Consider the following 72,089-nt stretch of genomic DNA (forward strand, 5'->3'; position numbering starts at 1 on the left):
CTATCTCGACTCGCTCCATACATGATCCCAGACGAGCCAAAGAATGACCGGAGGTTTGAGAGGGGTTTGAGGTAGGGAATACATGCACAGGTGATGACGTTGTTGACTAAGAGTTTTTATGAGTTGGTGGACAAGGCCATAGCAGTTGAAGCCAGTATTCAAAAGGGTGAGAGAGTAGTAAACCAGAAGAAGAGGCCCTTGCCTCAGGGATTTTAGACTAGTAGTAGCAAGGGTTCATGGAGAAGGCTTGGTAATTTCACGGCTCAGCGACAAGAGATGGGATATTGAGCCCATCAGGGAAATTTATTGCATCCTACCTGTCCCAGATGCCATCAGGGGCATTGAGGCAAGTGCAGGGGTGGACCGGTTGGCTGCTATCGGTGTGGTAGGGCAGGGCATTTGATGCGGGACTGCCATGCGACGTTGAATTACGTGCCTCCACAACATCAATATTAGGGAGGTAACCAGGCACCCCAAGGTGGTCACCAGAGGGGCACCGCCCAAGCACGAGTGTACTCTCTTACGCCGGGAGATGTGGAGAATGCCAGCGATGTGGTGACATGTACTATTTCTATTTTTTTGAATAGTGTTGTTGTGTTGTTTGAATCAGGTGTGACACACTCTCTCATGTCTTGGTGATTGGTTAAACTGTATAAGGTAGAGACACAGTTGTTAGATGCCAAGTTAGATGTGGTCATGCCGACAGGATCAATTGTCGTGTGTAGTAAGGTAATCAGAGATTACTTAGTGGAGATTCAGGGAAGAAAGCTGCCTGCTAGCTTAATTGTTTTTGAAATGCATGGGTTCGACATCATTTTGGGAATGGATTGCCTAGCATCTAGCTATGCGAGCATTGACTGCCACATAAAGGAAGTAGTGTTTAGACCTCCAAGGGAGCAGAAGTGTAAATTCGTCGGGTTGTGTGTGCGCTCTACACCACAGATTCTTTCAACAATTCAGAAAAAGAGGTTACTTTTGGAGGGAAGCCAAGGGTACCTAGCATTTGTGAAAGAAGCATCGAAGGAGGAACTTAAGCTAGAGGATATCCCATTGAAAAGGGAGTTCTCGGATGTTTTTCCAGAGGACTTACCAGGATTGCCTCCTGATTGTGAAGTGGAGTTTGCCATTGGTTAAATCCAGGGACAACCCCAATTTTTAAGGCTCCATAAAGAATGACTCCTGTTGAGTTAAAGGAGCTAAAGCAGTAGTTATAGGAACTTCTTGACAAGGGGCTTATCAGACCAAGTGTATCACCATAGGGACCGCCGGTGTTGTTTGTAAAGAAGAAGGATGGGTCGATGAGGATGTGCATTGACTATTGAGAAATTAATAAGGTAATAGTGAAGAACAAGCATTTGTTACCTCATATTGACGATCTTTTCAACTAGTTACAGGGCACAAAGGTTTTCTCTAAGATCGATCTGTGATCTGCGTATCAATAGGTGCAGGTGAAATTAGAGGATGTACCAAAGACGACTTTCCATATTAGGTATGGCCATTACGAATTTTTGGTTATGCCTTTCGGTTTGACCAATGCTCATGCAGCATTCATGGACTTGATGAACAGGGTGTTCCACAAGTACTTAGATCAGTTCATAGTGGTGTTCATCGATGACATCTTGGTTTATTCAAGGAGCCCTGTAGAGCATGAAGTTTATTTGAGACTGATACTTTAGGTACTTAGAGAAAAGAATTTATTTTCTAAATTTAAGAAATGCGAGTTCTGGTTGGAACAAGTTGCATTTCTGGGACATGTAGTGTCCAGGAAGGGTATTTCAGTGGACCTAGGCAAAGTAGAGGTGGTAGTTGATTGGGCAATATCGAAGAATGTGCATAAGGTTAGAAGTTTTTTGGATCTGGAAGGATACTATCGCAATTTTGTAGAAGGATTTTCCAGGCTATTAGGTCCTTTGACGCAGCTTACGAGAAAGAACAAGAAGTTTGAGTGGACTAGTGAATGCGAGCAGAGTTTTTAGGAATTGAAGTAATAACTAGTTGTAAGAACCCGAATTGTGTTGTACGGGTTAATTATGTAAAAAAGGGGTAAAAATGGAATTCTGTAGACTTCGTCGACGAGGCCATAATTCATCGACGAAGGTAGAAGGCTTATTGTCGACAAAATTTAGAGGTTCGTTGATGAAGAAAAGCTGAGAGGTTTGGAAAATTTTAAATATTAGGGTTCATCGAAGAAATTGCTGTCTCGTTGACGAAATCCTCCGAGTCAAAGGTCTTTATAAGGATATTTTCAGTTGCTTCTTGGCTAAGTTTTGATTTTCCTCTCTCTCTCTTTCTCTCTCCTCGATTGCTTCGCTGTTTCTCGCCAGAATCGTAAATCCAAAGTTACTGCGAGGATCAGTGAAGGATTCTCTATGTTTCTAGCGGATGGGAAGTCCATTTCGAGCGTTTTCGGGTTTCAGGCTAAAATCAAGGTAAGGCTCGGTTTTCATTTCTGATTCAGTATATGTGTAGTAGTATGGATTGTAAGCATGTACTGTACTGTGGTTTGTAGGTTTTGAAGTCTCGATTCATAGTTTTGAGGGCCGTAGAGTTCGTAGTTGGGATTCAGGTTAAGGTAAGGAGATTCTGTTTATATTAGTCCATTTTTGAAATCAGGATCGGTAAGCCTGTAGGCTACGATCATATGTATGTTTTGACTACTTATTTGGGGAAATCTATCGGGTAAAAATGTAAAATTTGTGGGTTATAGTTTTCGGAAAGATTGGGGATTTCGGGTATCATCTCTACTTTGTTTGGAAAACGGTTGGTTTTGTTGAAACTGTATTATTGAGGTGACCGTAATCCATATTTTCATAAACTGTATACTTGAAATTGTAATTGATATGATTTTCCGTAAACCAAATAAGTGTGGTATGTATGGATGTATGTAGTTGTTTCAGATATTTGTAAAATAGCTATGTGGCGGCTTATTACCGTGCACTTAAATGTATAGGGACATGAGTTCCAAAATGATTCCAGGTTTTGTGAAATCGGTTAAGGGTAGATAATTACAGTATGCCGAAACAGTTATGTGGCGGCTAATTACCGTATACTGTGCCATGGATCGGTTAACTACCGTAGGCAAGAGTGTTCGGCTCTATATCTGAGGGTGTGAAATATCATCAGTTTAATTATGGTTGGTCACCGAAGTGGTGTGAGTTATATGCTACATCGTATGAAGCAATGGATTCACTGTGGGCCTGAGTCGTCACAGCGTAGTTGTGCATGTGGCAATGTAATCGTGGTGAGACTAGGTGACCTTGTGTAGTTGCGTATGTAGCAATGTAATCACTATTGGGCTTGAGTCGTAGATCTTTGTAGTTGCATGTGTAGTAATGTAATCGCTGTGAGATTAGGTGACTTTGTGTAGTTGCGTATGAGGCAATGGATTCACCATTGGGCCTTGATCGTCGCAACGTAGTTGCGTATGTAGCAATGTAATCGCTGTGAGACGAGGTGACCTGGTGTATTTGTGAACTAGTATGACGACACTGACCGTATGTATGTATGTATGTATGTTTTGGGTATCGTATGAACTGGAATGGTTTTATGAAAATACTGGAACTATATGGAATTGTATGAAACTGTATGAATTGTTTCAAACTGTATCGTATGTATAGTGTTATGAAGTATGTAAAATGACACTGGTATGCCACACACTAATATAAACTGTTTTCTTTCTTACTGAGAGGTGTCTCACCCTGAAATGTACGTACAATATTTTTAGGTCCTTCAAGTAGCGGTAAGTAGCATCCTAGCGTCTGGAAGCAAGGGGTTTCGCAGCTAATGCTAGTACCTTTTGAGTACGAGTTTTGATACCCAGGTTGTCAGGATAGTTGGTAGACACCTGGGGTACGTGTTGTAATTATGGGAATGTATGTCTTAGTTTGTATAGACTATGGTATGATCTTGTTTATGTATAAAAGACTGTATTCCGCTGCGTATCTGATGAGTATGGATTGGTATGAGTATGTATATAGGGTAACCGTGTACCCCACGGGATTGGACCCTCTTATTTGTATTGTATCATGTATGTTTAAATTGATACAGAGACAGGTTAGGTTACTTAAACTCACACCTGGGACCCACCTGCGGGTTCGAGGCGTGACACTAGTCACTGCCCCAATGTTGACCATTCCATCAGAGGATGGTGGTTTCGTGATCTATAGTAACGCATCTCAGAAAGGACCTGAGTGTGTCTTGATGCAGCAAGGAAAGGTTATCGCGTATGCTTCTCGCCAACTTAAGGAGTACAAGAAGAACTATCCCATGCACGACATGGAATTGACAGCAGTAGTTTATGCGTTAAAGATCTAGAGGCACTACCTATACGGTGGAAGGTGCGAGATCTTTATCGATTATAAGAGCCTTAAATACTTTTTCACCTAGAAGGAGTTGAACATGAGGCATAGAAGATGACTTGAATTGATAAAGGACTACGACTGTACCATTAGTTACCACCCAAGAAAGGCTAATGTGGTAGCTGATGCGTTGAGTCGAAAGTCAGTGGGTGCGTTAGTTTCAGTAGTTGTACAACATCATATTAGGATGGACTAGAGAGGTTGGGTGTGGAGTTAGTGGAAAGGGAATCACTAGGTGATCTTGACTAGTCTGATTATTCTGCTAACCTTACAGGAGAAAATTAAAGTCGCTCAGATGAGAGACGTAGAGTTGATAAAAATTGTGGAGAAAGTACTGAGTGAGTAGAAAATGAACTTCAATGTTTTTGAGGATGGAGTTCTCAGATTTCACATCAGGATATGTGTACCTAACGACGCGGAGATTAAAAGGACGTTTTTGGAGGAGGCTCATCGCTCTCTCTATACTGTTCATCTAGGAAGCACAAAAATGTATAGAGATCTTCCAGAATCATTTTGATGGAGTAACATGAAGAAGGAGATTGCTAGATTTGTAGAATAGTGCCTGAAATGTCAGCAGGTAAAAGTAGAGCACAAGAGGCTAGTAAGACTACTTCAACCACTTGATATCCCTAAGTGGAAGTGGGAGCACATCTCTATGGACTTCGTATCGGAGTTGCCTTCAGCTTTGCATGGACAAAATGCCATCTGGGTAACAGTGGATCAGCTGACAAAGACTGCGCACTTCGTTCCAATCAGAGTCAATTATTCTATGAATAGGCTAGTAGAGCTTTATGTGTAAGAGATTATACGACTTCATGGTGTTTTAGTATCCATTGTTTCAAATCAAGATTCACAGTTCACCTCTCAATTCTAGAAGAGTTCGCAGAACGTCTTGGGATCTCAACTCACTTTCAATACCGCGTTTCACCCGTAGACGGACGGACAGTTTGAGAGGACCATTCAAATTCTGAAGGACATGCTGCAAGCGTGTGTGCTGAATTTTGGGGATGGTTGGATTCGATATTACCGCTAGTTGAGTTTGTGTATAATAAAAGTTATCAAGCCAGTATCGAGATAACACCATATGAAGCTTTGTATGGTCGCTAGTGTCGATCTCCGTTGTATTGGGATGAGGTAAGTGAGCGGCAGATTTTGGGACCGAAACTTGTTCAACAGGCCTCTGCAAAGGTCGAACTCATCAAGAAAAGGATTGAAACATCACAAAGTCAGTAGAAGAGCTATGCAGATACTTGCCGACGGGAGCTCGAGTTTGATGTAGGTGATATGATATTTTTTAGGATTGCTCTGATGAAAGGAGTGATGAGGTTTGAAAAGAAATGCAAGTTGAGTCCTAGGTATGTTATGTCATTTGAGATCCTGGAAAGGATTGGTCCAGTTGCCTATCAAGTGCCGTTACCCCCAACTTTGTCTAGGGTTCATGATGTTTTCCACGTGTCGGTGTTGAGGAAATACTTCCCAGATCCTTGGCATGTGATAAGTTATGAGCCTTTGGAGATCAGGGATACGTTGGCATATGAAAAGATACAGTTCAAATTTTGGATTGGAAAATACAGGAACTGCGTACTAAGGAAATACCGTTAGTGAAGGTGTTGTTGTGTAATCATGCAATGGAGGAAGTTTTATAGGAATTAGAGACAAAAATACGTCAGAAGTACCCACAACTTTTCAAAGAGGTTCAGCACTAGACAGGTAGGCGTCTGGTTTTGTGTGAAGGTTGGGTAAGGTAGGTTTGTTTAGTATTATTAGTTTGTTTATGGTTTTTGTATATGGATGGTCTTTGGGAGAGTTTTGTATGGTATTGTAATCTCCCGAGACATTGTGTGTAGTCATGGTATTCTTCCGCCATAGGTGAGAGTATTTAATAAACTTGGAATGGGGCCGCTATGTGGGTAGCTACCAACTCTTCTGTAGAGATGGATCGTGATCAGTAATAGTTAGCAAATTTCAAGGATGAAATTCTTATAAGGGTGGGGGGGGAGATTGTAGGAACCCAAACTCGAAAAATAAAAGAATAGATAAATTAAGGAGAAGAAGGGAAAAATAAAAATAGTCAATGGTTTCACTGAGCTAGAGGAAAATTGTCGACGATTTCAATCAACATGGATGGTCAACTGCCAAACCGTGGACGATTTTGTTAGGGTAGGGAAAACCATCAACGGTTTTCCTGTGGTTTTGCTTACTTAAGGGCTAAGCAAGGCATATTTTTCATAACTCAAACATCCCTCTCTCTCTTTAAAAAGACTTTTGGGACTCTCTTTCTTTACTCTCACTCTTTTGTGACCCCTCTCTCTCCCGTAGGCTCACCCGGAGCCCGTGCTTGGTCTCCAATTAGCTTTCCCTTCTCTCTCGGCTTGTCGGTTCACTTTCATGCAGGATTGGAAATCTAGGGTTTTCGTTTTTGGAACGTTAGCGGTTTATTTTTCAGAAACGGGTAAGGGGATTAAGTTAAGTTAGATTTTTATTAAATTTGAATCGATTAAACTGCATCATATATATATATACTTATGATTTCAAAGGTTATTTCGAAAACCAATTGTTCAAAATGGACTTTACAAATCTAGGATATATGATACAGTATTTTGAATAATTGAATAGTGAAAAGCTTGGTTTTACTTTACAAACTAGCATACTACGAGGTACTCCTCGATTGTTTATTGGACTATACTCAAATACTGAAATTGTGTGGCAGGTGAATAATCTATGTGGTTATTGTATAACCTAATTTGGGTATGGTTGTGAAAATACGTTCTAGAATGATGATTTACATGGGTTGTGAAAATACTGGAACTTTTTGTGAAAAATACTAGAACTATTGGTGTAAAATACTAGATTTTGATATGACAACTACAGGCCGAGTTTTATCTGACGGCTGAGAGCCGAGTTTTTATGTGACGGTTGTATGCCAAGATTTGTAAAATGACAGGTTTTATATGAAATGAGATGTATACTACAATTTTTGTTACTTAAATTGCATGACATGGTTTAAGAACCCTGAGGACCAGTTATATTGTGAGTGCGGTACCGTTGCTAGGGAATTATTTGGCCATGTGTGCCCACACTGTAGTGGAAGTGTAGGGTGGTTTTAGCCGATTGACCTGTGAAGGGTTGATGTACCTTTCCTAGGTTTCGAATCAAGAAGTGGTAAGGCAATCAGACCTACAACGGGGTTGCGGATGCTTGCAGACGTACTTGCAGATGGTTACTTTGAGTTAGTTTGCATTAATCACTCAGGCTAAGCCTTCAGGCCGCATAACCCGTCATGGGGGTTTAGCATGTCGTTTAGTCCCAGGGAGTGTCTTTTATGCATGTCTATTGATTTATGTAAATGGTGTTATTATTTATTGAACTTGTTTATACTGAGGAAGCGAATGCATATTTTTCAACTGTAAAGGTGTGAGTACATGTTTGTAAATTAAAATGCATGAATGTTTATGGCGAAGTAAAACTCTTCGTCCGAGGGCTTATTGAGTAAGGTGAGTGCCATGATAAGTATCAACTATAGCTTTACCCAATTAAAAGGGCAAGGTTACAAACAGTATCAGAGCAAAGGGGTATTACATGTATGAGTGTGTAATCTCCCCTATCCTCGAGAACTCTCGCTTATCAGTTTTTATGTGAAGACCCAAAAATTATAATAATTAATAATATAGAGAAGGAAAAATTAAAAGGGTTAAAATAGGGTTCGTCGACGAATGCCCTAGTTTCGTCGATGAACAGCCTTCTTAGACACGTCGACGAGGACACGTGTCTCATTGATGAAAATATATCGAGAGGGGCGATTTCAGGGCCTAAAGTTCGTCGATGAAAGTTATGAATTCGTAGATGAACTCCCTTATTGGCCTCATTGACAAGGTGACGTTGCTTGTCGACGAAGCCACATGGCCAGTCACCTATATGTAGTCGAAAATTCCCTTTTCAGCAAAGGAACTCGTCCCATTTCACTTTCTCTCTCTAGAAAACGAACCCTTTACCTTCTCTCAGATTTTTGGCTCCGTTTCTCCTCGGCTCAATGATTAGAAGCCACCACGGTGATCCTGAGGTGATTCTTTACAACCTAACCGAAGCAGAATGTTGATTTGAGAAGTTTGGGCACCATCCCAATTTCAAGATAAGTAGAGTATCTTGGTATTTCTAGTATTAATAGGTTTATCTGAACCCAGATTTTGTGTTGTATGAGAATATACTGGTGTTTTGTGAAGTAAAATAAGGGTGTTATGATTTCAGGATTAGGGTGTTTTTGGGACCCTACTGGCATGGGTTGAGGACCTCAACGGTTATTTTTTTAGGAAGCTAGGTAAAGTATAGTTTAGGAAATTACAAATAGGTAGATTTAGGAAATGTGAGTATGATAATTTTCTAAGAAATTCAATATTTTACTGGGAATTTGTATATATGGAATTACAAGATTTTGAGGTTGATACACCGAGGGGGTGAAGGTTGAATTGGAGGCAAGCCTCCCAGTTAGATAGGTAAGGAAAATATGCTATGCTTGGAATTTTAGAATGTTTATTAGTAAATTACATGTTTTTCCAGATTATTATCCAGTATGCAAATTATTTGTATATTAGAAGTTACAGTTTTTAGAACATGAAATATTTATTTATTTAGTTGTGTGGCATGAAATATTATCAGAACAATACAGAAATCCTACAGTTTTCAGATTACTATGATTTACATTATTTATAGAGAAATATGTTTTATCAGATTTTATAGAATTATGAATTAGAGTGTATATACAGTCAATATATTCTACAGACAGATATTATACAAATGGATATATTTTATAGACAAATATTTTACAAACAGATATTTTATAGAATTTACAAATTTTCATGATTCCCAGAATTTTAAAGCCATAACACTATGATGTACAGTTTATAAAGTTCAAATATTATAGATCAGTTATTACAGTATTACAATTCAGATATTACAGTATTTTTAGTACAGTTTATGGTGTTATGGTTATTTTGGAATCATGATGAAATAGTAAGATGTATAAATAGAAAATAGTATTATACAGTATCAGACCCTGATGAATCAGTTCAGATATCAGCAGAGTACGGTATCGTTGCTATTACAGATTAGAGTGCAGTCACACATCTCAGATAGTGTGTAGAGGTTTTCGTTAACCGTGCCTAAAGAGATTGCAAACTCCCCAAAGACTTGGTTGAGGTGGCCGATTTGATGAGGTAGATAGCAATACCGTGCCTTAGAGGGATTGCAGATGGCCGGACTGAGGATTGGTAGAGTTACAAATGACTTATCCTGGTAATCCAACTAGAGTTAAGTCTCACCTATGGGCCGCACAACCCTGTCATGAGGGGTTAAATCATGACGTACAATTTTCTAAGGTAAATATCACAGTTATATATATGTATACAGTTTTACAGAATATCAACAGATATAGTATGATACTAGAAGTACGAAAAAAGTAGAAAACTAAGACATGACAGTTGTATTTTAAATTATGATAGATGCAAGTTGTAATGCCCCGAACCCTTAAACCCGGTCCAGTGCGTTATACCTGATTAAATTACGATAATCCATAAATCAATACATACACAGGGAAAAACATAAACATAATCTCCATACATATAATAGCAGAGTCTACTATTTCCTATCTATAATCCATATTATCCATTCATCACCTGCATTTTCATATATACACATATCTCCAAAACATTTCAGTATTCACAATCATTCCTTTCTCAGCAGACTTAAAACATAAAAACATAACTTAAACTTTATACAACCCAACAGTACTATCAAAAAAATATCCTTTCTGTTTCTAATCCTCAAAAATGCTATAAACCCTCAAGCTCTCTAAGCCCGACCTCGAGGATATCCTGAAAAAGAAATAGTCATATTCGGGTGAGACACATCTCAGTAAGGGAAGAAACACTATATTAAAAACAACGTGTGGCTAACATGAGGTTTATAAATATAATTTTAATAACATTTGCAAAACATTATCATAAACACTGAAACCATTTTTTGAACCTAATCAATCACATGTAAAAGATTTAACTCACAAGATTACCTAAAGATAGGGGTGATTACCCACCCATACAAGTAGCACCCCTCTGCTCTAATACTTAGTCAACCATAGGATCGCTGCTAAAGCATACCAGGGCATTCACCTTACTCAGTAAGCCCTCAAGTACTATATTGATCTCGTACTCACACAGTTCAAACAAAAGTTTATCAGCAAAGGCTCCTAGGAATAGGGAAATCTACCCGCACATACAAATAGTTTCCTTCTGCCTTAGCACGTTATGCAGCCTATTGCTACACTTGATACAACCAGGGCACTCGCCTTTCTCAACAAGCCCTTAGGCGAAGAATTTGCCTCACCCAAACGTAACATGTTCTATTAGCATAAATACTCTAATATCATAATACATTATTCTTTCTGTCATTATTCAACCATTCACTTATGTTCATGTTCATAGAATGTCAATACACGTGGTTCGGTTGACCGAGCATAAGGCCGATCGGTTGAGCCCTCTATGATTTAAAAAAAAAAATGAGGTTCGGTCAACTGAGATAAGGGCCGGTCGGTTGAGTCAAAGGCGATTTCCAAACCTTCATAGGTTTGATCGACTGAGGCTTAACCAGTTCATTTTGACTAGTTGACTGAGTACGCTGAAAAAGCAAACCCTAACGGTCGATTGACTGAGGGCAGTGTGTTCATTTTTGGTCGGTTGGCCGAGGCAATATAATTTTGCTCAGATAATGGTCAGTCGACTAAGGTGTTTTAAACACCCAAGGTTTGGTTGACTGAGACTCTTTAAAAATAAGGATTATTTCCCTTATTATATCTTTAATCCTTTTCAACCCTGTGTGAATAAGTTATAGCATTGAAATTGAAGGGTTATGGATCATATGGTCAGTCTATGGTAATTGAGCATTAAACCCTATCATGCATGCATGCTTGCATTATTATAGACCTAAAATTAAATGCATTTACAAATTAAATGATGAATGTTTTCTTCTTCCTCTTCTTTTGCTCTTCTATCTTCCATGGGATCCGTCAGACATTATACTCTTTGAGTCCCTTTTGGCTTCCATTTTTCTATCGCTTGTGTGTGTGTTGAATCATATACCTGTTCACAAGTTAGGCACACACATTAGTTCCAAGTGTTTTGTTAGTATCATAATAAGAATCGGACTCAAACGTCAACAAGATTAAACCTCGATATTTAAATTAATGTCATGTTTGGTTTGAGGAATAGAATAGAAAAGGAATGGAATAAAAATTTTGTATGAAGAACATAACGAAATCAAGTGATAAATTTGATTCCATTCACTCCAATTACACACACACACACACACACACTAATTGTTTCTGAATTTTGTGTAGTCTTCACAAAAATTAAGAATTATGGCAATTATTTGTAATAATGGGTCGGATTCGTATTTGCTAAATTGTCCATTAATTTTTTTTTTATTTTTCAATAAAAATATGTAAAAATAAAGGACATTCTAAAAATATGATGGACAAATAAATGCAAATTTTAAAAATGTTAGAACTCATTTACTTGTAGAAAATAATTTTTAAAAAATTTTAAAAAAGTTTGTTAATTTTTTAGTTTTATAATAAATGTGTTAAAAATAAGAAATAATTAAATTTTTTGACAAAATATTGACACTTGGGCATAGTTTTATTTTTTATTTTTATTTTTTGAATAATATAGAAACGCAACTTTATTTTTAAATTTTAAATTTATTACAAAAGTTGGAGAATTTGTTTTTTAAATTTTTCCAATTTTTTTTGTCTTACCATGTGTTTGGGAGCATAGAATTCAATTCTTACATTTAGATTCTTATGGATTTAGACATAATATAATATAAAATTCATGCAAATCCAAATCTAGCCATAAAATTCATTCTCATGGTACCTTTTATAATTTTTGAAAAATTAGAAAAAAAAAAAGTTGTCTTTTATTATTATTTTGGAATCTATAAATAAATAATGAGAATTGTCTTACAAAAACTGGACAAGTTTTTTTTTTTTTACTATTTAACATGAAATTTGGAATTCTTTAAAAAACAAAATTTTATAATTCTTTAAAAAATAAAATAAAAAATAAAAAATATTCTCCAAAGCAAACATGCCCTTATATTTTTCTTTTCATTTCATTTTTTTTCTTTCATATTTTTTTTAAAATTACATTCTGAAGTGGAGCAATAAATCAATTGTTAATTATTTTTTACACACAAAGTTTAAAATTTTTTATTTAAGAAAAAAAAAAGAAAAATTAGTCTGACATGCACAGGAAGTAAATTACAAATTGATAGAGTTTTTTTTTTTTTTCCATATTTGATTTTTTTAAAATAAAATATTAAATAATTGTTTGTTGGGAACTTTATTTCCAATTTAATGCATCCTAAATCTTGCTCCAACAAGTTTTAAAAGACGAAACGTTTCCTAACTAACGCGTGGTAGGTAAATCTCGCTGGACCATCCAATAAGTTGGTGTAAGTGGGATAGCATGCGCAATTAAAAAATCAGAATAAATAAATAAATATATGCATTGGATAAATGAATTTCACTGAAGGCAAAGCAAGAAGGGCAAAACAAAAGGCTTATGCAAATCTCGCTAGATGGTCTAGCGAGATTTGTAGCGAGATTTACTTAAATCTCGTAGGACCATCTAGTGAAATTTATCTGTCACGCGCCGTCTCGTCATTTAAAACTTATGTGCGAGTGAGAAATCAGAATAAATAAATAAATATATGTGTTGGACAAACGAATTTCGCTGAATGCAATGCAAGAAGGGTAAAACAAAAGGCTCATGCAAATCTCGCTAAATGGTTTAACGAGATTTGTTACGAGATTTACTTAAATCTCGTAGGACCATCCAGTGAAATTTGTCTGTCATGCGCCGTCTCGTTATTTAAAACTTATGAACCATCCCATGAGATTTAGGACGTATTAAATTGGAAAATAAAGTTTCTACTAAACTGATTATTTAATATTTTATTAAAGAAAATTCAAAAATGGAAAAAACTCCAAATTCAGAACCAGAAAGTAAAATAATAATAAATTAATAAGGGCGGGGAAGGGAAATGGAAATTTAAAAAGGATGAGATGAGGCTGATAGTAAATGAACCCGACGTGAATCGAACACGCAACCTTCTGATCTGGAGTCAGACGCGCTACCATTGCGCCACGGATCCTTTGATGATGTTGTACTTCCAGTTAGTGTTAGTATATCTTCGGAGGGCACCAGTCGAGGGTCGACCACCGTGCCGTTGGCCAATTGTATCGCTAGGAGCAATAAAGAATTTTGTTTTTAAAATTAAGAATGGCTACTCGGGATTCCCCCCTCTAGCTTTTTTTTTTTTTTTTTTAACATGATGACACACAGCCCATTTTCAAGTTAGAATTTTTATTATTTGAATATATAATTGATAAATATATAAATTTTTATTTCATTGTTTAGACTTTAATTTGCATCATTATTAAATTTAGTTTCAATTTTGAAGTTTGAAATCCTAAATTTTTGAGGTTAGGATTTTTATTAAATTTTATGATTATTTGAAGTCATGCTGAAACTCTGATCCCCTAAATTAAGAAATTTTGAGGTCTAAAATATTAATTGCTAGCCTAGTAGAGTTTGATCAAGCTTTTATAGTTCATTATTCTAATATTATATAAATGATACATTTATTTATACATATTTAAAATGTCATATATTATGCATGCATTTAATATTATTTTATAATCAAATCGAGTACGAGTCAAACTCAATATTAAGAACTTCCAACCAGGTGGAACCCAAGTTCTATAATTCAAAGATAATTAGGTTATTCCAATGGTTTGGAGGGGACAAAACATTCTGGAAATTCTTGCTAAAAGAAATATCCCATGATGCCACAACCAATTGCAAAGCCTAGGCTGGTGCAGCGTTCAAATAACCCACGCATGGCTATGGTGCAAACAAGAAAACCAAAACAGCTAGAAAACAAAATCTAGACACCCACAGAGAGAGAGAGAGAGAGAGAGGGGTCTATAGGCAAGGAAACTTATAAGCAAGCCACAAACCTCTTGTTATGTTTATATATGGGTACTAGGAAGTCAAAAAAAAAAAAAAACACACCCTTTCCAACTTTAAGAAATTGGAAACTAGTGATAGAGAATGCCACCCCAAGGAGAATAAATATTTTGTAGAAATTTCTTAATTTTATAGCACTACTAGGGAAGCCTATAGGTATGAATATAAACTAGATCCTGATTGCCAAAGACCAAAAACTATAAATCTTTACGATGAAGAACCCTTTTGCCCTGTGAGGATACTGTGACCTGATCTCATCCTCTTCTTTCTCAACCTCTCAGATATGGCAAAAGCCAGCTCCAGCGACTGTGATGCATTGAGCCTGGGGTCGCAGTGGGTGTGGTAGCGGGAGTTCAAGTCATCAAAAGTCACCGTCTTTGAACCTCCAATGCACTCAGTTACATTCTGCCCAGTCATCTCTAGATGAACGCCCCCGGGATAGCTCCCTTCTTGATCATGAACATCAAAGAAGGCCCTCAACTCTGACTGAAAGAAACATACAGACCTCCAATCAGTACGTGTTAATGGATGCTGTATCAAGAAAAAAACACATCAACAGTTCGGATGTTTCTTCTTACCCTGATTGCATCAAATGGTCGTGTCTTGAGGCCACACGGAGCCTTTATGGTGTTCCCATGCATGGGGTCACTGACCCACGTTACAATAAGCCCAGCCTGTCGCACAGCTCTAATCAGATGTGGGAGCTTTATCCGCATATTATCTGCTCCCATTCGGGTGATTATTGTCAGTCTTCCGGGTTTGTTGTGAGGGTTGAGAATCTCACACAATTTCACAAGCTCTTTCGGATCCATCTTGTCACTCACCTATGTGATTTTCAAGTACAATATCAAAAACGAACATGAGAGCAAACACCAAAAGGGGAAGGGATTTGGGTTGGGGTGGGGTGGGGGCAGAAGAAAAGGGAGATCAAAGCATCCCACGCTAACATGGGTAACAAGTATCTTGAAAGTAACTTCCATGCTTTTTAAAGAAGAAATTGCTTTTTGCTCTTTGAAGTGAGAAAATTACTTCTACGAAGCTTAACAAACAATGCCTAAATTAACCACCACATGGCTCTTATACAGTAAGGTCAGTGTGTCCAATTTTGCAAATCCATCTCACTCGGTGTGCATTTGCTGGGCAATAAGATAAAGGGAAAGAAAACTTGGAAACAGATGGAGCATTAACATCAGAAAATTTGACATTATTACTATTCGAGTATGGATTCCTACTAGCATCACATTTTAGAATGCCTGATCCAAGTCCATGACCGCTAAATCCACCACTTGTTCTTAATATTTTAAGAGAAAAAATATTTCAAGTAATATTATCACCTAAATTGAATTTACACAGTTTAAGGTTGTTTTTGTCAACTCTAAAAAAAAATACATACCTTTATACCAAGCGGATTGGATACACCACGGAGGAATTCAACATGCGCACCGTCCAATTGCCGAGTCCTCTCGCCTACCCAAAGCATGTGAGCAGAACAATCATAGTAGAGGCCGGTTGTAGAATCCTCTCTCGTCAAGGCTTGCTCATAAGGCAAATGAAGGCACTCATGAGACGTCCAGAACTCCACGGTGTTCATTATGGGATGATCAACAGTAAGCCCAGCAGCAGCCATGAAACCCAGCGCTTCATCCACTCTCTGTGCAAGCTCCATATACCTGTCATTAGTCATGGAAGGTTTATTCAGCAAGTAATGACAACAAACCAGCCAGGATACACACAAATTCAAGTGCTACACCAAACATGGTCTGCTCCAGCTTGCCATCAGAATTCAGAAAATCCAATACTCCATAGCATACAAGCCAAATCTATTTAAATAAGAAAGCCAAACTTAATTATGAACCATTTCATTTAACACTGCAAGGATGCTGGAAATTTATTTAGTTATTTCAAATAACTATCTAGAAAGTACTTCAATAAGATAGCCCAAAATAATAAAATTTGATTAATTACTTGTATCTCTTTCAATCTCCTGTGTACAGCCCTGCTTGGTGATAAATCCCCTCAATAAAGATGCCGCAAAACTCACATTTTGGAAGTGAATCTCAGACGGCTACTCCAATAAAAATACCATAAAGCCCACATTCTGAAAGTAAATCTAAGAAACAAGCTGGCTGTGCACAGGTCAAGTAGAAAATTTGTAGAATTTATATCAAATCTACAAGAAACAAGTAAAAAAAATTATCATATTCATATGTACCTGTCTCCTTGTTCACTGTGTTCAACAAAGTCAAGATTCCATTTGGATACTCTTTGCATAGCAGCATAGCCACCAGTGGCAAATGCCCGAAGAAGATTCAATGTACCAACAGATTGAAGGTACGCTCTGATTAATCTTTGAGGGTCAGGAGTTCGAGATTTTTCATCAAAAGCATCACCATTAATATTGTCTCCTCGATAACTTGGGAGCTTTACTCCGTCCTTAGTCTCAAATGGATCTGACCTTGGTTTAGCAAATTGGCCTGCCATCCGTCCCACCTGCATGATTGAAACAAATTCCAAATCAACCATTTGTACAGAATGCTCCACTTTCAGCTTAACTCACTAGTGCAACTGTTGTCATCTAATGCATGGATGGATCCTTGACGAGGCACCATGTTCATATTTAATTTTTTATTATTGAGCTATGGAGAGATAAACACAGCTTCACAGAGGGAAAATATTCAAAATTTGTTCTGAACTAGTAAGGAATAGCTCACCAATTTGGGCAGCAATCATATGAGATGCAGTAACACGAAACATAACCTTAAAGGTTTTAAGGAACAAGCGTGAACCTAAGTAGAAGTGAGTGGGGTCAGTTACACCTACTGAAACTTCGGGGGAAAATGAGTATTGCTTTAAATTTAAAAACTGCTCACGGAAAGTATTCAAAGTTCATTATAAACTAGTAACGAATAAAATTCACCCATTTGGGCAGCAGTTATGAGATGCAGACTATGCAGTACCAGACCTAAGTAGAAGTAACTGCCACCAATGAAAATTTGGGAAAAACAGTACTACTGTATATTCAGATAACTTCTCCCCCCCCAACAGACTCCAAAATAAATAAATTCTGAGATCCCCCAAAGAGATTTCAGTTATTCTCCAATGACCCCATTCATATTATGGTAAATTGCACAATTCTTGTCAATAGAAGCATGCTTATTCCCCATACTAATGCAACTAAAAAATTTATTTATTTATTTATTTGGGTTACATGGGAAGGAAGAATGTCCTAGTGATGGGATGAGTCAAACCAACGTGGGGGAGCAAAAAGACTCAAGAGGCCATCAACCCTAAGTTAATCCCATTCCACTGTAACTGAAAGGGACTCTTAATATACAATCCCAAGCCTCTAATACATCATCATTACATGGGAGGGAAGAACATCCTGGTGATGGGATGAGTCAAACCAAGGTTGGGGAGCAAAAAGACTCATGAGGCCCTTAACCCTGAGTTAATCCCATTCCACCGCAACTGAAAGGGACACTTAATATACAATCCCAAGCCTCTAATACATCATCATTTCATAAATATTTTTTCAATAGCGTATATCTTGCCCTGACTAAGTAAAATTTTTAGGTCTGCCACTGAGGAAATAAAATATGATGAATAAGACAGAAAGGACTAAAACAATGAATGAGCAATACAAGCAGTTCAAGTAAAAGAATATGAATGGAAACTACTGCAAAGCATACAATAGATCGCAATTTGTCATTCCAACACAATGGACAGCATTGATCTTAGAAACTGTCTTTTTGATATTTCCGAAAAACGTTTTCTTTCCACAAGTTTCACATAGAGAAATGGAAGAATGCTAGGTTTGCTGATGTGTTTCCGGATACAAGAGTTAAGAACATCCTATATACGCTACCCAATATCCTCCAGAGTCCAGCTGCAGGGCAATGGACTGCATGAATGAAGGGTAATTTCTCATTCCAACACAAAGGACAGCATTGGTCTTAGAAACTATCTTTTTGACATTTCCAAAAAAATGTTCTTTCCACAAGTTTCGCATAGGGAAATGGAAGAATGCTAGGTTATCTGATGTGTTTCCGGATACAAGAGTTAAAAACATATTATTTATGCTACCCAATATCCTCCAGAGTCCAGATGCAGGGCAATGGACTGCATGAATGAAGGGTACATATCCTGCAGGTCCTTCACAAGTATTTGCCTTCCACGTGATTAGTATATTGTTGAGTATAAGAAGTCTAACATCTACGTAGCTATGGCTCATGGATGCTCATATTTGAGCTTCAGAAACAATAATAGAAGCTAGTAATACAATATCCTTCCCTTTCCAAAAAAACAGCAGCTAATATTGCAATCCTTCTAGTGCAAGTACAGGTATATGCCAACAGTAAACAAGCAAATAATAATCCTTCCCCGCATAGTTGAACCCACCAAGTGAGACCGAGGCCCCAGGCTGGGGTGGTGGCGTTACAATCTGCGAATAGTTATTCAAATCCATCCTCAAATAAGACTCCAAATTTATATTTCTTACATATTCTCATCAATTAAACGAAAATTTTCAGAGGCTTATTAAGAAAGCATTTTTTTTTCCGGCACAATAAAATAAAGGGTCAACTTCTGAAGAAAGTGATCAACACCCATTCAACCAGATGAACTGTCAGCATAAATACACACATAAAAAAAAAAAATGATCCTTTTTCTCTTTAAAGAAAAAGCGTGAAGCTCAAGCGCACAATTACAGTATATTAAATTGACCAAACCCGCCATGAAACAGAACAGCAAGTTTGATAATAAAAAAATAATATTAAGAAAAGGACTTTTTTATCCATCAACAATATTTCTAAAAATTGAATTGGTTCAACAATCCCAAAGCATTCAGGGAAACATATGTTAGTTAATAATTAAATTAACGAGAGAGATAAAGGACCTTGACGATTGGCATCTGAGCTCCGAAAGTGAGAACGATACCCATCTGCAACAACACTCTGAAGGTATCCCTAATGTTAGTCCCATTAAATTCTTTGAAACTCTCGGCGCAGTCGCCGCCCTGGAGAAGGAACGCCTCGCCGACGGCGGCGGAGGCGAGGCGCTCCTCCAGATTCCGGGACTCGCCGGCGAATACGATCGGTGGGAAGGACTCGAGGGTCTGGAGGACCGACTGGAGCTCGTCTGGATCCGGGTAGACCGGCAGCTGGAGGACCGGGCAGGACTTCCAGGTGTCGGGGGACCAGCGGCGAGGCCCGTCGATAGACGGCGCCGATGTGGGTCGGGAGGCATGGACGGCAGAGATTCCTCGCCGGCAGAAGAAAAAGGTGGGGGTGGCGGCGGCCGCGGCGGGGCGGTGGAAGTGGGCGAGGGGGCTGATGGAAGCAGGGGTAGCCATCACTGATTTTTTGTAGGATTTGAGATTTTCCTCTTTCCAATATTTCTAATTTAGAACACAATTTTGAAAATATATATATTCTTAGTTCCAGTAATTTTTTTGAGGCTCTATTTACATCAAATATTTTGTTTGAAAATCTATTTTAAATTTTATTAAATAAATACAAATCTATTTTAAATATTAAAATATAAGTAAAGTAAAGGCTCTTTTTTATTCAATATTAAATTTAACTAATTTTATATTTTTTAAAAAATAAAATGATAAGACGCAATCTAAGAAAGTATATGTTTATTATAGCAGTTTGCTGAATTTAAAATACACACTTGTCATGTTTTAAGCGTTAAATAAATTATATGATATGTTAAAAAGACATCTGAATTAGGGGTGAGCAGAATTCGGTTAAAACCGAATTAATTGAGTACATTCAATCAGTTCGGTTTGGTTAAAAATTTATTTGGTTCGATTCGATTTTCATTTTAGTTAAATTTCAATTTTCGGTTCAATTTTTGGGTTCGGTTAATTCAGACCGGAATAATATAAATTAATAATAAATAATTTTATATATTATATATTTACTAAAAAAATTATTTTTTATATATTATATATATTATTTATATTTTATATATTAAATATATATTTTTTATATATATTAAAATATTAAATCGGAAAAAATCGGTAACCAATTTAATCGAAATTCGGCTTGGTTGGTTTTGAATTTGGTTAAATAGGAAATTATTAGTCAGTTCATAGATACCAGTGCAGTCACACTGTTGTGAGAGTGTTGATGGTATACAATCGATTTGGCTAGTGAAGAGTAGAGTTACCCCCTAGAGTCTGGACCAATTGGGTAGGCAAATCATACTTACAGTTATAGATACAAATACAGATACAGATACAGTTTGACTTAACCTGGTGGTAGACATGGTTAAGTCCAGTCTTCGGATAGCACAACCCGGTCATGCGAGGTTAGTTTATGACGTTGTATGTTTATCCATCCAAGAAAGTTCTTTTATGCATATATGTGTATTTACGTATACAGAAAAATTTATATGTCAGAGTATGTTTTGGAAAGAAAGTAAGTATTTTGAAATATATATATATATATATATATATATATATATATATATAGGTATGAGTACAGTTTTACATGATTTTCTCAAATAAAGTTAAGTTAATTAATGGATGTGTTTTTGATACACTAAAACTCTTGTTGTCACACACCGATAATAATCTATTCCTTCTTACTGAGAGGTGTCTCATCCCATCATTATCAAATATTTTTCAGATGTCATGAGGAGCATAACAGTAATCAGAGTAGCACAGAGGAAGTGTGGGTGGGATATAAGGTCTTGTTTAGATTTGTTAATATTTTATTTGTGTTGAGTTCAGAGCTTTATAGTGATATTGAGATAGTTTAGTACTCTTGTAATTAGCATTTGAGGAAAACCGTTGTCTTTATCAGTGATGATTATAATATGAAATATTTAGGTTATTACAGGTGGTATCAAAGAAATTTAAACGAAATTTTACAGGTCGCTACAGTTGGTATCAGAGTTTAGGATATAGATTATGTAAACTATAAGGATGATTATTACCAGAATATAGGTATGAAGTAGGATGGGGATAGGAATGGGTAGGCTAGGTGTGGTAAGAGCGATCAGATATAGGATGCGTAGCGGAGTAAAATACAGCAATCAATTAGAATTTTGGAGTTTGTCTTGCAGCCGAAGGCAGAAATCCATCAAGGGTTCTCGATGATTTTTCTGGAACAGCCGACTGTTCCGAAAAAGTTACAACAAACCATTGACATTTTTTCTCCTGGAATGTTGCACTATGATCTTTTTTTTGTGTAAATAGTCACTGCAAGGAATAAGCTACCATATGCAATACTGGAATATATGAAATAGAATTTGGTGCATTTTGGAATGTGTGCACCCGCACATTAGAGTATACTCCTAACTCTTTATGGTTCCTTTATGGTTTAGTGTACGTGGATCTGAGAGCAACTGAAAGAATGTTAGTGGTTACCCTCGAATTTAGATGCTTAGAGATCTCAAGGGTTCTTTAATGGTAAAATTCTTGGGAACACTGGTTATCCTAAAGTTTCATAAAAAGTTGTCATTCTTTCGTGTATGTAATTCTCTCTCGTAATTCTTGTGCTTAAAGAAAATATTCAATATTTCCATAAATCAGGCATGGGTCCTTAAGATCAAGTTCTAAGAGAGTAGTGGGTCAAATTCAATTCCAGGTTGTCATAAAAATGTCACGAAAGTAAATGTAGATTTTGTTTGAGCAAAAGAGGAATAGAAGATATTCTTTTATGACCCATGAGTCAAGCATCCAATGAATTTAGAATTACAAAGAGTGAGGATCTTTTTAATTGGTTAAAGAAAACAAGAAATAACAACAACAACAACAATAACAACAACAACAACAACAACAACAATAATAATAATAATAATAATAATAATAATAATAATAATAATAATAATAATAATAATAATAATAATGGGATAAATTTAAATTAAATGGGGTCACACACAGAAGGATATGGAAATAATTACTTCAGGTGAGTGTGAGAAAATCTTTCAATAAGAAATCATATTACTAACCCATAGAAATGCATGCAACACTCAAGAGAATATCAACATGTAAAAGAGATTGTGATGCATAAGGTATTTTAAGACTCGTTTCATGATCAGTCGAGTCAGTCATCTCAGATTTGAAAGTTACAATTCTTGCATCTGTGTAACAAGATAATATAGTATAGATTAAGTTGATAAGCAAAGGAAAAATTTAGTTGGAAACTATCAAAGTTCTTTAATGTATGGAATTAGAATTCAAATAAACGAGCACACATATATAGTATGGAAGCAAAACTTACACAAAATAGTGTCAGATTGAAAGAGAACCCTTTAATTTGCAAATGGAAAAGTTTGGGTAGAATGTTTTGTTTGCTTGGAGGAGAAAACCCAGATTTGCAGCTAATGGAGTTAGATTCCCCTATTTGGTGGTTGCGTGGATTTGGGAATGTTAGCCTTCGCTTTTGAAAATTAAAGAAAAGTACTCATTACAAAAAGTTAGCAAGATAAAGACTTGCATAGTGACAAAATAAAATTAGAATGGTAAGCTTATAGAGTTGAGTTTACAAATGAATAACAAAGGTTCTTGCAAGAGTAACAGGCGATGGTGGCTTTGGAGAAGACGAGTGAGGTTGTTCCTCAATTAGAAAAATAGTTATTTCAAGGTTGAAAGGAGGTCCTATCCAGTTGTTTAAATTTAGTGAACGGCGGGAGGCAAAGTGGAAATTCCGATGATTCTAAATGAGTATTGTTCGATAGGCTGAAACATTGTTAGTTAGAAGAGAAGTCTTCCTTTTGGCTTATTCAAAGAAAGGTCAACCAATGAGAAAAGGGTAGTTGAGGATGTTGCTACTAAAATTGTTGAACCACTGCATTTGGGGTTCAATCCACAACATGTTGAGTTAGTAGAAGATAAATAGTTGTGATCTTTGTTATTTATCTTTTGCATTTTAAAATTTGAGGTTGAATTCTTTCTGATAATTAATAGAAAAATAATGCAGTTTGTTACCAAGAGATTATTATTAACTTCCTAATGTCAGCGGTATATTCGGTTATGTATTTATGGTGATTTCATTGGGGGCAAATCTTCAGAATTCTAGGATACTATTACTTAGGAAGCAAGATTTTAGGTTATTTAGGAAATTGATATTTTTGTTTAATTGGTTTTCTTAATTCAGTTTCCTTATCTTCCAAGTATAAGTCTATGAGGGCCACATACATTAGTTTTGAGGGATTGTAATGAAGAATTAAAGTTATTGGATAATGATCATGTATCACTGCATGTAGGAAAGTTTCTTTGCCTTACAGTTATGTTTTCGTACCAAAGGTTTCCAAAATCTTTAGTGAAGTGATTCAAGATAACGAAGGCTTCGGATACCTTAGTTTTGGTAAGTTTTATTTTCATATATCCTTAAATCTAATGTTACAAAATGAAGCATCTATTATGAGGGTCATGGAGGTGCACCATTTCCTTGTGTTTCAGAAGTTGAATTGGGAGTCGATGATAAGGTCTTGGTTAAGAGTTATTTTGCAGATAAACCAATTGTACTGGGGAAGACTATAAATGTGGACAGAATATGCAGACATGCATTTTAAATATTGGTGGGAATGACTTCCTAGTCGGCTATTTAACATGGATATTTTGGATTATGATGTAATCCTATAAATGGAGTGGTTATCTATTTATCATACGCTTGGTTGATTGTTTCCAAAAGAAAGTAGTACTCGAAGATCCAAATGGAATGATGATTTCCTTCCAACTAACAAGCTCTCATGTTTGATATTTTGAGTATTTGTGAAAGGATGGAATTTGGATACTTGCCCTCTTTGCAGTTCGCCGGTGGCCTCTCTCTCTCTCTCTCTCTCTAGCAAACACACACACACACACACACACAGATAGAGATGGGGCGTGTGCATTGCACACCAAGACGGTGAAGAAATCTTCTCGACAGGTGATCGAGAAGTACTACTCTTGCATAGTCGCATGACCCTAGATTTCCACACCAAGTTCTGGATCCGTTTGACCAACAAGAAGATCATCCAAGAAGTGGCCATTATCCCCTCCAAGCGCCTCTGAAACAAGATCGTCGGCTTCTCCACCCACCTCATGAAACGGATCCAGAAGGGTTCTGTCCGAGGCATCTCTCTCAAGCTCCAAGAAGAGGAGCGCGAGCGCCGCATGGAGCCATGGATTTCGTCCTAGAAATCTCCGCCATCCAAACCAACCAGAGGCGGATTCGGAGGTGGTTTCTCGCCGACGACTAGCGATCCAACACCAACAGGCAGCATCTATAATATAAAATTATACAATTATTTTTTATTAATTCGGTTTTTGGTTTTTTTGGTTCAGTTTTGGTCCAAAACCGAAACCGAAACCGAAACCAAAAATTTTTTTATTTCAAAATCGAAATCGAACCGCAAATCGAAAAACCGAACCGCAATGTGTTTCGGTTCGGTTTCGGTCTGATTTTTGGTTTTTCGTTAAATTTTTGTACACCCTTACCTATGGGCAAAGAATTTTGGGTTTCATTAACTTGTATATTTTCTTTCATTGCTGTTACAAACCCTAGATGCTTCCCCCCATGATGGGTTGTGCGGCCCGTAGGCTAAACTTAACCCTAGTCGACCCACCAGAGTTAAATCAGTAACAACCTCTTCAGTCTGTAAGTCAAATTGGTTGTTCCCCTACTGGTCTAGACTCCAGGGGGATTCTATACTTCTTAGCCCAATCGACCATCTCGTCTCCACGCTCTCTCTAAGACATGTGGGTGCACTAAGCTCTTTAGAAATCACGCGCAATAGCACTGTGCCAACTATGGTCCACCGGAGTTCTCAAATCATACATTACAATTTAACATTCATATCCCACTCTAATTAAACAATTCACATGCAGTATAAACCCAATACATATCATTATTTCCAACATGTCATACATATATCACAACTCAACTCAATATATTCATTTTACTCATGCCACACATTTTAAATAATACACATAAGTATATCATCTAAAATAATAAGTCAACCCAGGTTCATCATCCGTTTTACTGAAAATACACATCATTACTTTAATCATTTCATTTTCCCAAATAATAACTATAGCACAGCCCTAGGCTCAAAAATCTCAATTTAAACGGTTGGCTTTCAATTTTCATAGGATAATCATATAAATACACAAATAATTTCCATTTTAATCGGTGAAATTTACAAATATACTGGCTTAATCTATTTCCCTTACCTGGTTTTCTGAATTACGCCAGCAGGGACACCAAAATGATGCCTGCGGTGCTCACCCGAACCCTAATTCAAAACCCTAGTTTATTAACTCAAACCTCAGATCAACAACTATTAAACATCTCCAAGCCCATACATCCCATTTAAATAGTCATATACTAGACAAACGGCTCATTTCTACCCTTACCTTAACTTCAGGGTAATGCTTGGAAAGACCCCGTTTTAAAATCCACTCTACTAGACTTGTAGAGAATTTCCCCTAATTCCTCATAGCGGCTTCCAATCGTCGAATCAGGCGATGAATGGCAAGAAATCGTAGAGAGAGGGTGAGGAGCGTCTTTTTTAGAGAGAGAAAGAGAGAAAATAAGTTTTCTTAATAAGAAATGAAAAATCCTTTTTATAAGTTGTTGACTCAGCCAACCTCGTCGACGAGTTGTAGAAGAACGTTCGTTGACGAAAGAAAGACTTCATCGACGAACCCTAAAATCTGAATTTTTTGTTGTTCGAGATCTCTTCGTCGATGATGCCTAAACTTCATCAACGAATCACAAAAGGGCCTTCATCGACGAAAACAGGGGATTCGTTGATGACGCCTACTATTTCCTTTTTAAAATTTTCCCTTTCTTCATTCCTTTATTATTTTCCATAAATAAATTTTATAGGTCTCTACACTGAGTATACAGGCTTATGGAAATGGAAACTTAGAATTGATATATGTATGTTTTGAGAAAAATTGGGTTTATGAGTTTGAGTAAAACCCTAGAGTTGATTATAGTATTATTTTCAACAGAAAAATATAATTATGTCAGGCAAATTTTTATATTATGAATTATTACTCAAATTGTGTGACATGAAATTAATACAAAATAATGATATGACAATATTTTTATATAGAATTATGAAAAGAAAGATTTATACAGGGTTATAGTATGACAATATTTTATACAAAGTTATGATATGATAGAGCATTTTATATAGAGTTACAGAAAGACGGTGCTCTATATAGAATTACAGTATGACAGCATTTTATATAGAGTTACAGTATTACAGTATTTTATATACAAAACTATAGTATGACAGTTTTATACCGAACTGTGAAAATGAAATCTTGTTATTGTATTGTCTTATAAATCGCATTATATGATTTAAGAATCCTGATGGACCAGAGCTAAGCACGGTACCATAGCTTCATAGATACTAGTGCAGCAACACTGTTGTGAGAGTGTTGATGGTATACAATCGATTTGGCCAGTGAAGAGTATAATTACCCCTTGGAATCCGAACCAGTTGGGTAGGCAAATCGTACTTACAGATACAAATACAGATACAGATACAGTTTGACTTAACCTAGTGGTAGGCCAGACATGGTTAAGTCTAGTCTTCAGATTGCATAACCTGGTCATGCGGGGTTAGTTTATGACGTTGTATGTTTATCCATCCAGGAAAGTTCTTTTATGTATATATGTGTATTTACGTATACAGAGAAATTTATATGCCAGAGTATGTTTTGGAAAGAAAGTAAGTATTTTGAAATATATATATAAAGGTATGAGTACAGTTTTACATGATTTTCTCAAATAATGCTAAGTTAATTAATGGAAGTGTTTTTGATACACTAAAACTCATGTTGTCACACCGATAATAATATATTACTTCTTACTGAAAGGTGTCTCACCCCATCATTATTAAATATTTTTCAGATGTCATGAGGAGCATAACAGTAATCACAGTAGCACAGAGGAAGCGTGGGTGGGATAGAAGGTCTTGTTTAGATTTGTTAATATTTTATTTGTGTTGAGTTCGGAGCTTTATAGTGATATCCATTATTTGATAAGTTTATATCTTTAATGTGATATTGGGATAGTTTAGTACTCTTGTAATTAGCATTTGAGGGCTTCTGCTGTCTTTATCAGTGATGATTATAATATGAAATATTTAGGTTATTACAGGTGGTATCAGAGGAATTTAAACGAAATTTTATGGTCGCTACAAGGATGCTCGTATTTTGCGAGTTTTCTTTATCCCTACTCAAACTATCAAACAATAAATCAAGCCTTAACCCCTTGTTTGGTTTGCGGAATGAAACTGAACTAGGAAATGAATCGAGGGAGGAACGGAATCAAGGTAGAAATGAAATTACTTTTGAAATGCAATTACTGCATTTTGTTAGTAACATGTAATCAGTTTGAATTTTTTTCCAACATTTGGTATTCTTTAATGGCTTCTATAATGGAATGAAAAAATAAGTCATTTTTTTATTAAAAATGCCTAAAACATAATTATTTTTATTTTATAATAGTGATTTTTATTAGTTTTAATATTATTTTTTATTGTTGCTATTATTATTTTTTATTTTTATGCTAAATATTATCCTTAAAATAATAATAATTATCAGTTTTCCTTTTTATTATTATTGTTCTTTTTGTTTTTATTATTTTATAGTAATAATTATTATTGTCATTGTAACTATTATTAGTTGTTACTTTTTTTTTCTTATTTTTGTAATAATTATTGTCCTTAAAATAGTAATAATTATTATTATTATTTTTGCACTTTTTATAATTATTTTTCTCGTTGTTTTTGCTATTTTATAGAAATAAATATTATTATTAGTTTTTTTTTATTGTTCTGGTAATTATTATTAATTGTTATTGTCCTTATAATAATAATAATAATAATGAGTAGTATTATTGTTGTTGTTTTTGTTTGATTATTATTTATTAGTATTGATGAATGTATCCTAAGAAAATGATATATATCTATATTTAATTAAGTCATTTATTAATATCATAAATTCATAATAATAATTAATTTGAACTTTTATGTATCTATTTATTTTAAATACATCATATTTATTAAGTTCATATATAATGAAATGTCATGCGCCTCCATAAATAGAACCCAAGATATTGACACTTCATACCCGTCTCCTCACAGCCATTCTCTCATTCTAACCCTATCATCCGCTATCAAAATTCAAAGAATTTAATAGCAAAGAAAGAAATTTCTTTATGGAGTTTTGAACCTTTCTATTTATATAAAATCTTATTATTATTATATTCTTAGGGAGAAGTGAAACTTTCTTACCATTTACCAAGCCAAAATTAAAAAGGACTTAAATCTCTATAAAGAAAATCAGATTTCTATTCCTCAACCTAATTGTAAATCATATTGATGTTTTATTTGCGGCTTAATTATTTATACACTCGTACTAAATTCCTAACAAAGCCCACAAGAATGAAACTTTGAGATGGCACAACAAAATGGTACTAACATGATCCAATAAAAGCCCTAAGATCCCAATAGTTACATACACGGTAGGCCGAATGTTTTATTTAGCTTGAAAAATTACAATCGAAACAATAACAATAATACAAATGTTGAAAGTGCAGATCAAAGCTTAATAACCATTTCTATATCTACATCGTCGTCTATATGAAATCTTGGATGCCAAACTGTTGGCAGTAATACAGCGAGGATGACATTGTGCTGATCCCTCTGCAGCATTGAGTAAATTATGATGATGCCTCCATTCGACAATATCGGGATTAATCATTCACCTTATAACAAGGTCGGATACTTTGCATCAAGAAAGTCCCTCAATGTTCGAGCTGCCTTCTGACCACCCATCAGTTCAGCTAGCCTCTCCATGGGGAGCAAGGCGAGTTCTGCCAAGCTTTTACACCCATCCATTATAGCCCTGTAGTTTGAATCTGTCACACCTGGGAGTCGTCTCAAGAACTCAACAGCAGATGTGTTGTAGTTCTCAGCTCTGTAATTAAGCATCACCGAATTCAAATTACAACGTAAATGACGAAAAATGAATCTATAAAAACCCATATATTCCGCTAGATAGAGCAGTTCTCAAAAAAGAAGATTGCAAAAATCAAAGCAAAACTGTCTTACCTCACATCATTTTCCACAATGCCCTCTTCTGTAGGGATGCCTACTCTGATTGCCCTGGTCTCATCAGGTTCATCCTGATTTGCCTTGAGCGAAGCAAATATCTCGGCAGTGGCATGTAGACTGCGAGACCAGACAATTCGCAGGCGGGGAAAATGTAGAACAAGCAATGACAGCTTGGATATAATATTATTTGGCGTGACATCATCACCAATGTCACTTGCTGACTGCAAAACCAGGTCCACAAATAAAGCTAAAATAGAATAAAGCTAAGAAAAAATCATAAAGGTTAAGCACGCACTAATAGCCATATCTGGACAAAATAAAATTCAAATTACCTGAAATGAAAAGCTTTTATCCTGTGAAAATTCAATAAGAAGAACAGGAATCCTATAATAGCGCACCATTGTTTCTGCTTGGTGGTAAAGGCGGCCTGATGCAAAACTTCCAAAAAGATCTTGGATACTCTTCCTTTCCACACATATTAATGGAGAGAGGATATAATCCCCAACTTCCAAGGTCACAGGTATTATCCGCATGCCCTTCTGGTGTAGAACATTTGGAAGACTGCTCATGAACTCCCTCATGTCCACTATGACCTGAAAGAACAAATTTAAAAATTAAAGCAATTCACATTTCCTATATTTCTTATATATATACACACACACTATAACATATATATATATATCATTTCTATAGGGAAGACAGAATATCTTATACCTGCATTTCTTTCTCAGCTTCTTTTCTTCCACCTGCTTTTCTGGTTACTGAGTTTTGGGAAGCAATACCTTGTGGCTCCATGGTTGAATTCATTCCCAGACAACGTCCATCCTGATTAAAATCCCAGTAATAGTCACAAAATACAAAAGCATATGAGTACCAAAGCCCATTTTGAAGGAAAAAGATAAACAAGATAAAGTTTGACTTCTCTAAACCAATGTGCCCTGCAAATACTAACAAATGATGAAACAGATTACTTGACAACAGAAATTCAACTGAATAACAAGTTGATAGTTCACCTTAAAGCCTTACAGAGCAAGGGGATTGCAATTTTTAAAAAATGTATTGTGATTGCAGTTTGCACCCATGAAAAAATTTTAAAGTTAAAAGATAAAAAATGTATATCCACCATAAATGCAGAAGCTATTATTCCAACAATCTCATTGATTCTGCAAATGTCCATATGACAAGGATCTAAGATAATTAAGGGGCAAAAATACCAAAAGAGATATTTCCCAAAGCATATGATTTTCTGACAAAAAATATAAATTTACATCAGCATTTTCTATGATGCAAAATATTCATGTTCATGGAAAGCAATATAAAAGCTAAATATGTTGTTTCACAGCTTTATCCTTGAATAAATTTTGGCAAGAAACAGACACATAAAGAAGTCTAAACAACCAACTAACAAGATTCAAATTTCAATTGTCAGATAAGATAAAACACATGGGGATTTGTGCATAAAAAGTCCCCCCATCAGGTTCCATTATGGGTGAGTTCACTAGTTCTTAGCAGGATGTGATGGATCCATCCTACACACCAAAGCATTTGTTCTCAATGGCATTCATGATTAAGCATCACATAACCAATATATCGATTCAGCTCTTTGCATGATGGGTGAGTTCACTAGTTCTTTGAAGGATGTGATGAAGCCATCCTACACAGAAAAGCATTTTTTTCTCAATAGCACTCATGATCAAGCATCACAAAACCAGTATATCAATTCCGCTCATCAATATCCAATCTTTCTTCATGCAAGCTACAGTAGCATTAAGAATTCACGACAAATAGGAAGTGAAAATTGCATGCTTTCACAGTCAGTAAATTGGAATGGACAAAGGTATATAAGGATATGGTTGTAGGGGCTCAGGACTATCGGTTGCAACAATTAGTTTCTAGTTATTTTTATAAGAACCATCAGCTAAAGAAATTACCATTCATTGATTCAGAAAAAGAAAAAATTAATTATTTGTATAAAAGAAACAGCCAAAGATAAATCTTCCTGTCTTTTGATTTTTATTTTTTTTTTTTATGCAGAGGGAAGGGGGGGGTGTCCCTTCTGTTTTGCCAAAGTTAACCTGGAACTAGATGAAACTTGAAAGTAGAATGTGGAACTCCAGGTTTGCCTAAATGTACAATCTTAGCTCCCATTTTCCATGCAGCATGCCAATGAAAAAAAAAAATTGCAAGGACAATCACATGCAACAAAATAATTTAATTCCACCTCAAATCAATAAGTCCAAATCCAACAGATTAGATGATCAAATTAATAAGAAATGTAACATATATCCATCAGTGAATCAATAGCCTAGGCCACTCCATACAGAAAGGATGAAAGAGAAGAATGATAGATCAAACCTGATCAACGGGAATCATCATCAATGATTTCTGCCTGATCAATGATTCAAATGCTCCATTTTCCCTGCGTATACTTGCCTCAAACTTTTGCACCTCTGTTGAATCTTCATAGAAGAGAAAATATACTTTTAAATTTATTGAAGGATTTTCAGCTTTATAAATTTCAATTTCCCTGACAAAAGTCATGTCTGGATGGTAAACAATAATCACAGAGGGCTTCAGAATGTCAAGCACATGTCGATCACTTTCCAATGCATAAAAGTGAACCGGTGGCAGTTGCTTCAAATTTCTTCCAAGCAGCGTATGATCAACCTTTTCAGTGTGCTTCCGAAGAACTCTATCTATGGATGTGCCTCTAAGCGCACCTTCAACAGAACCACCAGCAACCACTGGATCTATTTTATTTTCTTGGCCTTCATTGGCAGAACCCGATGCTTCTGATTTATCATTTACTGTTGAACTGATATTCTTTTTCAAAGATGTTCGTTTAGCTGCTCCTTTTCCCCTTCCTCTTCCACGTTCTCTATGGTTAGCACGAGGTTGAGGATCATCTTCAACAACAGAATCCCTTATTACTAGCTTATTTATTTCTAATGCAGCTGCCAGCAGCGCTTCGTTTTCAAGCTTACTCATGCTCGTACTTTCTACACTCTGTCCTGATGTTGTTGGAGCCACTCCATTGAGTATTCCAAAACCTTTATGATCCTTTGGCTTCTTCTTCTGACGCTTTTGTAAACCTTGCAGCTCCACTTTGCTCAGCAAATACTTCTCCCACTCACCCCGCATAACCTTCATAATAAATACACAAGCAACCATTGACATTCAATTTATTGTTAGTTAAGCTCAGGTCATTTAGCAGCAAATGATGAAGAAAGGGCAGGTTCTGCCTAATTTAACCTAGGTGGAATTAATTTATTCAGACTCCTTTTCTAAATAAAAGAAGAAAAAGGCATTAAAATTTGTCATCTAGAATTCAATGTACAGCTAGGAACATGTAGACTGAACTAGAATGACCATGTGTAGTTGCAACTAGTCTTTTAATTCAATTAAGGAACAAGTGCAATTTCATTAAAATGGTGGTATGTGAATGGGAGACAACATGTCCATAAATACAAAGGTGAGGTCAGGTCATGGCATTATGAGACTTTACAATGAATCAACCAAGATGGAAATCCTGGTGGCACATACTGAGATTCCAAAGCCCTAATTTATCATTGGAATATACTTAAGTTAGCACAGGAAAAGCTGCAAACATATTAATAACTCTTGAAAACAATTTTTCATAACATCAGTTAATTGGTCTTGATTGATGAGTTTTAGTGTTTTCCTTTAAGTCGAAGGGGTCAAAATAACATTAAAGCCAGCTTTCATACGAGCCCTTTAATAATTGATGATCTGGGTAGTAAAGACAACCATGTGCTAAAGAATTCTACAGATATCAATGGTTCACGGGTAAAATACTTAATGAAGATTATGCCCACACTAAGATTTTTCTCCAGCCTTTGGCAGAAACAGCATTGAAGTAAGAATATTTGGGGGATTTAAATTTTCTTTTTTTAAATTTCTTTTTTTTTTCAAATTTAAAAACAATTCTTTAAATTTTTATTTCAACTAAAATTTAGAGGCTTCAAAAAAAACCACTAGAAATTCCAATGTCAATAGCAATTTCAATTTTCAAATTTCAATATTAAAAATATGATGGAAATTAGTGGTAAAGCATAAAATTTTTAATTAAACTCCAGAAAATGTTTATAAGCATAATAATGCAATATTTAGAACTACATATTGTAAATAAAATACATGGTATGCGATGCATAAGGAGCAATAATTGTAAAGCTATAATCCTATTAACAATATCCATTCATATGAATGAAATTCATAACAACAACAACAATAAACCAAGCCTTAGGTCCCACTAGGTGAAGTCGACTATATGAATCTTTCCAAGCCTTAGGTCTCACTAGGTGGTGTCAACTATATGAATCTTTTTCCGCCAATTTATGCGATCATAGACAATTTTTTTCAAAAAATTCGGGGCTATTAAATCCTTACACATTTTAGGTCTATCCCTACCCATTTTACTGCTCCTCACAGTAACTAATTCACTCTTCCTTATTAGTGCACTGTGTGGCCTACGTTACAAGTGCACAAACCATCTGAGTCATCTCTTGTTTATCTTCTACAGGGCTTACGTGTAACTTACCACGAACATGTTCATTTCTTAATTTATCTTTCATTGTTATACTACTCATCCATTTAAGCATTCTTATCCTGACAACTTTTACTTTTTGGATATGTTGTTTCTTAATTAACCAACATTCTGATCCATATAGCATACCTGGTCTTACAGTCGTCTTATAAAACTTCCCTTTTACGATCACAACGCACACTTGAAGCACTCCTCCATTTTACCCAACCTACTTTAAATCTATGTGTTACATCTTCTTCAATTTCTCCTTCAACTTGCATAATAGATCCTAGGTATCGAAATTTACTGATGTTATTGATTTCTTCATCATAAAGCTTAATTTTATTTCCAATATTCCTCTTACTATTACTAAAATTATATTTCACATATTCTGTCTTATTTTTACTTATCCTAAATCCTATACATTCTAAAGTTTCTCTCCACAATTCTAACTTAGATTCTACTTCACTCCTAATTTCATCAATCAAGACAATATCATCTACGAACAACATACACCATGGAACCTAATTTTGGATACTCCTAGTTAGTTCATCCATCACTAAAGCAAAAAGATAAGAGTTACAAGTAGATCCTTCAATACACCTACTGTGATTGAAAATTTTCTAGTCTCTCCATCTATAGTCATACTACTAATCATAACTCCATTATACATATCCTTAATGACATCAATATACCTACTACATACACCCTTTTTTTTTCTAAAACTTACCACAAAACTTTCCTAGGTATCCTATAATACACTTTCTCTAAGTCAATAAATACCATACGCAAGTCCCTTTTCTTTTTCCTAAACTTTTCCATTAATCTTCTTAAAAGATATATAGCTTCTGTAGTAGATCTCCTAAACATAAAACCAAATTCATTTTCTGAGACCTTTGTTTCTAACCTTAATCTTTGTTCAACTACCATTTCCCACAATTTCATTGTATGACTCATAAGTTTAATTCCACGATAGCTATTACAACTTTGAATATCTCCTTTATTTTTTTCTTAGTTTAATAGTTGTGTTAAATAAATTAGTTGACCATATAATCTCGTTATCACCTAAGCAGTTCCAAACTTCAACTAGGATGTTATTTGGTCCTATAAATTTTCCATTTTTCATCTTTTTTAGTGCAAACTTAACTTTGTTAACTCTAATCTTGCGAATAAATCTCATTTTTAGTTTTTTCCTCATTTGTCAATTCTAAGCTTAAGTCTTTTACTTGGTTTTCATTAAATAGTTTACTAAAGTAACTTCACCATCTTTCTTTTATATCTTCTTCCTTAACCAAGACAATATCATCCTCATTTTCTATACATTTTACATTACCTAAGTCCTTACTCTTTCTTTCTCTAACTCTAGCAAGTTTAAATGTCTCTTTCACCTTCTTTTGAATCTAATCTAGCATAGAAATTATTAAATGATCTATGTTTAGGTTCGCTAACGGCCTTTTTTGCAACTTTTCTCCCCTATTTATACATTTCAAAGTTTTTAATGTTTCTTTATTTTTGCCATGTTTTACACCAAATTATTTCTGTCTTTACTACTTTTTGGACATCTTGACCCCATCACCAACTTTCTTAGCTATTCGATAATTTTTCTCTTGATTCACCTCAAATCTCTTTTGCTATCTTTTTAATAGGGCTAACTATCCTACTCCAAAGAGTATTTGTGTCTACACCATCCTCTATAGTCCAAAGGTCATCTTTGATCATTTTATCTTTAAATTTTATTATATTTTCTCCCTTTAGGTTCCACCACCTAGTTCACTTACACTAGTTTATTTTATCCTTCCTCTTCTATTTTTTAATACATATATCTAACACTAAAACTCTATGTTGTATGGTTAAACTTTCACCTTGGATAACTTTACAATCCTTACACGACAAATGATATACCCTCTTAGTTAAGAAAAAAATTATTTGACTTTTATTTTTTCCACTTTTGAAAGTTATTAAGTGTTCTTCTTTCTCCTTAAAGCAAGTATTCATTGTAAAAAAATCATATGGCTTGGTGAAGTCTACGATCATCTATCCAAGATTATTTTTGTCTCCATATCCATATCCTCCATAACCTTTATTATCCCTTCCAACGTGTCCATTCAGATCTGCTATAAATATTTTCTCAATCCCTGATATGCCTTGTATAATACTATCTATATCTTCCCAAAATTGTCTCTTAAGGTTTTCTACTAAACCTACTTAAGGAGCATAAGCACTAATGACATTTATCTCTTGGCCTAAAACCATCTTGATTTTTATAATTTTATCCCCTATTCTTTTGAAATCTACAACCCTATCTTTGAAGTTTTTGTCTACAATAATTCCTACCTCATTCTTTTGTTTTTCTTTTCCAATGTACCAAAGTTTAAATCCTAATCTTTCAATTTCTCTAACTTTCTCCCCTACCCACTTAGTTTCTTGAAGAAAGATTATATTAATTTTTCTTCTAATAATTGTGTCCACGATTTTCATGCTTTTACTCGTAGGTGTCCCTATATTCCAAGTTGCTAAAATAATCCTTGTCTCTTGAACTAACTTCTTTACCCGCCCACATCCAGAATGATCTGAGAACCCTTGTTTATTTGACACCATACCCAAACGCCGACACAACGCATCACTTCAGGATGATGAACTATCCCACCCTTGCCCATTTTTCACGACACTCGGGTGGTATAAGTGCAACGCATCGCTCATAGGGGACGCCCCAATAAATAATTAGTAAGGATTCATATCATAATGATCTGACAAATTTTATGTTGGTTATCAGCTACCTAACGCAACCCTCCTCGTTTACCTTGACTTGGGACCGATTGTGTGTGAAACGATTAGTACATTAAGTGCATCACAGGCAGAGTTATGAATAAAATTCATAAACTAGTTAGAAAATTAGTTATTATGTAAATAGTAAATACAACTAATTTAGACACAAACGGATGGATAAATTGTTGCAGCTAATATGTAAGTTCAATTTTGCATACAATTTCAAAAGTAAAGTTGAAAAGTTATCATTCATATCCTCATTGCAATAGGCTTTATTTTTTTACCCCAAAAAAAATTAAGAGAATTTTAAATTTGGTTTTGAATCTTAAATTTTAATTTCAAGGAAATTTTATTCCATAGTAAAATTTTATTTCATAGCAATTTCAATATTTTGATATATTTTGGATAATTTGTGGAAATGTTGAGGGAAATCTTGTCAGATGGAAATTTCAGGCTGCATGGGATAAAACCACGAATATGCACTAGCCCAAGAATGGGAGCAAGAACTTAAAAAAATTAAGAAAAAAGCAATAGATAAAGCCTACTCAGTCAAGATCATGTAGAAAAAAATACTAAAAATAAAGAGGAAAACCTTCTGCGTGCCATTTAGAATACAATCCTCAAGCTGCATGCAAGAGCGTTCATCTTTGCATGCCACTAAAACAATGCTCCTATCATCTCCCTGATCTTTAGCTGCAAGTTCTTCACTCGACCAAGCTTTTTTTTCCCTTTCTTCTTTTATCTCCTCAAGAATCTCCTAAAAGACAAAATTATCAACTATACATCTCAACTGCCTCAGAACAGACAAATTGTTCTATAGCCACAAAATTTTAAATATAACAATATTATATGATCACCCAAAATTTTATTAAAAAAAAAAAAAAATTGGACAGTTCATCCCTGCATAAATGCTTCCCTTTATGGGGCACAATATTAAACGGAAAAAGCTTATCCAGATTGATTGAACTACGCTTCATCAAATTTTTGCATATTTTGACTATAGATGAAGTATATTCCAAAGATTTCATAGAAAAATGGAACTCACTCACTCACTCGCAACAGCTTCCACTTCGGTGCCTCCTCTAGAACTTCCTCTAGAACAACTCCACTGGCCGTATTTGTAGGCAGAGATTCGTCATTTGCTGCATATACATGTACATAAAGAAAAAAAAAATAAATAAATAAAAGAATTGTACCCAAAAGAATAATCTAACACCTCATAACACAGCATGCACATTCTCAGATCATCTTTAGCCCAGATTTAACATCCTAACTCAAAGCAACCCAGATAACCAATAGAACCCAGATGTTGGAAAACAACTCACCTACTTTCTCATTATTGCGGTCCTTAAGTTTTCTTTTGTTGCCTGCCAAATTGTTACCCTGTCCTCCCAAGTTCACGCCATCGGGCCTACCAAAATAATAAACCCGCTTCTTTGCATACTCAAATATCTTATAACTTGATTCTGCAAATATCCACACAGAACGGAAACTCTCGGATGCTCTCAAACTATCTAAATACTTCAAATAAGTCACAGCATCATATCTGCCCAAATAAAATATAAAATTCAATCACCAATGCCATAACCAACCGAATTTCATAGATAACCTCACAATATACTGGAAGCTTTCAAATTTGAATAAAAAACAATTATTATCATTTATTAACAGAAAGGACTACAATATATATATATATAACAAGAGAATTTTTTTAAATGGATTCTCCTGCTAAAATGACAGCTAGAAACTTAAAAGAAGAATATCAATACCTCACAAGATAATCCAGCAATTTTCTCAATGTCCTTAGGTCAGACACAAGCTGCTTCGTCTTCTTCCCCAATGTATGCCAAATTGGATCCAATTGCCGCCGCACAATCTCATCGAAGGACTTAAACAGCCCATTTTCAACCGTCAGATCCTCCACATCTACCTTGTTCGTCTTTCTCATCTCCTTCAAACAAGCGCCCATAACTTCAATTATGGCCTTCTGAATCCCCTTCATCATCGGCGACATCGAAACCCTAATGTCCACCACCACCGGCGGGTCCCTCTCCAGCTCCTGCGAAACGTAGACCTGAAACCTCGGCCACAGATGCAACCTCCGCACGAACAAACACTTCATGATCCTCTCCGCCTTCGCGAACCCCGACACCATCGCGTGCGGCTTGTCCGAGAAAGCCCTAACGTACGCCGTCCGATTCAACGACCGCAAGATCCGCACAATGAACGCCTCCGTGGAAGTATCGGAAAGCGCGTGCGCGTTGAGAATCACAAGGCCGGCAACGCTCGAGGTCGGCAGCCTCGAAGTGAGCAGATCCACTATAAGAATGCGCGAGGTGATGAAGAAGACACCGCCAGACGTGTAAAGCGAGTGACGATGGTGGGCAGGGAGCTCGGAGGTGATCTCGGAGGGAAAACTAGGGTTAGGGTTTTGGGAAGGAGGGGCTTGGGGGTCGGGGAGGGAGGCCAGGATAGACGATTTCTGGGAGGGGGAGGCGGAGAGGAGGAGGAGGGAGCCTTGTGAGGGGGAGTGGAGAGAGAGGAGGGAGGAGATGAGTTTGTGGAGAGAGAGACCGGATGAGAGGACGAGGAGTCCGCCATTGGCGTCCTCGAGGAGCTCTGAGATTATGTGTTCGTGGAACTGTACCATTTTTTTCCCTCTTTTCCTTTCTGTTCTCTCTCTAGATTTATCTGCTCTCTCTCGCGCGCGCGCGGCGGGAAGAAGGAGAGAGTGCAGGTTGGGGCGAGTCGTTGAAGGTTAATTGTGGGAGTTGCTTCCAATAATTATTTGAATATTTAAATCTATACTAGTCGTTTGGGAGTCGATGGGCTTTTGAAATTTTGAATTTTTTTTTATTTTTTTGGTTAAACATTGCATTAGGGAAAGAAATATAAAGCCAATCATAGAGTGTAGGATGAGGATGGCCCGTGGTTTGTTTGATCTGTAAATTTTGATAAACTTTAAATCGATTATATTGTTCATAGGAAGTGATTGAAAGTTGAGAGATTATACAATTAAATAGAATAATTAATTGTCTTAGTTGATACATTTTTATTATCATATAATCATAGTTCTACAAAGTTGGAATCAATTGTGCATTAATAAATAAAATAGGAATTGAATATCGAAAGTGGGAAATAAACGAAAATATAAACAAATTGATAGTAGTTGGCAAAATTGATGGGCATCAACATGAACAAGATGATTGATGGTAGGTTTGAATACATGAGGATGGCCAACTAGTGTTAATTTGTCAAAAGGTAAGAGTATAGTCATTCAATTAACAATCTAGACTTCAACTTACCTAAATTGAAAATACATAAAGCAAGGTCAAAGCAAATTATATGAGTTGAGCACTATCATAATCCAAAGGAAATGATCCGTCATTTCCTTCGACAAACGAAAAAACAAAATTAGGCGTAGCATTACTCAAATTGGTAAACAATGCATAAAAGTTTTCCACATAAACATTAGGGTAAAAAACGTTCACCTCTCCTTATTTTTGGTAAACATACAGGAACCTCTACTGAAATTTAAAAAATCCCATTGATCTTTAAGTTTTTCAAAAATACACAAACCTCCCTTTACATTTTGTAAAAAGATAAGTCTTTAAAAAAAGAAAGGGGGGGGGGGTTATCTTTTTCACAAACCTCAAGTGGGATTTCTAAAATTCTTGAAAGCTTAGGGGAGGTCCTTAGAATTTTTTAAACTTTAGGGAGATCAATATTTTTTTGCTAAATCTTAAGGAAAATTCTTAAAATTCTTGAAACCTTAAGAGAGGTCACTGAAATTTTTTAAACTTAAGGGAAATCAGAATTTTTTTTGTTAAATCTCAAAAAATGTTAATATATTTTGCCTGAAACATTATGATTTCAATTAGTAAAAGTAGCAGCCATAATCGAGACAAAAAATGTGATGGTATTGATGAAAAAAGTTGAGACTAAATGATTGATCATAACATAGTTATCATAGCTTGTTTTGGTAAGAAACCAAATTACATGAATGGGAAATCAGTGGGTGACACAATTGCAATAGCCCATAAATCTACCAGAGTTAAAGGAGCCAAATATTGTGTAAGGAGTTAGCATGACAATGACTGTTGGTGTACTCACACGTTAAGCTTCCTTGGCTAATAGTGTTTTTTTTAGGTAATTGAAATCATGAAAACTCATACCACTAGCTGATTTGGGGTAGAACAAGACATTAAACAATCATAGATCCCACCAGGGACAAATACTTTCTATAGTGTTGCAAAATAGAATTAATTAGGATTTCCCATTCCACAATCGAAAATGATGAAGCCTTACAACCATATAACCTACAGAACCCTTTGAGCTTAATTTGATGCTAAAATAATATGTAGAATATCGATGATGTTCTAGGATGGAAGAAAATTTCAAGTTTTTTTTTTTTGCAAAATTTACTGGTTGCCTACAAACTCACCACTTTTCCCTGAAAATTTTCTTCCCAAGTTAATATATTCTTGGATAATGACCATTCCACTCTTATCCTATTTTATTCTGTGAATCAAATGTAATATTAATATTTTTGTTGTTTTTTCTAACTTAAAAGAATGATATTGTTTGATAGTTTATAATAGAAGTATATGGTAGATTATTCATATGTTGAATGAATGCAGTTTTTAGTTATACATGTCACCAAGCAGGGTACTGTTTGATAGTTTACAATATAAGCTTATGGTAGATTGTTAATATGTTGAATGGAATGTGCCTTCTGACTATATGCTTCATCTCCTTTTAAACATAGATACAATACAAAACCTAAACCCAGAAGTCGTACATTGATAACTCAAAGCCTCACAAAACCTTCTCAAGGAAGTCACTTTAAAGCCTAAAAGTGAGAAAGAAACAGGAGGGAATACTTGTCAAACTGGAAGGCTGAAACAGTATGAGGGATGCCATGTAATGCTTGCTCAATACAAACACAATCCAACCACTAAAAATTGAGAGGGGGAACCAAAAGAGAAATGGTAGAACAGAGGAGGTGAAAATTTTAGGTTATTTATCTGAAAGTGGCAGCCAAAACAAGTTACATACAGTTTCAGATGAGAAGAAGCCCAGTTGCACAAAACCATGAAATCATACATCACAGAACCATTCAACTTGAGTCTACATCATCACTGAGAACTCCCTGACTTCCCTTGATTCTTCGCATTCGCAAGGGAACAGGTTTCTGCAAGACAGACACATTAATATTGTTCCAAACGTCTGACTTGGTTGGGAGCTGAGCTATTTTCTCAGCAATATCCATGTCTTCAGGAAGAACAGAACCAAACACGGTGTATACTTTATTCCATTCTTCATGGTTTGCTAAGCTTATAAAGAATTCAGGGCCAGAATTAATCCATGCAACTGAACCCCTTCTTATGGTTGGGCAAACTTCTGTTGCAATCTTAAAGAATGCATTCCCCTGGACTTCCAATGTTCCTTGAATGAGTGCATATGGAGAACCAAGAGGAGCCTGAGAAATCCCCCGAAAAAAAATCCCGGTGAGAAACACACATGGGATGACTATTAAGGTAAGGTTAAAACAAATCAATTAGTAAATTGCAACTAATTACTTAGAATGGTAAAACACAATTTCATCTGTGGAAGTCCTTATTACTGTTAGATCAATTCCAAGGAAAGTATATCAATGGTTTTTGGTCAGCTAGGGGTTATCCAATCAGCATAAACACAAACCTCTCATCTGTTTTCGTTATTATCCCCATGGATTAGGTTATTGCTATTGCCATGACACCACTATTATGGCTGCTGTTACTACAACAACAACTAATATAATTATTATTATCACAAGGTTACAGATAAATGATAGATCGGCAATGATTAGTATAGATGTTGAAATTTTGACATAAGGTTTGAAGTAGAACATATCATTGGTCTGCAATTTTACGTTTATCTAATTCACTTTAAAATCATAAATCCTTGTTCTTCAATTGCCTTTCTATGAATAACAAATTCCAAAAGCACATGGATGATACGAAATGCAATCATGCAAAAGTGTTAGTAGTGCACATCTATGCTTTGCAGGGAGAGAAAGAGAGAGGTCTAATGCACAGCAATTTGTGGTGTATGTGCATTTGTGCATACCAACATATGCCTGTACATGGGATTTCACCTTTTTTCTTATGCCAAGAAGCTAATACTTATGCAAAAACATGTAGCTAATTTTGAACCTCAAGTAGGGATGATCATATAACAGAGTGTGAATTATATTATCAAAATAAAGGCAAAAACGACAACAGGATTCAATCACGTTCTTAGTTTATGAGCTAGGCACTCTTTATGTTAACTATCAGAACAAAAGCAATGTAATGAATTTGATCTATGTGTCTTCTACATTGCTACAAGAATCTTATCCATTATGGACAGGACTGGAAGAGTAGAATTGGATTTGGACTGCCTAACCTATTCTGGCCTTTTATCTATAAGGTTACATTTGGTTCGCAATATAATTATTCCTTGGAATAAGATGGAATACAATGACAATTTTGGGAATAGAGGAATGGATATTCCTCGAATATTCCTTATTATTTCATCAAACATGTAATAAGAAAGGAATAAACATTCCCATGGTGAAATTTGAGAATAGTCATTCCTTCTAATGAATTCATAAAAAGTTTCACTTCATTATATGCTTTATTGTAGCAATATAGTTTTTGCATAACTGATTGTAACTAACGTATTATAACTAATCTATTCTTAGGAATAGGCATTCCATAGACCAAGCATAACCAAAAGGATAGGACAAGGACATGATTGAAATAATTTTTTTTTCTTTTTTTGGGTTTTTAAACTACAAAATCCTTAGCCTTTGCTGGTTGGTAGAGGCAATACTGACCAGCTCCATACCATGTATATGGGCTAAGGATCAAAACATCACCACCAACCCTACCTCCCCCCGCTCCCTAAAAAAATAAAATAAAGAAGAAGGCCTGCCCAATCCCTAATTTGCACCAAACATGAGATATAAATAGTTTAGCAAAGCCTAACCTCCCTAAGCCTTTGAAACAAACATACCCTAAATGGTCTAAATTCATTTAGTAGTTCTATGTATTAGCTGTAGGTCCAAACAAACATACCCTAAATGATCTAAATTTACTTAGTTCTATGCATTAGCTTTAGGTCCAAATTAGTATAAAATGATCTATTGGTGTGAATGAAGAACTCAATTTGGGTTTTGGAAGGCTCATCAAATTCTTGAATCAACAGATGAAGTAATTATCAACCCCATGTTAAACCCCAAAAATGCATTTAAACTTCGAGAAAACTACAGAGATAACGAAGAACACAAGCAGTACCCAAATTAGTAGGCATGTGCAATCACATTCTCCAAACCTTCCCAAGCAAATTTCAAGCAGAAAATTATAAATATATGTTAGTGAAGTCTCACATTTTTTATGTGGTTTCCTTCGGAATCCCATAATTGCCCACGGCCCTCTGCACGATAGAATTGGCAACCCGCACAGTGACGTAACGACAACAACTCGAGAATGTAAACCACAGAATGCGGGGCACAGTCAGGGTAAAGCTGCAATAAACTAAGCACTGTCAGAAGAATTCAAATACTAGTTTATTAAGCCATCCTCTGATTTCAGGCAATATGTAAAGATTAATCCATCTTTAGGATGAACTTTATTCTCCAACAGAAAATATATGTTGGTAGCCAATTAACCCAGTCAGTGTAAAATTCTTCAAGAAAATGAGAGTTCCCATTGCAGTACAACACAAGAATCCTCAACATATTATAATGCTTCGAAATCTTCAAAACTTTTTATTTTGTCAAAATTAAAACGTTGAACTTCAGTAGCCCATTCAATTGAAGGATCTAAGTGAACCATTTATCAGTCGAACAAGTTTTGACAAAATCCATAATCCTTATCACTAGGATGTCTTCAGTGTAAACAACAAAGGACAGGCAGGACACACCAGCTCACAGGATCCTAAATGAAAATCATGCCATAGACATGTTTATGTTAGATCTTAATATTTCCTTAAAACTTTGCTCTCTCACCTGGATCTACTCTGATTTTGGTGGAAAAAGGCTTTATACATCGGGGAAAGGTTTATACATTCTCATAAAACAACTTTTTTCCAGGTTTTTAGTTAACACACTTTCAGGTTTGTACTCATTTGTCATTTGATGATCTTTTTTTTAATTATTAATTTACTAGATGATGATTTTTAGGAATAGAAAGGCATGAAAAAAATATGCATACACAACCATACTGAAAAGCAGATAGGTCTCAAGGAAAATTTCCTTTCCTTCGTATTTGAGTTGTAGTTTATGGTCTTTGGCCCTGGAAATGTCCAGGTTTTGATGTAATTGGGTAGTAGTTGATATGGCTCTGGCCCTTGGGAATGCCAAGGTTTTTTATGTATTTGAGTTCTGTTTGCTGCTTGCAGTCTTGGCCTTTGTTTGGCTATTGATTGTACTGCTGTGCAGTTGCTTGTTGGGGAGTTCTGCTCTCCCTCTCTTGGGTATGCCCAGTGATACAGTACATGTCCTTTTGGTCTTATAATTATAATTTCAGATCAAAAAAAAAAAAAAGAAAGATAGGTTTCAAGGCTAGCAAATGCAATATTGCAGTTGCAGGACCAGTTTACAAAATGGTCAGTGGATGAAGAATACTATTCCCTTCAACCATACCAATGAAAATCTATAGCCACTGTCCTTTTTAACAGATATCTCATAAGCAAAACCTCAAAGTGTTTCATATATTAGCTTTCCAAAAGAAAATTCAAAAAAAAAAAAAAAAACTCCAAAACAACCCAATAAAAATCATTCAGCTGCCATTACAATTTATTTTTCCTTCAAATTATTTTGTAATGCATTAAAAGATTCTAGCTGTGATTATAATAACATCTTACAAAAGCCGTACCAGTAGTATGCATTGTTATTAACGTCCCAAAAACTATTCTAAAAGTCTCTGCCATTTTCTTGTTTTAGAAAAAAAAAAAAAGGAAACACCACTTACTTTAATATGAAGAGTACCATATTCTGTTTCCAAGCCAACAATACCCTGAAAAGGAGAGAATGTTAAAAGAAGATAATTCAATACATAGGACAATCATACATCATAAATTGTTCAACTTTCAAAAAGGATAAAGTCAACAGACAGAAAACACAGAGAACTACAACATTGATAAGAGATCTTCAAATTTTAATGTAGAAAGAAAATTCATACAATCTCGATACAGAAATATATTAGTTATACTTTTGATGCTTCAAATTTGTGACAACTCACAAGTGCAAATGCATTTAAATATCAAGAAATTTCCCACGAGAAAAAGGGAAAAAATCCTGAATTTCTTCAATAAATATAATTGTCCGTAACCAATCAGTAACAACTGTCAGAAGCACAAGTGAAAAATGTTAAACCAGATCAGAAGACTCTGTTCAACCGTTAGTGATATGCTTTCCTTTTCCCTGATAAATTTCTAGACTTCATTTTGTCTGTCCTAGTGTTCAGATACAGTGGGATGCCTTCCAAGAATCATTGTCATGACTCATGACTGATAAATCATTTAAAAGTTGTATAGGATATATATTCATCTTGTGGTGAGCATTCAGTGCCTTGAGGAGGAATCGCCCAAAGATCTGTTCTTCGGGTTTGACATAATAAAGGAAAATTGAGTAATCCAAGAGTGCAAAAAAGAAAAATAGTCAATTTTGGAAAAAAAAAAAAACTGATGCATACCTGATGCGTTCATTTGATATTCATAATTTTAAGAAGAAGAAGAAGATGATGATGTTGATGATGATGACGATGACAACAATAGCATATCTACACAAGAATTTAATCCAACCAATATTATAGTTTAAACCAATGAAACTGCATCCAAGATAATCTAGAGAAGTGATGAAAATTCCCCTCACTAACCAATATCAATATTGGAAGAAAAAAGCTTAACACCAAGTGCACAAGGCTCATATGCCATATCAAGAGCATGGGGAGGGCAGAATCCTAGTTTAGGTCCAGAGCAATAAGGTGCAAGAAACTTCAACATGCTGATGAAGCTAAGGTTTGGACAAAGCATTCCATTAGCCAAAAAACAGTATCATCAAATTTGATTAGGACAAGAATGCATAACAATGCTCAGAACTCTAATAAACCTTAAGCAAAGCTCAATAATGCTTCTTGTGAAAATTATAGAGAGAATCAAGAGATGTACAATAGAAAATTTTCTATTTCATTGTGTGTCTAGAATGGATCTGTACTAGAGGGATTGGAGAGACAGAGCATTAAATTAGATTGATACAAATATGGAGAGGAGCCTATGGAATGGTCAACTGCTTGATTTTGTGTGATTGCCAATCTCCTGATTGTTGATTGCCTAACATCTTGCCATGATTCTTGTGATTTCTCAACACTCCCCCTCAAGTTGGACTGAATGTTTAAGACACCCAACTTGCTAAGGAGATGATTGAATTGTATCGATCCAAGGGCCTTAGTAAATAAATCAGCTGGTTGTTGATTTGTTGGTATGTAAGCCGTCTAGACAACACCATTCTGGACCTTTTCTCGAAGGACATGACAATCAATCTCTATATGTTTTGTTCGTTCATGAAAGACAAGATTTGAGGCTATATGGATAGATGCTTTGTTGTCACAACACAATTTCACCGGCTATTGATGCATAATATCGAGATCTGTTAGGAGGGATTTTAACCAAGTAATCTCACAACATGTGGAAGCCATGGATCTGTATTCTGCTTCAACCGACGAGCGAGAAAATGTTGTTTGTTTCTTAGTCTTCCGTGAAATAGGGGATTTTCTGAGTAAAATGCAATACTCGGTGACTAATCGTCTAGTGTCTCTACAACGAGCCCAATCTGTGTCACAGTAGGCATGTAGTTAGATTTCACTAGAAGTTGAGAGAAAAATCCCTTGACCAGATGATTGTTTAAGATATTGCAAGACTCTATGTGCAGCATCCAAGTGGGGAGTTCTAGGCTTATCCATGAATTGGCTCAATACATGTACTCCATATGATAGGTCTGGTCTCATGATAGTCAAGTAAATCAGTCTTCCAACTAGTATTCTATATGATGAAGGGTCCCGACTCCTGAATAAGTTCTCCTTCACTTTCATTAAGTGCATGATGTTGCTCCATAGGAAAGTTTCCTGGTTTTGCCCCAATGAAACCCGTATCTTCTAGTATTTCAAGTGCATACTTTCTTTGTGACAGAAAGATACCATTTGCCGAACAGGCTACTTCAATGCCAACAAAATACTTCAAAATCCCAAATATTTCAATTTGAAATGATCACTCAAATGCTTCTTGAGAGCATGAATCTGTTCCAAATTGTTTCCTGCAATGATTATGTTGTCAACATATATTAAAATAGCAGTAAAGTGGCCTTTGTGAGATCGGACGAAAAGAGAGTAGTCTGCTTTGGATTGGTTGTATCTGGCATCAATGAAAGTTGATGATAGTTTGTCATACCATTGCCTCGAAGCTTGTTTGAGGCCATACAAGGATTTGTTGAGTTTGCAAACTCGAGTCTCCCCCTTTCGTCCGAATCCCAGAGGGAGCTGCACGTATACTTCTTCATCCAAATCACCATGGAAAATGGCATTGTTGACATCAAGTTGGTGAAGGTGCCAATTATGAGTAGCAGCAAGTGCAAGAAGAGTGCGGACAGTGACCATTTTAGCAACAAGAGCAAATGTCTCAATATAATCAATATCTTCTTGCTGATTATAGCCCTTAGCAACAAGACGAGCCTTGTATCACTCAACGGAACCATCAGCATGGTATTTGGTCTTGTACACCCATATGCAGCTAATAGGCCATTTGCCAGGAGGAAGTGCTGTCAAGGTCCAGGTACAGTTCAATTCTAGGGCATCAATCTTTGCATGCATGGTAGTATGCCATTTGGGATCGTCCATGGCCTGTGAGAAAGAGCTGGGTTCTTTTGCAATAGAAATGGATGTAGTGAAGGCACGATGAGATGGGGATAGACGACTATAGGAAAGATAATGAGCAAGAAGATAAGGTTTACCTAGAGAGTGGACCATAGCCGATTCAGAAGATTGGGCGGGCCAAGACGGTAGTACTTGTCCAACATGAAAATCTCGTAAGTAGTGTGGAGCATGGGTAGACCGACTAGATCTTTGAGGCACAGGACGTGGTGGTGAAGGGGGTGGAGAAGTGGAAGAAGGAGATAGGGTAGGTGTGGGAAGTTCAGCCGAAGTATCAGGAGTAAATATGGGACAAGGGAGGACAAGATCAATGGGAGAAGGTGGAGAGTTGAAAGGGAAATGGTCTTCATAAAAAATGACATCATGAGAAACAAAAGTTTAATGTGTGGCAAGATCATAAAGGCGACACCCTTTCTGACGATAGGGATAGCCAAGGAAAGCACACCGATTGGCTCAGGGATCAAATTTGGAAGGGCTAAGCGATTGAGTAGAGGCATAACATAAGCACCCAAAGACACACGGGTGAGTATAAGTGGGTGGAACACCATGTAGTTTTTCATAAGGAGTCAAACCACCTAAAACTAGAGACGGAGTATGATTAATAAGGTATACTACTGTGAGAATAGCATCGTCCTAGAAGTGTTTGGGCATATGGGCTTGAAATAATCAAGCCCGAGCAACATTAAGAAGATGATGGTGTTTGCGTTCAACGGCTCCATTTTTCTGTGGAGTGGAGACATAACTTGTTTGATGTAAAATGCCCTTGGCGGCATAGAAATGGGGCATGTCAAATTCAGGACCATTGTCACTACGTATTATTTTAACAGTGGCAGAAAAATGATTTTCAATGAAGTTGATAAAGGACTGCAAAAAGGAGCGGGTTTTAGATTTGTGCCGCATTAAATAAAGCCATGTGCATCGTGTAAAATCATCCACGATGGTGAGAAAATATTGGGCACCATTAATGGAAGGAACACAATAACCCCCCCAAATATCAACATGCAGTAAATGAAAGGAAGTAGGAGAAGAAATTGAGCTATTTGAAAAAGGAAGACGAGTTTGTTTTGGTAAAAGACAAATAAGACAAGGTTCTAAATTTGAGTTACAAATCGCAAAGTTATTAGCAGAAAGAGATGACAATGTTTTATCGGAAAGGTGACCAAGACGTCAATACCAAAGTTGAGATGTAGTCTGAGCCATTTGACAACGAGCAATACTGGTGTTGGTGAAGTAGTATAGGCCATTCCACTCAGTTCCCAACCCAATCATCTTGATCGAGTGTAGGTCCTGAATAAGGCAAAAATCCGATGAGAAAATAATAAGACAATTAAGAGTCTTACATAATGTTCCGACAGCAATTAAATTAAAATGAAAGGTGGGAACACAAAGGACATGACGTAAAGTGAGCGTAGGTGAAAAAACAACAGAACCAATGTGGGTGATTATGGCATAAGAACAAGAACCATTTGGTAATTGGACGGTGCGACCACATACGGGAATTGAATGAGTTAAAGCAGTAGGAGTGCAGACCATATGGTCAGTGGCACCACTATCCAAAATCCACAAAAAGTCTTTATTGGCTTTACCTGTTAAGGTAGTTTCAATGCTACCCACATGGTTAGTCATGGACTGCGGTTGAGAAACATTGTTAAGGATAGCCAAAAGTTGATGACACTGCTCGGGAGTGAATGGAAGGCTACTAGTAGGTGTAGAGAAGGAAGCTTGATGAGCACTGTGTTTGGGACCAGAGCTAGGTTTAGAGCCCCAAGATCCCGATGGATAGCCATGAAGACGATAGCAACGATCGACAATGTGACCATCTTTGCCACAATGATTGCACTTGAGGTGCTTCTTGGAGGATCCTGAGCGATTGTCATGGCGTGGTGGATAGTTGGTGGTGGCCAGAGCAAGACCCTCAACAGCTAATGGAGTGGAAATATTGCGTTGGCGTTCTTCCTACAGGGCAAGAGCATAAGTGCGACTGATGGTAGGAAGTGGATCCATCAAAAGAATCTGACCACGGATGGCGACATAGGAATCATTGAGCCCCATCAAGAATTTCAATACATGGTCAACCTCCTGCTGTGCTAGTATCTCTTTACGTGCTGCGCAGGTACAAGTGAGGTTGGATTGCACTGTTGACAACTCATCCCCCAAACTCTTCAACTTGGCAAAGTAAGCGGTGACCGAACAGGATCTGTGGACAAGGCTAGCAATGTCTTGTTTGAGTTTGAATAGGCGAGGCCCATTAATTTGAGAATAACGATCTTTCAAATCCACCCAAATAGTGTAAGTAGAATCACAATAAAGCACACTCGAAGAGATATCCTTGGAAAAGGAATTGAGGAGCCAAGAGATTATCATGCCATTGCAACGAGACCATTGTCGAGCTTCAGCGAAAGAGGGTGAGTTTGGTGGAGTGAGGGTGCCATCAATGAATTTAATCTTGTTCTTAAGCATGGCACGGCTCCATGTTCGGCAGTTGTCTTCGGTGAGGGGGTGAGAGTCGTGAGACACAAGTACCATACCAGGATGGTCAGAAGGATGAAGATGCAAACAATGAGTAGGATCATCATACTTGCCACTTTTCTCAGCCATAAAAAAAAAAAAAAAGAATGAAATTGAAATTGATTCTGTTTTTTTTTTTTTTTTTTTTTTTTTAACCGGTCGGACCAGCGGTCTAGGTCAGGCCGGATGTCTAGATCGGAGCGGCATTCTGGATCGGACCGGATGTCTGGGTCTGACCGGCGTGCGCGGGTCGGGCCGGGGGGGAAGCTTCTGGATGCATGGGCTGATTCTCTTGTGCTTGGGTTAGATTGAGGGCACTAGTGTACTGGGCCGCGGAAATGAAGGAGATGGATGCGCCTGAATTAGTTGGGCTGCTGGGTTGGTTGCTCCTTTGGGCCCGTGAAAATAAGACCAAAAAAAAAAAAACTGGACTAGTGTAATAACCTGTGTTGCAGAGGAACTAAAGCCAAAGAGAAAAAAAAAAGGCTTGCGGGATGATGCGCAAGAAAAACACAGAAACTGAGATAAAAAATAAATAAATAAATAATAAATAAATAAAACAAAAAGGAGAATTCTCCTCAAACTGTGCTGCCAGTGCTACAAAGGAGCAAAACTACCATACAACTATTATTTACGTTGTTGGCGGAGAGAGGGCAAGCAAATGAAAGCCTCTGTTTTATATTATCAAAACAAAGGTATAAAGAAGAAGAAAAATGACAACCTCGTAAATGATTTCCGCTCTAATACCAAGTGAAAATTAGAAAGAGAATCAAGAGGTGTACAATAGAAAATTTTCTATTTCATTGTGTGTCTAGAATAAATTTGTACATGGGTATATATACAGGGATTGGAGAGACAAAGCATTAAATTAGATTGATACAAATATGGAGATGAGTCTATGGAATGGTCAACTACTTGATTTTGTGTGATTGCCAATCTCCTTGATTGTTGATTGCCTAACATCTTGCCATGATTCTTGTGATTTCTCAACACTTCTGCATTCTAATTCATCACAGTAATCAATTAAAAAATTCCCCTTTTCTCTTTAAATTTTCTAGGTTGAATGCATTTCAGTTTTTTGTTTGACCCTGAATTTGCAATAATAGTGTCAACTGTCAACACAAAATCCTCCACTGAATTGTTTGCTTCATTTCTAGATAATCCCCATGTTCTTCATTCTCATAAACATTTTCTTCCTCTACAATAATCAATCTAGGACTTCATTTAGACATACAAAACCAGATGGAAAGTGAAGATAACAAGATGATTATAATATTATAGCAAATCAAGCATACAATGGGATACTAGTTAAGTTATAGAAAGATAGCACAACCAATGAATAACGCATGTGGTATTTGAAGTGAATTGAAGACAAATTAGGAAGTAATGAACCCATAAATTCAGACAGAAAAAGGAAAATGAAAGCCCAGCAGAACCAAGTATATGAGCTTTTAATCCAAGGGTTGAGATTATTCTATATGGGCCTCCACTAGTGGTGTTAAGACAACTTTTGCCCACTGCATTTGTCCACTTCATTTCTATAAAATCACCATGTTCTTCATTCTCATAGCATTTTCTTCCTAAATAATAATCAATCTAGTATTCCATTAAGATGTACAAAACCAAAAGGAAAGTGAAGGCAAACAGGGTGATTATAATATTATGTAGCAAATCAAGCATACAATGTGAGACTAGCTCATAAGACGTACAAAAACAGGCCAGTTTATATGCACATTAAGAACTAAGAGCAAGGAGCTTGTTTATAATAGGTTAAATACAAATTTCATTTAATTTAGCAAAAGATAGTACAAAGCTGGTTCTACATGAATAAATTAGGAATTTGCTGTAGTATATAGTCAATGTGGTAGGTAACTGCATTTTCCATTAAACATAAAATCTAATTGACCCTTCAAATGGGTTAAAACAAATTCAAATTCAAATTGACTCAGCTGTACTGAGTCTAATGACAAAGAAGAGGGCACAGTACAAGAACTATGGATGCTATCTTTAACAAACTGCCATGCTGCAAACAAAATTCCTTTGCCTTTACATATAATAGTGCAAAGTTGGCTGCATATAACTATAAGGAAATCGCTTTAGGAGTATATGCTCCATTATGGCAGGTAAATGTATTGTCACAAGAGATGGAATCATATTGAATTTTTGGGCTTTGAGGGTTAAAACTAATTCAAAAATACAAAACAAAAATAGCTTTATGTGTTGTTTTCTTTCTTTTTTTCTTTTAAGTAGACAGGATTCTTTGTGCTGGTCATGATTCTTTCATAAGTTTCATGGATGGCTTGTTCTAGGTAGTTTTTTTTATTCTTTATATTCTATTTGAAGCTTTCCTCGAGGAAAAATGTTGCTTTGCTTATCAAAAAACGAAAGTTGAAAAGGATTAAAACAAATCCAAATTGAAAGATGGCCAAGCACAACCATTGTGTATTTAATAGAATATTCTCCAAGAAATCAGACTGGACTTCGATAATCTTGATTCAACACTTTCACATCTATTAACTATACATTTGGTATGTAAGAATGGAATGGAACCAAATTTGTGACTTGAATTTTTATGTTCTTCATTCCAATTTTTATTCCATTCCATTCCCATCACATTCCATTATGTGAACCAAATGCAATGTAAATGTGATGATTCCCTTCAGGGCTGTCCATCCTCGTTGACTTGAATATCCAAATTTGATTCTTAGCTACAATAGTGTCTAGATGAGGACAGCAACTTTTTGATAAAACAATTCTCAGATCATGTATCCAAATTCAGCTTAAATGGAAAATAGAACAAAAATAACCACGCATTCGCAAACTTGCATACCTCTCCTTTCCCAAAGACAAGCCCAGAAGTCCACCGAACACTTTTTTCATTTTCCTGTTGAGCAGGGGCCAAGGTATCCTTCTGCTTCTTCAACCAGCACTAACGGCATGACATGAAAGAAATGATACCATTAATCATCGAACTGACAGCACAGCATATCATTAGGCACAATTATAAGATGGTAGAAAAATATATGAACTAAATAGCTGTTCTCCAGAAGTATGAAACATCTTCCTCGAGATGCCAAAAAAAGTATTTCAAAACATTGTGTGAGCAGTGATATGAACTCAACCAAAGGTTGCCACTCAGTCAGAAATGACTCTTCAGGTGTCAAACCACTAATAAATAAAACAAAACCAATTCATCATCATAACCAAGCCAGAAGTCAAAATCATTCAATATTTCAAATCAAGTACCCGTAAAACCAAAATTACACAAACCAAGCAAACCAACTGCATTAAATCATCAAATAAACAGTAGAAAAGAATAAAAGAGGCATTTAATTATTCACCTCACCGAATTGAGACCCACAGGCTTCCTTATTTCCACAGAACACCCAGGAGTCACACAAACACGGCCCATCACTCCCACTGCACATGGCCTTGCAAGCCCTACAACACTCCTCGGAAGAATTGAACTTGAACTCCGAACCCCACTTCACAGCAGCACCCCAAAGCTCCAAATTCTCGATTCCTCTACAGCACCCACCATTATCATCCAGCGCTCCTCCATGATCAACAGAAGCCAATGCCGAGGAATCAAGCTCTGAATCCGAAGAACTGTTGCCGGGTCTGAGCACCGTAGTGAGGAAGGTGTAGACCAGAGAACAGGACACGAGACCCATCACGAGGAGGACCAGAGAGGCCCAACGGGTAGATTCAGGGTCATTTGGCTTCCGGCCCATTTGAGATTGGGGAGTGAAGAACAAAACCCAGAAATGGATTTGAATTGTTCGGATTGGTTTGTGAAAATTTCGGGGTTGGGAGACGTTGACTGAGAAACAGAGGAGGCAGAGTTTGCAGGATAAAAATAGAATACCGTATAAAATCAAAATGCTTATCCCTATTGTCTTTTTGCGTCTGACTCTTTCTGTACAGTAGGCTTGGAGCACGGAATAGGTGAAACGACGTCGCTTTGATGATGCCTAGAGGTCAGCATTAATTATGGAATTTAGGTAAATAACTAGAAATAAAATAATGAGTAAGAATTTAATAACTCTAAATAGTCGAAAAATAATTCATATAATCAATTACATTTAGGGGGATTTAAGGTTTATTTTTATTTTTATTGTTGTTGTTGTTGTTGTTGTTAAAAGAGTAGAAAAATGTGTGTGGTTATTAGTAATGTTATGTTGGTAAGATCAGTTTAATGTTAATTGTATAAATTCAATGTAAATTAATGTTATAGGATATTTTTGAGAAATTTTGGACAAAATATAAATATAATTAAAAACTATTAAAAACTTATCTTATTTATAAACTAATAATGCAAGTGTGTGAGTATAAAAAGTGCGGTTGTTAATGAAAAAGTGAAAACAGATGTAAAAGAATCGGAAGATAAAAAGAGAATCGAGAAAAATAGGTGGCTATTGCCAACTTTAGTTTCCTTTTTTTTCTTTTTTTGTCAAAAAAATATTTAACTTTTTAACTTTTAGACCTCGCGTTCAAGTGTTACCGCCTCTCATTTTGGGTTGTTAAGACACAATCTATGATTTGAAAGTCTAAAGTGTAGTATAATCCATTTATTGGCTCCAACGATCTTCTTCGAACATATTTTATTTACTTATGTAAATTGTAAAGTAAGTTATATTTTTGAAATATTTTGACAAAATATAAAAACTAAAAGCTATGGAAGCCTCTCTCTTGTTTTGCAGCATAAATAGTTAACATAAAAAAACAGTTCAAGTATCTGTTTCATTTTATTATTTTTGTTTTTTTTTTTTTGCAGTTTCAAGTGATTAATATTAAAACTCAAACCTTGATGCACATGAAGTCACTTCACTAAACTTCTCATAAATATTAAAATAAATTGTGTTTTCATATTTTGAACACTTTCCATTTATTATGATTGCTAAAATACATGAAAAGTATGATAATTTATTAAACTTTTTTTTTTTTTTAAGAAGGGCGGCACCTCTATTTATTTATTGATAACCCCTCACTTTTGGCGGAGGAATACCGTGGTTACAAGACAATCAATGGGAAATAACAAAAGATAAAAAGTTAAAAACCTCCCAAAGAACAACACCAACATCCAGTCAAAATCGGGTTACAAGTCCAAACAAAACGAAACAAAGCAGGACCTACAAAACAAACTTCACACAACAAAACAAAACAAAAGATAAACAACAAAAAGCATAAGCAAAAACCAAAAGGAAATCAGTTAAACATACCTCATATAAGTCGTACCCATCTTCTTCAATTTATACAAACCATTGCTAACTCTAGGGAGTTGACTACTATTTGTAAACAAATTATTCCTCCCTATAACACCTTGTCGAGTTAAGGCATCTACTACTTTGTTCCCTTCTCTATACGAATGATTTATCGAAAAATCCACTTCCTCCAATAAACCAATAAGCTGCTCCCAAAAATCCCACAAATACCACAATGAGCACTTCCTGGCTCTAATCCAATTAACTACAATATTTGAATCACATTTAATATCGATACAGGTATGACTCAAATGTTTGCAAATCTTTATTCCCTCCAACACAGCTCTCAATTCAGCTTCATTATTTGAATAAGAACCAAAATATTTTGAAAAACCAAACACAAAAGAACCTGTATGGTCTTTAAGGATGCCACCACCACCCGCCGGCCCTAGGTTCCCCAGGCTGCTCCCATCCAAATTTAGTTTCAACATCCTTTGCCTCGGTTTTAGCCATCTCACACTTTGCATAGTTTTAATTCTTTTATTCACAATTTGCACTTCCAGATTCTGCAATACCCAAAAATCAGCATCCTTTAACTAAACCATTTCTGTCATGTTCCTACTCAAAACCCCCACCCAATACTTAATGGAAAGCCACACATTAGTACTATTCTCTAATTTTCCTCCCATTCTAGCCACACATCTCCTTCTCCACAGCCTCCAAACTACTAAACAAAGAATCAAACCCATCAATGAACCCAATTGAGAGAGCCTATAAGCCCTATTAAACCACATTTGGACTCTTTCTTTCGAACTTTGTTGCCTAAGGAAAGGAACACCTACCTCCACCGAAACCTTCCTCCAAACCTCAGAAGCAAGATCTCCCTTATTTAACACATGCTCCAAATCTTCTGATTGCCTCATCTCACAACAATTACACGCCGAAACCAGAGAAACCCCCACCCTTCTCACCTTTTCATCAACACTTAGGCACTCAAAAGCTGTAACGACCCGAATAAAATGGAATTTGACTAATTAAAAGGGAGAGATATAGAAACAGAATCAAAAGGAGGCCATAGACTTCGTCGACAACATTGCATTTGGGGGATAAAAATGATTTTGAGAGACTGCCTAGATTCTTTGACAAACGCAGGGTTTCGTCGACGAAGGCTTTAATGATTTCGTCGACGAAGAAATACCGAGAGGGGTTCTGGAGCCGACTGAATTTCGTCGACGAAATTAGTGAGAATTTGTCGACGAAGGTCGGGCTCATCGACGAATTCTGCCGTCTATAAATATGAAAAATCCTATTTTTATTACATATCCAAGCTTCCTCTCCACTCTCTCTCTCTCTCTCCTCTTCGGCTCTCTCGCTCTCTCTCTTCGATTTTGGGCTAGTTTTACGCTGGATCGAAGATTTGAGGCTACCACGATGCTCCTGGTGGAGTTCTCTACGAGTTTACGGAGCGGATCGTTGGGAAAACGAAGTTGGAAATCATCCTTGAGTTGAGGTAAGGTTTTTTAAACCAAATTAGACTTTGTGATAGTTATAGGAATTGATGTACGCATGAAAATACTAATGCTTAATACTGGGAGTTTCGAGTTTCAGGGTATTGAGTAGGAAATCCTACGGGGGTCAGGTTAGGAAATTTTATGAGCTTTCTCAATAGCCAAGTAAGGGAATAAACTAAAAAAATTATTTTCTATGCAATTTATTATTAATTATGAGTAAATTATTTTCAGAAAAGCAAATGTTATACTTGTATATTATAAATGAAATGTACGTTTGGGAAATATTGCTATTATGATGAAACATATATGTATGTATGAGATGCTAGAGAATTACGATTTTAGAATAAGAAGTATGATTTTATACAGTGCACGTGTGGCATGAATATTATTTTATGTGAACATATGATGATATGAAAGATTTTATGAACAAAGTATGATTTCAGGTATTATGAGAAGATATGTTATGTTATGATCATTTTGACGAATATATGATAAATGAATTATTTTCAGAATGCATATACCTGAAACGAGTTTGGCGCGAGGCCATGTAGTTATGTTATCGGCACGAGGCCATATTTATGTTATCGGCACGAGGCCGTATTTATGTTATCGGCGTGAGGCCGTATTTACGATTTTGGCGCGAGGCCATGAATTTATATTATCGGCACGAGGCCGTATCTATGTTTTCGGTACGAGGCCGTGATGATGTTATGTATATTCATGTATTATATGTTATTATAACTAGGATGTTAGTTTAGTTTAGTTCAGGGCTCGGTACCATAGCTATATGTGTAGATCAAATATCTACATCATATTAGTGCTAACCATCCCACGAGGGGATGGGAGATGGATAGTCGATGTGCCTTTCAGTAGAGCGTGGACGTCCACCTGGAAATTCGGACCAGGGTGTGGCGGGCCCATCGTACTTACAGACATATTTGATTCTGCAGTGGTCGGCCAGCCATTGTCGGGTCCTGCCTTTAGGCTACACAACCTGTCATGGGGGGTAATACATGACACCAGCTAGCTATTTATCCTGGGTTTGTTTACAGTACTACAGTTATAACAGATGTTTTTATATATATTATGATTTATTAACGGATGTGAAAATACATGCTTATCCAGTACGATTTGATGGATGTTTACAGAATTATGAAATGTACTGTATATGTATATGTACCTTAAATATTTATGTTGCCACACAGCTGTATTTAGTTTATTTTCCCTTATTGAAAAGTGTCTCACCCCCAACATTAATATATTTTTTGAGAAACCCAGAGAAACCGGCAGGTCAAGGCCGCCGTTGAGTGAGTGGAGCTTCCCTACTAGAAGGGTAGGCGTTGAACTAGGACTGAGAGATTTTTGTTGTATGGTCCTAGTGCCATTTTGATATTTTGAGGGTTGTATATATATATGTACAGAATTGGGAGATGCAGTGAACTCTGGTATTATGTTTCTGGTATTATGTTTTAGGATTGGATGTTGAGATTTTATGTTTACTACTGCTAGGTTTTCCGCTGTGTTTGACAGATATCCTCGCTACCCACGGGTTCGAGTTGACCATTTTACTTATTATGCTACAGTATACATTAAGAAATAGAGGGATGTTACAAAAGCAACCTTCCATATACAAATAGAAATTTTCTTTGGTAACCATTTGTTCCAAACCCACTTAACCCAATCAAATTTTGGAGCTCTAACTCTGATAACATCCCATGCGGATTTTGTATTAAAGCAACCATCCTTTTCCGGGAGCCATAACAGAATGTTCGAAGAATTTCTAAGATTTCCCACCTTTTCCATCACTTCATCTGCTTTACTAAACCCCAGAATCCTCTGCAAATTTTCCATATCCCATGCATTGTTGAAAACCAAATCTTTTAATTTGATATGAGATTGTGCACCATTTGGACAATTTGCAAACAAAGGTCTCGAATCTAGAAACTTATCATACCACAATTTTACATCTCCTTCTCTAACCTTCCACTTAGATTTACTTAACAGTTTAGGCATACCCTACAGAACTTTCCTCCAAAAGGAAGAAACCGATCCATGCGATCTGCAAAGAGCAATATGTCCTCCTTTCACATATTTAGCTTTAAAAAATCTAGCCTATAAAGAATTCTGCGTTAATAAATGTCAACCAAACTTCATGAACAAAGATCGTTGCACTTCCCAAATGTCCCTTACTCCAATGCCCCCCTCCTCCACAGGAACACACAATTTCTTCCAAGCCCTCCATTTCATTTTTTCTTTTTCATGCTTAAATCCCCCAAAAAAAGAAGCAAACATACCTTGAATCTTTTTAATCACTAGTTTCGGTACATTTAGAACAGCTAACAGATGCAATGACATACTTGAAAACACATGTCTCAACAAAACAAGACGACCTCCTTGAGACAACAGTCTACTTTTCCAGCCCTCAACTCTCTTACTAATTTTTTGGATTAAAGGGTCAAAATGATAGCCTTTCAATTTACCATCCACTATTGGCACACCCAAATACGTAAAAGGAAATTTACCCTCAATAAAACTAGTCTCTTGAAGAATTTCTCCTTTCCTCTGAACACCCAACTTGTTTGAGAAAAAAATAGCTAATTTATCTTTATTCACCCTTTGGCCAGTCCAGTTTTCATACTCCTTAATCACCTCCATTAATTGACTAACAGATTTTTTTCCAGCATTAGCAAAAATAACAACATCATCTGCGTACATTAAATGCGATATAATATGTGCACCACACGGGTGTGCAAATGTAAAATCCGCTTCTCAGACAACTTTTTTTGAATTAATTTAGAAAGAATTTCTTCCATGATGATGAAAATATACGGCAACAACGGATCCCCTTGCCTCAAACCCCTTTTTGACTTGAAGAAACCTCTATAAGTGTCATGCATCATGACAGAAAACCATGGAGTGGAAATACAATTCTGAATCAACTTACAAAACCAATTTGGAAAACCAAGAGCCTTAAAAATCTAATCTACCACTTGCCACTCCACTCGATCATACGCTTTGCTCATATCAAGCTTTAGCATTATATTACCTCCTCTCACCCGCCTATGTAATAATTTTGTCATCTCTTGAGTAAGCGTTATATTTTCAAAAATACTTCTCCCTTTCACAAAAGCACTTTGTTCTAAAGATATTAAATCACTCATCACCAACAAAAGCTTACGAACAAGGATTTTGGAGAAAATTTTATAGATTACATTACAAAGGCTTATTGGCCGAAATTTATCAAAAGACTGAGGATCCTTTACCTTAGGAATAAGCACTATGTAAGAGGAACAAAAATACCGAGGCAACATATCACCTCTGAAGAATTCTCTTACTGCATCCATCACATCATTTTTAATAATCTTCCAACAGGTAATATAAAAAGAAGACCCAAACCTATCCGATCCCGGGCTACTATTCACAGAAATAAACGAAACAGCTTCATAAACCTCCTCCTCAGTCAATTCTTCCCTCAGCTGACCTATAGACTCCTCAAAAACTACCGAATGGATGATATCTTTCAGGTTTGACCTTTGCACCGAACTATTTTGTCCTAAGAATTGCTCAAAATACTTCACAGCCTCATCATGGACCATCTACATATTTTCTAACACCGAACCATCAAGAAGCGTCATTGAATTTACACAAGAATTTCACCTCTTTTGCGTCATCACAGCATGGAAAAACTTTGAATTATGATCCCCGTCTATCAATCTAATGTAGGACAATCCTAGGAACCCTAGTCCTACCAAAGACCCTCTCACAAATGCACACACCAGATACACTTTAAGATGGAAATTTAATTAACTGCAATGACCAATATAAATTATATTCGAGAACTACAGGTTGTGGAAAATTCAAAAAGTTATAGGATTCATGTAGACTTGTCCTTAAGGACCTAATCAAGTAGGATAAGATAATTACTTGAAAGATGGTAAATTCAAGCCTTAGAATTAAGCCTAAACATGCAAATTATATATCCTTAGAATAAGACACAATCAAGCATTCAAGTATGAAAATCTTTTGGACTTTGAAGAGTTTGTCTGCAGATATTATTCAAAGACATGCAATGGATATTTTGAAAAGGCTAATGGAAGGTAAATATCATATTGGCTATCTAAGAGTTATTTTGGAAGTAATTGAAATGAGCTTACTGAAATTATTCGGAATGATGAACACAACACACTTGAACCTTGCTCGATATCTCGAATGGTGATTCTCGACTTTTCTTGGGGTTGTGATTGATCTGCTTGACTGTTGAAGTACTAATCTCACAAAATAGCTACTGAAATGGAAATATGGAAAATGGATAATGATAATCTAGTGGCCTCTCACCACTCAATCTCCAAAGGAGAAGGGATGTGGTCTCTTACCACTCACTCACAAAGAGGGAACAAGCTTAAAGCTTAAGCATAAGGCAATAAATCTTGATTCAATTCAAAATACTTGATGTCCCTAATAACTTACATGCCCAGCTATATATAGAGATGTTGGAATAACTCTCCAACCATAAGTAAATAAAATATAACAAGCTTTGAATGGAAAATGATAAAATGAAACCAAAAAGTCAAAAATGTAAAATTTTCAAAACAAATAGTCTCATTCTTCGGCCTTCTAGATGTTCCATACTTTGAATTAGTTCACCTACCATATACCAAATTAAATATATGGAAGTCTTCTTTGCAACACACTTTGAACCACTCCATTTGGACTTTTCTTGGGAAAGTTATGGCATATTTGGTGAGAGGTGTGCAGCTGTCCATGTGATGCAGAATTTCTGGACGAATGCCTACCGTTATTGGGATGCCAAGCCATGCACAATTTGAATTTTATGGTTTTCCCTATACCCAAAGAAAGGTATGGGAGTCTTCTTTCCAGCCCAATTAGAATCGGGTTATTTGGGCCTCTGTAGATAAAGTTATGCATTTTCTTGTACAGGTGCGCAGTTACCTTCATCCCAGCGAATGCATCCACGTGACACCATCTTAGCGAATGTTATGTTTGGGGAATGTTGATCCCCATCACAATCATTTCATATTTGTTTGTTGCGCTAATCTAGTCTCTTCCCTTCTATTCCAAACCTCCAATTCAACCTTAGAAACAAGGAACTCTTCTTCAACTGATTCCGAGTATTCTGTCTGCAATAAATTCTCATATTTTTCCACCCTTTCCTCCAACTCTAGAATAAAACTACCAACACGACCGAAAATTTGTTTGTTCCACACCCTAAGCCTTTGTTTTAGCCTTTTTAATTTACCCGCCAATTTACACAATCCTGAATCCGCCACAATGTGTTCTCTCCAAGATGATTCAACCATTTCCAAAAAATCCCCATGTGAAGTCCACATGTTCTGAAACCTAAAAGGCACTGGCTTATACCTCTCCATACTCGCACACAGCTGTAATAAGATAGGAGAATGATCTGAAGTATTTCTTTTCAACAAAGAAGTCTTAGCTTCACCATATTTTATAGAAAAAGAATTATTAATCAACACCCTGTCCAGTTTCGCCCAACTTCTTCTCAAACCTTGTTGGCCATTACACCATGAAAATTGACTTCCTTCGAATTTGAGGTCCAATAACCCACAACTATTAATACAACCATTGAATTCAACCATAGACGAACCCAAGCGAGGTCTACCTCCCACCCTTTCCTCATCTGACTGAATTACATTAAAATCTCCCATAACAACCCAAGCCACGTCAACACTCGACATCCCCTAAAGCTGTTCCCATAAATCTCTTCTCTCAATATGATAACATTTAGCATATGCAAAAGTAAGAAGCAGGGAGTCTCTATCATCTGTTACCAAAATTGTCACACATTGATTTAAGGTACCCACCCAATCCACTTGAACATCATCTTTCTAAAACAATCAAATCTTCCCACCTTCCTCTACATTAGAGCAAAAGTTAGTAAATTGCAAATACATCGCCCACCTTTGTATCTTTTCTATATCTTGAAAATGTTCCGAGACTGCCAAAATCAAAACTTTCTGATCCTTCACGATTTGTTTCAATCTTCTCTTCGACGTGTCCAACCCTCTTATATTCCAAAACATAATTTTGTCAATCATAGGTTCAACTTTTGAGGTACTGCCTTAGACCTCTTAGACTTTCTCACTTGTCCATCATCTTTATTTCTTCCTTCTGATTCATCCACTGTCACATTACCTGGATCAGAATAATATTCTTTTTGAGTATCAATGCAAACGATAATTTATTAAACTTCTAAAAGTGTATAGTCAAAAATATAGTAGTCCTCAAAGTGAAAAATTTGTAATGTAAATTTTACCTTTCATAGTGTTCTTTATGTACTCAAATTTAAATGCTTAAAACTCTTTTTGAGTTTACCATCGACTATTGAAATCCTTTTTATTCAAATTCCACCTTATCTTCTTCCAAACTTCCATCTTCTCAAGGAAGTTACGGATTCATTTAATTTAAAAAGTGATTATGTGTAGTCACAACCCAAATTTCCTTTCTACTCCAATTAAAATTCCTACCAAATCTAGAAATTAAAAAATACCAAAACTTTTAATTTATGAAATCCCAATGATCAAGCCTTTTAAGATCTTTTAGTTTTTTTTTTTTTTATTATTACATAGGAACTCCAGCCACCAACAAGCCCTTCGAACCCCCTGTTGCGGTACTAAACCTACGAATCAGCATCCTCTGTCCCTAAGTCTCTCTGATCAGGGTAAAGTCTGAATGTGGACACGACTTTTGTACATCAGTTGGATGTTTGGCCAACCCGACCCCCGTGACACATCTTCATTACCATCCACGATTCCCGCTGGCTCACAGAGAACTCTCACCATCCACGGTCCCCGCTGACTCACAGAGCAAACTCTCACCATCCATGGTCCCCGCTGGCTCACAGAATAAACTCTCACAGTTCACAGATATCGCTGGTTCTGTGAGTGTATCTACCTAGCATTGAACCATCGATGCTCCTTTTTACGTACCGATGTCTTTCTACCGCACCATACCCATGAGGGCTTTCTAAGATCTTTTAGTTGTTCCATACAGGATGAAACCCGAACCAACCAAGGGAATCTCTCTTAAAAGTCATTCTGTATTATGAAATTAGCTTAAACCATGAGGTCTTGGAAAAAGGAGTGAGAGAAGAATTTTTAACCGCGATTGTGGAATTCTCATTGATTTCTTGGAGGAAACATTTTTTAGTAGCTCTTTGTACTTTGGAGGCGCAAATTTGTAGCATCAGTGCCACACGCGAAATATCAATTTATTATTGATTTTTTTTTCTTTTTACCACACCCCTATATGTGTGCATGTGTACTCTTGCATGGGTTTGGGTTTGAACTAATCAGTCCCTATAATTAGCATCTTCAAATTTTGATTGGGAGTATGTGCAGAAGGTTTATGTGATAGATTAATCTAGGGCAATACAAATTGCCCAAATACAACAAAATTTTCTTTTTATATTTAGTTAGCAATAAGAGTATATCATTAAAAGATGCCTAAAAAGACATTGTATTAGATTTTTTTTTTTTTTTTGTGTGCATATGACTATGAATAAATTTATTATTGATTTATATATATATTTTTTATATTTTTGCACTAATTTAATTTCCTTTGATATTGTGTGAAATCATGTAGACATTTTTGTTGTGTAAATTTTGTGACTATATTGCATTTTTGTAATTATAATAGAAATTTAAAGCAATTTTATCATGAAAAAAAAACATAATTTGTTGATTAAAGAGGAATTTGATTATTTTACTTTTTTTGATTAATTTACCTATTTAATATAAGTGTCAAATACTGAGGTAGGAAATGTAAAGGCGAGAAATAAGGATTCGAATACTCCTTGAAAAGCTTAAATAACACTGCGCCAAATAAACTCAAATTTTATTTTATTTTTTTATTTTATTTTCTTTCTTTATTGTTGATTCCTAAAAGTAATTGTTATTGAATTTACTTCAATAAAGCCTTAACCAAAAAGTCATTGCTCTTTCTTCTCTTGGGATCTAGGTTGGTAGTATAATTTCAATTATTAATTTTATACATTTTAAATTAAAATCAAAATTAAATGGTCATATGAAATTAAGTATAAGTAAAATAAAAATATACATAAATTTTAAAAATAATAATAATAATAATAAAGTCAATTACAAAATACTTTCACTATTTTTCAATTATCATGTTTAATAAAATTTTTATTGTAAAGCAAAATTTGAAATTAAAAAAAAATTAAGTAAAATAATTATAATAAATTTTATTTTTATTATAGTAATTTTTTTAATGTGCATTATTTGTAATTTCATTGTTTTAATCATATTTTTATAATATTATTTGATTTAAAGATGAAAATGAATACTTTTTAATTCAATTTTTAATTTATATTAATTTTATAAATGTTAACCAAACAGGTTGCTACTTTTTTGTTTTCATTTCTTTAATTTTTTACAGTGATACCAAACGGCCCCTTAAATAACACCCCAAATAAAATCAAATTTCACCTTTTTTATAAAAAAAATTATTTTCTTTCTTTATCGTTGATTCCTAAAACCAATTCATATTGAATTTCCTTCGATAAACCCTTAAAAAAATTTCATTGTTCTTTCTTTCTTGGGTTCTGGGTTGGTAATATAATTTGTAAAGAAATTGATAGAAAAATATGTGACATTTATTTTTATAGCATCAAAAGTTAAAAAGCATCCAGATTTGTTCATTACCATTTTATTCCTTAACACAAAAAAGTGATAGATTTCAATTTTTTTCTTCATAGTAAATGATTTCAAGCTGAAATTAAATGTGCTGTGATCATCTTAATCCCAGCTTGAGATCACGCAAATGCAAAAGTTAGAGAGGATCACGCCAATGCAAATGCCAATTCATCATCATAATCAAGCCAGAAGTCAAAATCATCGTCTTGCAGAAGAGGAATACAATAACAATAATAACCAAGCTTTACATCTCGCTTTGTAAGTCAAGCATTTACATCAGAGCATAGAAGACAAACCACAGCTTACCAATTCAGTGGAACAGCAATATTATGAAGTTGTAGGGACTGCCACACAAGGCCCAAGATGTGCATATCAGTGGCCCAATACGGCTAGAGAAGCCCATAATCAATGAGGCCCACCTTCTCTGGTTTATGGCCCCCCAAGATACTAGGCTCTCTCTTGGATTGCTGCAACCAGAGCTTAAAATTATCAGAGGAGAACCCATTTCTAATAAATGTATAATTTAGGAAATAGACATATGAACACATGAAGAGGAAGATCCCCTATACAATTTCTCCCTAATTCCCATGGTTTATTTTTTGGATCCTGCAAGGGGAGACAAGGGTTCACTGTCAAAAAAATTATTGTTGCTGCAAACTTACCTCCCTAGGAAACAACATTTTTGAGAGATAAGACCAGCTTGAATCTGATAAAAAAAATTCAGGAAACAAGGAATAATGATCCATATGAATGCTTACATGCTGCAGTAAATACAAACACCACTCTTTACCATTTAGTTCACAGTTCAAATGCGGCAAATCACTTATAATCAGTCTACTGTACAACAATAATATATAAAACTACCAATACACACCAAAATTTGCCTCTTTACCATTTAGTTCACAGTTCAAATGCAGCAAATCACTTATAATCAATCTACTGTACAACAATGACATATAAAACTACCAATACACACTAAAATTTGCCTCTTTACCATTTAGTTCACAGTTCAAATGCAGCAAATCACTTATAATCAGTCTACTGTACAACAATGATATATAAAACTACCAATACACACTAAAATTTGCAAAAAAAAAAACTAGTAGTCTCAAGCACAGGACCTCTCAATATGCATATACAAACTGTTTTTGTGTGCATACATATGTATATATATATATATATATTCAAATAGGAGCTGGAAAGTCGCCACTGACATCAACTTCAGATTCGATGTCATCCTCCTCATGATCGGGATCCGATTCTCCAGCAACAGCTTGCTCACCTGCAACTTTGCTTCCTGCTTCAGGAGTCCGAGCTTCTTGTATGATTCGCATTATCTCTTCAACATCCTGAGGGGGTCGGTCATGGTCCACTTCCCTGTAGTTTGTTCTTTCACCTTCAACTAATTCCTTGGGCAGATTCTTTAGAAACCAAGGGTGTCGTTTAATCTCTGGGATGGTGATCCTCTGAAAGAAAGATTGAGCAGGAAATTTACTGATTGCTTACTCTCTAGAAGCTATTGGTTTGCTGTGTAAGCCAGTACATATTGGTTTTGCTGAATAAAGTTTCACTTTTACCCCCCAAAAAAATGAATTGTTGAGAAGGTGTTTCGAATGGCTTCTTAAAGTTACTTGTATCACTTGTGACTTAAATAAGTTACTTTTTCATATTCAAAAAAATATTAGTTACTTGGATCATAAGTTGCATAATTTTTTTTTATGAGTCATTCCAAATAATCACCCCAGTATGTAGCTTATAGAGATTGCGAGAAAATAAACATATACAGAATGTCACCTTCGATGGATTGGCAACAAAAATACGAGATAGGAGGTGCCTGCAATCTGCGGACACACGTACGTATTCTGGTATGGAGTACTGAACACTCATTATTCTCTGTTGAAAGCAAGAAATTTTCTAAGTTTGCTAGTACAAGCTACTAGACCATTAGATGAAAGAGGTGGTCCTACAGCCACATACAGAACTAGTGTTCTGAAGCAAACTCACCCCAATGGTCTTGCGAAAATTTCTTGGATCTTCAGGATCTTCAAATGGGTATGCTCCCACCAACATCACATACAGTGTCACACCACAGGACCAAACATCTGCAATCTACAAGAAGAAAACTATAAGATTTCCAAGCAAATCGCATAAAGCCATAAAGGATCAAGGCATTTGGTTAATGTCTAATATGTTGGGAAATGGATGGAATCAGCAACAAAGGCATACAGAACAGTTGAGACAACTGAGCATTTAACCATTCTTGTTCTTCAAATTACAATCTTTAAAGTTCAAACGAAATCCAAGTAGTTCTGTCAAGGCACATGACTGTATATTCTCATGGATGCTCAGTGTAGCCCATTCCACATTCCAATGGCATCCAACTAATTACAATGAGCCAAAAAAAATGAATGAAAGGGACTTGCCCTTGGGGGCAGCACCTTTCCAACCATGAGTTATTTTTGTCCTCTGAATCCAAATATTGGGTGCAGTCTTGCCACATCAAAACATTATTTTTAGGATCATCTCCCTAATAGATGGGATGAAAATTCTCATTTGGAACCATTTAAATATACAGGCCATACAGCATTGTGAGTAGAGATTTGAAATGATCCCTATGTGCCTCTTTCAATAGCTTGTTGACACAGAATTGGATGGGAAATAGGGCCAAGGATATGTGCTAACATCATGAAATCATACACTAGATAGTCATGATAAAAAATTAAAAAAAAAATTGTGCACATTTGGGGCAATAAACATAATCAAGGGCAGCTCGTCATTGCTCTGATGACAAACACCCAAGAGTACGACACCCAGGACACAACTAAAGGTCACCTAGAATTTCACAATAAACTCACATAGAAATGAGCATGACATGTTCAGTGCTCACTAGCTAGTTTTGTCACCTGATTTTGTGTTCTAGTCTTTATCATTCTTTAGTGAGTGGGTTTCTGAGATAGCCAACTTCCTCCACGTGTCCATAAAAGAATAACCAAAAATTAGATCATTAAGATAATATTTCTGACATAACATTTTTAGTTTACTTTTAATAAAAGTAGACAGTTAGGATTACCATTTTGATGTGATAAATGGAGTTGGATGATGAGAACTACAACATGTGATCCATATATAACTAAATAAGAAAACCACATCCCACCCTCCTCCCCCCACCCAAACCGCTCCCCAATTTTTTTTAGGAAAAAAAAAAAATTACAGTTTGGAGCTTCTTCTGTCAGACAGGCAGATACCTTTCCATCATATTCCTTCCGTGACAGGACCTCTGGAGCAATATATGCTGGTGTGCCAACTGTTGACTTAGGTTGTGAATGCAACAAAGCAGACTGTAATCCAACAATAAAGAGTCAAAACAGAGCAAGGAATCCCCAAAAACTTTTTAATGGGTGCCTAAATTAATTGCACAACACTAAAAAGCCTCATCCTAACTAGAGCATTATCAACCTTGGAATAACCAAAGTCACAAATTTTAAGACGGGGTGCAGCACTTCCATCCAAGAGTGTATTTTCCAGTTTCAGATCTCTGTGACAAATTTCCTGCATATCAAAGCAAGAATGATGTTATAATCATGTAATAAGAGGAACCAATCAAAATATAAAATGCGAAAAAGATAACCCAGATATTATACCATCGAATGACAGTAGCTGACTCCAGATATTAGCTGCTGGAAGAAAAATCTCGCCTGTTGTAGACAGGATTTGCAAACAAGTAACAGAATGTCAATAGAAATACAGCTAAATGTGGCGAAAATGACCAAACATCTCAATTAGAAGGCACAAGTTATGAGTCGATGACCTCATCTTCGCTAAATCGACCAGCACTGCATATCCTCTCAAACAGTTCACCGCCAGCTGCATATTCCATGACAATAGCTAAATGTGTAGGAGTCAGCAGGACCTGTAGGCAAAAAAAAAAATATATATGTTTCATAAGTTCCTGTTTATATACAACTGGATAAGGCATTATTCTTGGAATTAGCTTCATGTTTGACGCATATATCTCACCACAAAGTGGAGAAGAAGAAAGCATAAATTCATGGGCCTAACTTATGGATATGCTATGTATGTCGTATAATACCGTAAAGGGAAAAAAAATAAAAGAAAATTAAGGAAAAAATAACACATGATAATAAACAAGAATTTGATGAGGTGCAGGACTTGATAAACATACCTCCTTGAATCTGATAATGTTAGGATGCCTCAAAGATCTGTGGTTGATTATTTCCCTTGAAATATTCTCATCAATCTGGAGCCAGGAACAGAAATTATATTAATAACACTATCAAAAATACAAGAAGCCATAAAGAAAATATTTTTGAGTAATGATATGTAAAATACAGAAAAGAAAACTGACTCATATTAACTCAATCCTGGTCTTAATGTGATATGACACAGGTGTTCTGATGTTTAACACAATCTGGGCTCAAAAAGACCCGAAATGCAACCTCACCAGCAGCAAGCCAGATACAAGTCAACAGTTATTGCAGAGCCAACAGCTACAATAAGCATGGTTCTTGTCAAGATACGGTTACAAGTTTGCTACGTTGATTAAAAATTATTTGTATGTTAATTTACATGCTGTCATCGATAAACATCAATGGGCAAATTTTTTATATGTTGCTAGAATAACAGGATTTACCATACAACAACTATAAATACAAGCAGCTTATTCTGCAGAAAGATTCATATTAATTAAGCAACCAGCGAAGTAGCACCATCATGTTAATGACTTGTACAGTCGTCAAGGCATCTGACACAGCTAACACTCATGCGATGCTCAAGGTACATGAAGATAATCCGTTGTCTAGATCTTCAAAAGTGCATGATGAAATTTACTCATAGGCTTAATCATTTCGGTTATAGTTTGGATTCCGGTATGCCAAAACACAAGTCAAATCCTAATTCCACTCTCATGATGGTTTATGGATTAAAAAGGCCAGCTACAGACCAGGTCTGTGTGCCTCAAAAACAGTAAAAATGTTTTAATACTGTTGAACTGTTCAATAGCTTCTCAACATTTAGGCCACCAGTGAACCTCTCAAAATTTAGACACACTTGGAAAGCACAATGAAATTGCAATACAAGCAAAGACTGCTTAAAACTCTGCAAAATTTTCGAAGTTATCATCATTCTTCAACGAATCTTCACGGAATGACTTTGTTGATAACATAGACTTACATTATTACCAATTCACCAGTAAGGTCAAAATTGGTTATTTAACTTCATCTGCTTCGTTAGTGGAACCAATTATTACCCCTAAGCAATATTAGATCCTCCATGCGAACCCAGTGTTCTCCTCCTTAAATAATCCTGCTTCACCTGCCTAGTCTGGCCAAATCATTAACCAATATGAACCATCTCCTTTGACAGCTCTGATTTTTTAAAA

General features: G+C 36.0%; 4 protein-coding genes and 1 non-coding gene across 5 annotated transcripts in view; all 5 read right to left on the bottom strand.

Annotated features, from left to right (window-relative positions):
- Nucleotides 1-13,490: 13,490 nt before the first annotated feature.
- TRNAW-CCA (transfer RNA tryptophan (anticodon CCA)) lies at nucleotides 13,491-13,562 on the bottom strand. Its single transcript has one exon. It is a non-coding gene; the product is annotated as a tRNA-Trp (tRNA).
- Nucleotides 13,563-14,411: 849 nt separating this feature from the next.
- On the bottom strand, nucleotides 14,412-19,874 carry LOC131163707 (phospho-2-dehydro-3-deoxyheptonate aldolase 2, chloroplastic-like). The gene is made up of 5 exons (XM_058120395.1): nucleotides 19,335-19,874; nucleotides 16,653-16,930; nucleotides 15,834-16,110; nucleotides 15,019-15,264; nucleotides 14,412-14,926 (listed from the first exon to the last, which is right to left on the bottom strand). Exons 1-5 carry the CDS (start codon nucleotides 19,788-19,790, stop codon nucleotides 14,648-14,650), a joined length of 1,536 nt encoding a protein of 511 aa, XP_057976378.1. The 5' UTR covers nucleotides 19,791-19,874; the 3' UTR covers nucleotides 14,412-14,647.
- An 8,983-nt stretch (nucleotides 19,875-28,857) lies between these two features.
- Nucleotides 28,858-39,744, bottom strand: LOC131163706 (DNA repair endonuclease UVH1). The gene is made up of 9 exons (XM_058120394.1): nucleotides 38,594-39,744; nucleotides 38,150-38,370; nucleotides 37,878-37,966; nucleotides 37,417-37,581; nucleotides 31,871-32,659; nucleotides 30,230-30,340; nucleotides 29,848-30,108; nucleotides 29,513-29,736; nucleotides 28,858-29,378 (listed from the first exon to the last, which is right to left on the bottom strand). The coding sequence occupies exons 1-9, from the start codon at nucleotides 39,472-39,474 to the stop codon at nucleotides 29,168-29,170; spliced, it is 2,952 nt and encodes a 983-aa protein (XP_057976377.1). The 5' UTR covers nucleotides 39,475-39,744; the 3' UTR covers nucleotides 28,858-29,167.
- Nucleotides 39,745-41,828: 2,084 nt separating this feature from the next.
- LOC131163708 (uncharacterized) lies at nucleotides 41,829-55,171 on the bottom strand. Its single transcript, XM_058120396.1, has 5 exons — nucleotides 54,625-55,171; nucleotides 54,114-54,212; nucleotides 45,824-45,868; nucleotides 44,239-44,376; nucleotides 41,829-42,306 (listed from the first exon to the last, which is right to left on the bottom strand). Exons 1-5 carry the CDS (start codon nucleotides 55,015-55,017, stop codon nucleotides 41,944-41,946), a joined length of 1,038 nt encoding a protein of 345 aa, XP_057976379.1. The 5' UTR covers nucleotides 55,018-55,171; the 3' UTR covers nucleotides 41,829-41,943.
- Nucleotides 55,172-67,660: 12,489 nt separating this feature from the next.
- Nucleotides 67,661-72,089, bottom strand: part of LOC131164015 (serine/threonine-protein kinase SAPK3-like) — a 7,547-nt gene continuing 3,118 nt past the window's right edge. Inside the window, exons 2-9 of the mRNA XM_058120908.1 lie at nucleotides 70,875-70,949; nucleotides 70,500-70,601; nucleotides 70,333-70,386; nucleotides 70,148-70,240; nucleotides 69,937-70,029; nucleotides 68,696-68,800; nucleotides 68,486-68,584; nucleotides 67,661-68,157 (exon numbers count right to left, since the gene is read on the bottom strand). Of these exons, the coding sequence (XP_057976891.1) occupies nucleotides 67,876-68,157; nucleotides 68,486-68,584; nucleotides 68,696-68,800; nucleotides 69,937-70,029; nucleotides 70,148-70,240; nucleotides 70,333-70,386; nucleotides 70,500-70,601; nucleotides 70,875-70,949 (903 nt within the window). The 3' untranslated portion in view covers nucleotides 67,661-67,875. The remainder of the gene's footprint in view (nucleotides 68,158-68,485; nucleotides 68,585-68,695; nucleotides 68,801-69,936; nucleotides 70,030-70,147; nucleotides 70,241-70,332; nucleotides 70,387-70,499; nucleotides 70,602-70,874; nucleotides 70,950-72,089) is intronic.

Source organism: Malania oleifera, chromosome 9, assembly GCF_029873635.1.
Source record: "Malania oleifera isolate guangnan ecotype guangnan chromosome 9, ASM2987363v1, whole genome shotgun sequence".
In the NCBI taxonomy this organism is placed as follows: domain Eukaryota; kingdom Viridiplantae; phylum Streptophyta; class Magnoliopsida; order Santalales; family Ximeniaceae; genus Malania; species Malania oleifera.

Bases quoted from the DNA above. Each gene is read 5' to 3' on its own strand.
- LOC131163706 (XM_058120394.1), bottom strand. From the start codon at position 39,474: ATGGTACAGTTCCACGAACACATAATCTCAGAGCTCCTCGAGGACGCC. The intron at 38,371-38,593 runs GTATTGATATTC...TTATTTGGGCAG, and splicing joins TTGCTGGATTATCTTGTGAG to ATATGATGCTGTGACTTATT. The intron at 29,379-29,512 runs GTAAGACAGTTT...GCTTAATTACAG, and splicing joins ATTGTGGAAAATGATGTGAG to AGCTGAGAACTACAACACAT.
- LOC131163708 (XM_058120396.1), bottom strand. From the start codon at position 55,017: ATGGGCCGGAAGCCAAATGACCCTGAATCTACCCGTTGGGCCTCTCTG. The intron at 44,377-45,823 runs GTAAGTGGTGTT...AGTTTATTGCAG, and splicing joins ATGGTACTCTTCATATTAAA to CTTTACCCTGACTGTGCCCC. The intron at 42,307-44,238 runs GTGAGACTTCAC...GGGATTTCTCAG, and splicing joins AAGGAAACCACATAAAAAAT to GCTCCTCTTGGTTCTCCATA.
- LOC131163707 (XM_058120395.1), bottom strand. From the start codon at position 19,790: ATGGCTACCCCTGCTTCCATCAGCCCCCTCGCCCACTTCCACCGCCCC. The intron at 16,931-19,334 runs GTCCTTTATCTC...TCAATCATGCAG, and splicing joins CTCAGATGCCAATCGTCAAG to GTGGGACGGATGGCAGGCCA. The intron at 15,265-15,833 runs GTATGTATTTTT...AAAATCACATAG, and splicing joins CCAATCCGCTTGGTATAAAG to GTGAGTGACAAGATGGATCC.